General features: G+C 42.4%; 2 protein-coding genes across 2 annotated transcripts; one reads left to right on the top strand and one right to left on the bottom strand.

The window, feature by feature from the left end:
• The first annotated feature begins 1,878 nt into the window (after positions 1 to 1,878).
• MAL (mal, T cell differentiation protein) lies at positions 1,879 to 6,218 on the top strand. The gene is made up of 4 exons (XM_009811053.1): positions 1,879 to 1,965; positions 5,417 to 5,584; positions 5,763 to 5,900; positions 6,144 to 6,218. Exons 1-4 carry the CDS (start codon positions 1,879 to 1,881, stop codon positions 6,216 to 6,218), a joined length of 468 nt encoding a protein of 155 aa, XP_009809355.1.
• Positions 6,219 to 13,317: 7,099 nt separating this feature from the next.
• MRPS5 (mitochondrial ribosomal protein S5) lies at positions 13,318 to 71,104 on the bottom strand. Its single transcript, XM_059828573.1, has 11 exons — positions 71,038 to 71,104; positions 63,905 to 64,042; positions 49,387 to 49,512; positions 48,849 to 49,082; positions 43,598 to 43,632; positions 27,513 to 27,603; positions 23,809 to 23,855; positions 22,619 to 22,676; positions 20,694 to 20,756; positions 15,350 to 15,486; positions 13,318 to 13,910 (listed from the first exon to the last, which is right to left on the bottom strand). Exons 1-11 carry the CDS (start codon positions 71,102 to 71,104, stop codon positions 13,686 to 13,688), a joined length of 1,221 nt encoding a protein of 406 aa, XP_059684556.1. The 3' UTR covers positions 13,318 to 13,685.
• Positions 71,105 to 72,089: the final 985 nt, after the last annotated feature.

Below are 72,089 nucleotides of genomic sequence, written 5' to 3'. Positions count from 1 at the left end.
TCTGTGAGACGTTTCTCCATGGAAGCGGTTCGCCCTGCGCTTTGACTGCCCTTGTCTTGGGATGTGTCTCTCTCCGTCTGTGAGACGTATCTCCATGGAAGTGGTTCGCCCTGCACTTTGACTGCCCTTTTCTTGGGATGCGTCTCCGTCTGTGAGACGTTTCTCCATGGAAGCGGTTCGCCCTGCGCTTTGACTGCCCTTGTCTTGGGATGCGTCTCCGTCTGTGAGACGTTTCTCCATGGAAGCGGTTCGCCCTGCGCTTTGACTGCCCTTGTCTTGGGACGCGTCTCCGTCTGTGAGACGTTTCTCCATGGAAGCGGTTCGCCCTGCGCTTTGACTGCCCTTGTCTTGGGATGCGTCTCCGTCTGTGAGACGTTTCTCCATGGAAGCGGTTCGCCCTGCGCTTTGACTGCCCTTGTCTTGGGATGCGTCTCCGTCTGTGAGACGTTTCTCCATGGAAGCGGTTCGCCCTGCGCTTTGACTGCCCTTGTCTTGGGATGCGTCTCCGTCTGTGAGACGTTTCTCCATGGAAGCGGTTCGCCCTGCGCTTTGACTGCCCTTGTCTTGGGATGCGTCTCCGTCTGTGAGACGTTTCTCCATGGAAGCGGTTCGCCCTGCGCTTTGACTGCCCTTGTCTTGGGATGCGTCTCCATCTGTGAGACGTTTCTCCATGGAAGCGGTTCGCCCTGCGCTTTGACTGCCCTTGTCTTGGGATGCGTCTCCGTCTGTGAGACGTCTCTCCATGGAAGCGGTTCACCCTGCGCTTTGACTGCCCTTGTCTTGGGATGCGTCTCCGTCTGTGAGACGTTTCTCCATGGAAGCGGTTCGCCCTGCGCTTTGACTGCCCTTGTCTTGGGATGCGTCTCCGTCTGTGAGACGTTTCTCCATGGAAGCGGTTCGCCCTGCGCTTTGACTGCCCTTGTCTTGGGATGCGTCTCCGTCTGTGAGACGTTTCTCCATGGAAGCGGTTCGCCTCGCACTTTGACTGCCCTTGTCTTGGGATGCGTCTCCGTCTGTGAGACGTTTCTCCATGGAAGCGGTTCGCCCTGCGCTTTGACTGCCCTTGTCTTGGGATGCGTCTCTCTCCGTCTGTGAGACGTTTCTCCATGGAAGCGGTTCGCCCTGCACTTTGACTGCCCTTGTCTTGGGATGCGTCTCCGTCTGTGAGACGTTTCTCCATGGAAGCGGTTCGCCCTGCGCTTTGACTGCCCTTGTCTTGGGATGCGTCTCTCTCCGTCTGTGAGACGTTTCTCCATGGAAGCGGTTCGCCCTGCACTTTGACTGCCCTTGTCTTGGGATGCGTCTCCGTCTGTGAGACGTTTCTCCATGGAAGCGGTTCGCCCTGCACTTTGACTGCCCTTGTCTTGGGATGCGTCTCCGTTTGTGAGACGTTTCCCAGCCCCGCTGTTTGCCAGCAGCTGGCATGTCCTGGATCGCCCCGGCCGCCAGCTGCCCCTGTGCCCGCTGCGGTGGCCAGCTCGCACGGGTGAGGGACAAGCGGACTTACTGTGCAAATAAAGGGGATGAGAGGCTGCCTAGTAGGATGGGCACAGGTCTTCCCTCTTGCCCTCAGATGTAAACCAGTGCCTCTCACCACCGCCCAGGGACTTGCCCTGCATGCTCAACTCGTGTAGAGACAGCTCTGCTCAAAATGCCTCAGGGCTGCCCGCATCTCCCGAAAACCTCCGGTGTCAGCCAGCCAGTAACCCCTGGTCACTGGGTTTGGCCACACCTGTGCCACTCACAGCTGTCTTCGCCTGCCAGGAGGAAGGAGGGAGGGAAGGAGGAAGAGCAGGAAGAAGGGGAGGGAAGGAGCCTGCATTTGGCAGCTACCTCCAGCAGCTAGAGCCAGAGTGGCCGACGTCGGAGAGGCTCGCAATGTCCTCGGCAACTTCCACCGCCTCTTTGCCCAGCGGCCTGGATGTCCTGACGACTTTCCCAGATGTGCTTTTCATTCCTGAAATCGTGAGTGCTGACTTGTCCCTGGGGGAGGGCAGGTGCTGCTCTTGGGGCATCCGGCACGCTTCACGCTGCCGGTGTCTGGGGGACGAGAGGTGAGACAAAGCGTGTGGTCCAGGAGCCGCAAGGGTCTGGGTGCAGCCCCTGATGCCTTAACTCACCCTCAAGGAAAACCACCAGCCCTGAGCTGGGGCTCTGAAGCTCTCCTTCAGTCTGCAGGGGATGTTTGTGGTGCCCCTGAAAACCTTTCGTAATTCCCTGCCTAACAAAGTTGAAGGGGTTGCTGGTGGCTTTAAACTAGGTTGCCAAATTGAGATGATGAATTAATTGGAAGATGCTTTTAGCAACTGATACAGGCAGAGGATAAACTGCTCGCTTAAAGCAGGGGGTAAAGGCTGGCTGAGGTTAATTGCAGCGAAGAGCCCAAGCTGTACGGCTCAGCTGCGACCTTCCCGAGCTGGAGGTGCGGAGTGCCGGACCTGGGTGTGCGGGCAACAGTGGGTGAGCAAACACCTTGTCACTTCTTCCCCTAGTGTGATTTCATTGAGCAGGAGACGATCACAAACTTAATGGATTTGGCACAGGTGATTAAAAGCAGCCGCTGCGAGCACTGACTGAAAGATGGAAAATTTCAACTAGAACCTTTTTCCCGTGTCCTCTGCCCCCACCCATGAAACCTGCCCTTCTCACAACAGTTTGAGAGGCTTTTTCCAAAGCCTGAGCACTTTCATCCAGCATTGAGGGCTTTGGCTGCGTGCCGTAGGATGGCATTCAGATTATTTCATGCTAAGAACTTCAACTTTGCCATCTGGGACCAAATCCTTTCCCGTCACCCAACTCAGTCTGCAGTCCTGGGATTTACAGCATTTACTTCATTCTCCTGGCGACAGCAGTCAAGCAAAGAGGATCTGGGTTAAAGCAGGCATTACCGATATAGAGAAAAACTTTGCTTCAGCTCCTCCAAATACGCTCTGGGGACTTGGTCCCTGTGCCCAAGCCCTGAGAGCAAGGTCCAGGTTTCCTGCAGCTGCACCAAGGAGGGTGGAAAGTCCTTCTGGAAGGTTCTGGTTGGGCATTTACCAGCCACCCCTGCCACTGGGTTGTGTTAGTCCTGGTGCCGAGCGTCCTGTTGGCCTCCGTGTGCTTACGGTACCCGCTGTGCCTTGAACTCTTTGTAATTCCTGTCTCCGGGGGATTTGGCAAAGCCGCTTGCTTAATGAGAGAAAAATAAGCGCCCTATCCTTTGGTTTGGGTAAGACCTGGAAATGTGCATCCTAAAGGCTCAGGCACCACCTGGGAAAGAGGAATGCTGCATAACCGGATTTCTCCATCTCTGGAGCTGTATGACTTTAGGTTGTACTGCTGTATTATCTCTGCTGTGTACAAAGGAGGCGGCTGCCTTGAATCGCAGCATTCAGAAGGATAAAGAGTTTCTCTGTCCTTAGCGGAGTCTGAGGTTGCCTGCAGTGGGTTAATATGGTAACTGCAAAAAAGAATTGGGCATTTCAAATGCTAAGATGGTTGTGAAAACACCAGAGGGTCCTGCCTGCAGCTCAGATGATTGCCACATCTGGATGTGCTGATTAAGAACTACCTTTTTTATTCTGTGAGGCTGGGTTTAATTCTTGTAATCTATTTTATTTGAAGTGCTTTTTGCATATACGGATAGCCAGGCCTTTGTGGAAAAGCTGAAACAAGCTGAAAACAGCTACGTCTGCTTTGTAAAAGGCTATTTAAAAGATAAGTTTTTCTCGGACTGCTGTCCCCAACCTGCTGTGGGTTTTTATTGAAAGCCTCTTGACCCTTTCCTCATTTTTATGAGTGTGCTGAACAGCAGCACCATAAAACCGAAGTCAGTAATCAAACCATGTCAAACATACTTCCCTGAGTGAGAAATCACATCCTGCAGAAAGGAGAGATGGGGAGTGGTAAGAAATGAGAAGCGATACTTCTTCCCCCAACCTCATATCTCACCCCAATTGTGTTGGATTTTAATGGAGCAATTCCATTAAGGTTTTCCTGGAGTTTTTCTCCAGGATCTTTAGCTGCAATGCGTGCATGGTGTCACCACATGAGTTATTACAGGGACTGGATTAGTGTTCAAGCGTCGGTCTTTGGTTGTTACAAGAGGCACCAAAACAGCAGCACTTTGGATGACCTATTTTCACTCAGATATTTGCAAGGTCTCAACCACATCATTGATTTAACCTATCGATTTGCATAATTTAATCAATGAACTTTCCTACAAATGTGGGGTGACGCAAATGATGTGACATTTTCTGAGCATCATAAATCAGAAACTTTTTTTCCACTTGCAAAATGCCTCCAAGGAAATGGAAATGCCATGATTTGTACGAGTTGGCACTTGGATGCTGGGAAAGGCTGGCCTGGGATACACCGGTGATCAGAGTGAGTCAGTGAGGCTCTCTTACCTCTGGGGATTTGCAGGCAAATCCAAGACCAGCCGGTGATGAGGGATAGGTCCCCACAGCAGCACCGGTCTCCACACAGTGTGGGTTCAGCTGAGGAGCTCCGCATCATAAGATGCTGCGTAGACTAAGCCTGGCACAGGTTCAAGGAACAACAGAGCTGATTTGTAGCAGAGAAAAGCTGCTGAGTGCATTTTAGCGTAAAGACACCACTTGCAGCTTGGACGCTCCGCAGCATTGGACATCGTGGTCCCATCCTCTTGTGTAGGAACCTGCTGGTGGAGAAAGGATGGAGCCTGGATATAGCTGTCCTTGTGTTCCCCACCCCATCCGAAAACCCATAGCAAACTCCCAAGGCTGGCCGAGAAGAATGGGGTCCCGCCTGGTGCCGGAGCAGCAGCCGGTACCTTGCGCAGCTCCGGTGTGGCCAACGAAGGATGACCCAAATCGCTGGAGCAGCACTACAAACCCCTTTTCCCAGGAGGAGCTGGGAGCCTCAGCCTTATTCCCCCTACCTCAGCGAGCAAAGCTGGCCGTGTTACCTCTCTTCAACCTGTTCTCTCTCCTTTCAGGGTGACATTTGCATGTGGCCTTCATTAAGGCCATGTCTGTGGCCTTCACGGGGCCACATGTCTATGCTGTTTGTGCAGGTGAGCCAGGTTTGACACCACTCCTTTCAGGGATCTGCCACGCTGGGTGTGATGCAAACATGCCCTTCTGAAATAAGCTTTCCTGTTCATCGAAACCGGCCTTCAAAAATACCTGAACCAGCCTCCTGATGTGGGGAGGGCGAGAATGGCAGTGACGCCGGGAGGTTTGCCTACAGCGAGGGTTTTTTTGGGTCACGATCAGAGGCAGATACTCCCAGCTAAACACCCAGTTTCAAGTGGAGGCTGGGAAGAACTCAAAGGCAGCCCTGGGCTATTGTCATGTGCAGTGCTAGTGCCAGAGGCGTGCCCGGCTTTTGGCTCCGCTCTGGATAAGCCAATTTATCCCACGCTCGCCTTCTCTCCCACTTTCACTTGCAGACCTTTGGGGGCCTTGTCTGGATCCTGGTGGCATCCTCGAAGGTCCCGTCACCCATCCTGCAAGGCTGGGTGATGTTCGTCTCTGTGTTCTGCTTCGTCATGTCCACCACCCTCCTGTGCCTCTACGTCTGCGGAGCGCATGGAGGCAGCAGCTCCTGGGTCACCTTGGTAAGTGGATGTGACAAACCTCAGGGCTTCTCCCCTCCCTGGTGTCACTGGTTGGCAATTGTCTCCTTTGCTGCTACTGCACTCCAAATCGTAGGCTGGGGCTTGCTTGTGTGGGTTCCTTTTTCCCCCCCTTTGCAGTGTGCTCCCTCCTTGGAAATGACTATGTGATCCTTCTTAGGATGTCATCTGCCAGGAGACAGCGGCTCTGTTCTACCTCAGTGCTGCTGTGTTGGAAGCCTACTTCACCTACAGCATCAGCTTGTTGTCTAAAGACCCTCTGATAATGACCGTCTACCAGGAGAACATTGCTGCTGTGGTGAGTGCCTGGCAAGAGGGGAAGGAAGGCGAGGAGGTGACTGGAGTGGCCTCAGGGGCAAATCTTTACTTGCACCGACCATTCAGGGAGGGGGGAGAAACTAGTCCCAGTCCTACTACGCATGAATGTCTCCAAACACGCGAGAGTCAATAGAAATATAAGGCATCACGAGGTGTTTGCTCAGTGCAGGAACTCATACCATATAATAAAAAGTTAACTGGCTGATGGGTTTTTCCATCGTAGGTATTTGCATTCTTAGCTACCCTGATGTACGTGATCCATAAGATCTACTCGCTCCTGCGATGGAAATCATCCTAAGAGCCTCCCCTCGGAAGTGTGTCTTGTCGTCACCCCACGAATACGGAACTTGTTCAACGACTGCAGTTTCCAGGCTGGGTTTGGGTTTTGTTTTTTAATATATATACTATAACCAAGCAGCTTTTTATGTGGGACCATGGCAATGAAGACAAAGAGCCTGCCGGAGAAAGCTATATCCTGGCACAATCTGTTTCCCTTCAGTCTCTTCTGGGTTGGGTACAGTTTGATGCTGGTACTTGGGGCCCAAAGAGAAAAACATCCAGCTTTAAAAAGAATAATATAGTTGCATTCAAAGTGCTAAAATCTCCCTGAACCACACCTTTATGCCTCCAGGGTTGTTATTGCTATCAGGGGAAGCCTGAACAACCAGCACTAAGGAGCGTGAGTATGAAACCGGGTCATTTTAATTGCCGCCCGTCCACGTAAGCCTCTTTCCCTCCCTAAACCTGCTGTGCCAAAAGAACATTTTCATGCAGTTTCTGCAAGTGCCATCTCTGACTTGTGATGAGAAATGGGGACAATATTTATCTTGCCTCAGGGGCAATACGAGTTATTGCAACCTCTGAAGGGTGTTGCTGAATGATGAGGCACAACCATAATGCCAGGAATCACCGCTGCCTTTAATCCCCCTCCAAAACACAATTTAGAAGGTGTGCGGTAGGCTGTAGGAGAATTGGACGGATGATTAGAATAACATCTTGAATAAGCAGAGGCAATAAACTCTTGTCTTTGGTGCACGGCTGCTCTCACATACACCAGCAATATGGGTTTGCTGTGATTTTGCCAATAGACAAGAGTAATTTCTGCTATTTTCCCTTCGCCGCGCACAGGTACACGGCCCTGTAGAGCCTCGGGAGCACTGCGCTGTAACAGGGCAGTGCCTACGGAGGAGGCACAGCCTTGGGCATGAATAAAAGGGCTTTTCTGGCCGGGGGGAGCCTGTGGGGCTCTGTAGCCAGGGCCAGGGTCTAAACCAACTCAGGTTAATCTCAATGATGATGCTCATCTGAATGCTTAAATTACTCCCGAGTTAACGTGAGTGAGTGTGCTGGTTTTGGCTGGGGTAGAGTCAACTTTCTTCATCGTAGCTAGCGTGGGGATGAGTTTTGGATTTGTGCTGAAAACAGTGTTGATAATACAGGGATTTTGTCACTGCTGAGCAGCACTTACACAGCCCCAAGGGCTCTTCTGCTCCTCACCCCACCCCACCAGCGAGCAGGCTGGGGGTGCACACGGAGTTGGGAGGGGACACAGCCGGGACAGCTGATCCCAACTGACCAAGGGGATATCCCATACCATATGATGTCATGCTCAGCATATGAAGCTGGGGGAAGAAGGAGGAAGGGGGGGGACGTTCAGAGATGTGGCATTTGTCTTCCCAAGTACCCGTTACGTGTGATGGAGCCCTGCATTCCTGGAGATGGCTGAACACCTGCCTGCCCATGGGGAGTAGTGAATGAATTCCTGATGTTGCTTTGCTTGAGCGCACGGCTTTTGCTTTACCTATTAAATGTCTTTGTCTCAACCCACGCGTTTTCTCACATTTACTCTTCCGACTCGCTCCGCCATCCTGCTGTGGGGGGAGTGAGCGAGTGGCTGTACGATGTTTAGTTGCCAGCTGGGGTTAAACCGTGACAATGAGTTAATTTAAATGGGGTTTAGACCCAAGAAGGGTTTTTTTCACGTGTTGGAGGTGCCTAATAAACAGTGGTACCAAATTAGCCCTTCCAGCTTGTGGAGCAAAAAATGCTTTTGAGTCCGGAGTTCCTGGATGGTAACAAGGACTGGAGAACAGATGGGAAATGAAAGTTGACTTGGAGGCACCTCTGTTGCTTCAGATCCAGGAGGGGACTTTCGAGCTGTGACCATGGGTTTGGGTTGAAGCTTTTTAATTGCTATGTGAGGAAAACATTTGAGTTCTTCTTTTTCTTATTTTTTTTCTTTGCTGGTAAACCAGCCTGACCTGTTTGCTTGTGTTAGTGTGACAAAAGCCGACTGATTGCAACAGAGGTGGAACAAGAAACCCCTTTTCAGAGCAGGGAGGGAACTGACAGCCACTTTGGACAATGGCACTTGGTTCTCAAGGTTTAACATGCGCTTGTTGAAACTGGTTTCAACATCACGTCATCATGGGGTGTGTGTGTGTGGGGGTTGGTGCCCAGATTTGCCCTGCTTCTATTAACGCCCCTGAATTTAGCGTTAAAACACAAAGACGCCTTTCTGTTTGGGTGCATTTACAAGGCAGACATTCGCGGTCATACCCTGGGGTGCGATACCTCTGTCCACCTTTTGCACCCAGATGTGGCCAGCACCTCTGCACCCAGCAGTACTGTCCGTCCCCTCGCCTCCATGTCCCTATGCCTTGTGGCCACCGCGTTCGCAGCCTGTGTCTTGGCAGGGCTCCCAAATCTCCTCCCCAATTCTTCCTGCATTGCTTTGCCCTTTGCTTCTCCCTTCCCTGCCACGCACCAGTTTCCCCCAGTCTGCACTAGTTCATCTGCTGGTCCATTTCCTTCTGGCCCCACCTGGTTTGCTGAGATACCTCTCCCCCAGCGTTAGCGTAACCTTGCTGTAAACCAGTCCTGGAAAAAAACAGCCGGGTGCTGCTGGCATGGGAGTGCTGTCAGCCCCAGCGCAGCTGGGGAGCGGGCTGAGACAAGGCTGTGGATGTGGCATGGGGAGGGAAGCCCTGCGGCCCCAGTCTAACCTGGACCAAGTCTTTGCCTGGGGGCAGAGAGAAGGACCACCACAGGGCCAAGAGCATCCAAATGAACTGATACAAAGCAGTGCTGCAACTCTGAAACCCTCCCAGTGTGGCCCCAACTTCAATCCCATGTGGCTGATCAGCTTGCAGGAGAACGAGGGTCCCTGTTTGGCACAGGGCTGCTGCGCCCCAGCGCAGGACAGTGACACGGTGAGGTGCGGCTTTGTGGCACCAAGGCTGCTGCATTGCACCCGTCGGGTGCCGGGTGAGTCGCAGCACTATGCATGTTCCCTGCCCGGTGGAAAGAAGAGAAAAAGAAAATGACAAAAGCACCCTGAGGTCTCTGTTGCCCATCATGCCCAGCCCTCCGATCGTCTCAATAGAGCCATGAAGACCCACATGCCCTGGAAGGGGCAGCCCGAGGGAGCTGCCTGGAAAATGGCACACCTCAATGCTTCTGAAGGGAAAGATGCTGCCCAGAGCTTAGAGACCCTCCCAGGACCTACAAACCATCTACCATATGTGCACCAGGTCTCGTCCTCACACAGAGCCCTGAGGATAGGATTGGCACAAGAATTTGCTGTCACCCCACTGGGAACATCGGCCACGATGAACACTGCGGGCTTGATGTTTCTCCCATGGAGACACTTGTCTGGCGTATTAGCATGGCTCCCCAGAACGGGAGACGCTGGCTCTGCCGAGTGCTGCTCGCACATGGTTGGTCCTTGCAGTTTGTTGACCACGAGGCACCTGCGGTCCTCACCTTCAGAGCTGCTCCAGCCTGGCCCGATGCATGGGGCTGCTCCATCCCAGGCTCTGCATTTGCTCAGACATTTCCAGGTCCCCCCCAAACTGGTACCTCATCTCCAACAGCATCCTCCTCACGCCATTTCATTCATCCTCCCCATCCCTGGGATTCCCTTCCAGATGATGCAGCCCGTTTAAAAAGCCAGAGCACTTACAAGTCCCACCACACTCTTAAAACCAGTGAGCCTATTGCAGCCCCGCAGCCACCCCCAGATTGCAACTGGTAGCGTAACTGGAGTTTCCATCTCTGCTCTTCTCCTCCCGCTTCCTCAGCAAAACAAGGTCTGCAGGCAGCGACTCTAGAGAGCAGGCAATCAGACTTCACTTAAAACAAACTCTCCACCTGAAGGTAAGCAAAACCTCGGCTCCTGTGATAAAGACAAGATTACAGATATATCATTCATTAACTATGCCCAGATTGTAACCTTGGTTGTTCTTGCTTAATTAAATAATAGCTTCTTAACCATCATGTTAGCTGTTCCCCAAATATTTGTATATTGGATACCTTGCCTCCAGCGATGCAATGAGTTAGAAGCACTTCCATCTTCTGAATTGCAGGAGAAAAATTTGCTTTCTCTGAAAGCAAAGAAACTTAATAGAAAATTATGACCAGCTCTGTGGAAAACGCAGGAGTTTCTGATGTTTCTCATTTTACAGTCAGCTTTATCGGTGAGTGATGAGCAAACTGTACGCTGGGTAAAACATCTATACAAGCATCTAGATTAGTATGAACAAACTCATGAAAATGAGAAACCCGCAAAAGATGACTTCAGCAGAGAGCTTAAAGCTCCATGTGGGTCTGGGGGCAGAGTCTGGTTCATGGCTGGCTCGGTCTGCCCACCCCTCTCCTGACCCAGCTACGGTCCATTCCCCACCTCTGATCTTCGCACCGTGACCACAGCCCCCTCCTGCTCCTTGGTCTCCCTTACGCTAACAGATCCAAGCACTGAAACCACAATTGCTTTGAGGACAGGGATGGAAATGCCTTATTCCTGATTCATGGAAGTGCTCAAACATGAGTTATTGTCTTGTGGGTCTGAGACGAGCCCTAAACCTCCTCCAGAGCTGGTGAGACATTGGAAGAGGCTGCCCAGGGAGGTGGTGGAGTCACCATCCCTGGAGATGTTCAAGGAACGTGTGGACGTGGCACTGCGGGACGTGGTTTAGTGGGCATGGTGGGGTTGGGTTGATGGTTGGACTTGATGATCTTACAGGTCTTTTCCAACCATAGTTTCTGTGATTCTGAGAGCAGAGGCAAGGCAGAGGAGTCCTGCAGACCCTCATGGGAGTGGATGCAAGTGTAGCTAGCGTGCAGACCTTGGGGAAAGAGGGAGATTGGTGGTTACTACATTATTTTCTTTAAGTTCTGAAAAGGCAAATAATATTTACCCTACCACTTCTTTACCTTGAAGCTCTTCATTTCTACTAGCACCCAAGGTGGACCTGCAAGGCTCATGTGGATTCTCTTGGAGGCACCAGCTACAAATCTGTCAGACACTTCCCAGCGCTTTGGCTGATGGGGGAAAGATCCCCTGAGAACCATGTGGTGTTTTACGCTGCACTAGCAGTGAGAACAGAAATTACTGAGTGACCAAGAAGGGTTCGAGGGAGGTGTCTGTTTGCAGACCTCTGCTCGCAGAAGACAGGCTGGGACCCTCGTGCCGAGCGATGGCCTATGCGCCTCATGAGCTGCGAAAACGTGGTGCGAGATCTGTTTTGGTTGCACAAGGATGAGTGTTCAGGTCCCGGTTATCCGGGGAGAGCTGGGCTTTACAACTTGCTCTGCACTGGGGGCTGCTAGCTAAGGACCTGGCCCTACAGCTTGTCTTTCTTCAGCCCCTCCCAAGACCACACAAGGGCCTGCCCAATTCTGCCATCTCACTCCACTGTGCAGACGGGGCATTGCTGGAGACCTTGACATCACCCACATCCCCAATTTTTGTGCAGCAGTATGATCCCCTGCGGCTCCATCACCGTTCTTAGGCCAGAACATGGGGGGCTTGTCCATCCGTTTGGGTGAGGAAATGCAAGAACAGAGTGCAAGGAAGCAGCAGGACATCTCCAAGGGTGGGTGCAATCACCTGCTACTGACACGCACCTTATTCCCGATTCTGAGAAGAGAGAAAATGCTGGCATGATCCATCTGCTTGCTGCAACCCAGGGAAGCAAATGACAAACAGCTGATCCAGGGAGTCACTTGAGGCTCTCTCTACTACCCAAGCTGAGGCTGTTTTGGGTCAGCAGCAGAGCCAACTCACTCCAGCTCACTGTTTCTGCAAGGACAGAGGCAAACTGAAGGTCATCTAAATGTAGCAAGATTTGATTCCTTTAGCCCAGGTTTATTCATTCTTGATTTTGCTCAACAGTAAGATGCAAGTGAAATGTGAGCAGACGTTCTCAAACAGCAGTTTGATACGCTGCTTACAAGGAAGTTTGCAAACTGAACACTTTGCATCCTATGGAAGGTGGGTTTAGATTGAGCTGGCAAAGAGGAATAAAGCCTTCAGGCAGCTGCTCAGCAGGCACGGCCTTTGAATTAGAATTTTCATTACTGGAGTGAGATAAAACTCAGTTAAATTCACCATGCCTGTCTGTATATACACGATTGCTGTCTTTAGAAACCTGCACTGAAATCAATGCAAAATATTGCTCCTAAATGTCTTTAACATCAGAACTTCAAATGTAAATTCCCAAGCTGGTCTTGAAGTAAAACAGGTGGTACACGCATCTTTTGGCATAAAGAAATGCCGTGACAAACACTCACAGACTGGGAGGCATGGAATTTAACTTCTGAATTGTTTTACAGCCTGGACTGCTCTAACACTTTCTGATAAAACATTGTTTGGGTTCGATTCCACTGTCTCTTTTGCCATGCCCAAGACACAAACATGGGGTTGCCAGGTAGAGCACTGTGCCCTGGCATACGGATGCAGAGGCTGTTTATCTTCTGGTGGGACTTGGGCGATGGATCCTCCAACCAGTGAGCTAATCTAGCATCTGGCACGTACCTCTACGTGCTCCGGTTGGAGATCTGCTACACAAAGGAGCTTACTCCATCTCCGGTCAGAGGCTGGTGTGTATCATGGACTTTCTCTTTTTCCTTTAATCCTCTGACAGCTGTAGCACTTTCTGAATTCTGGGTAGGGTCCAAGACTCTACTGTGCTCAGTACCAAATTGGCAGAAAGTGAAGTTAGGTCTTATCCCAGCACACGTGCAGAGGAAAGTACCGTAAGAAAGGCTGGGCTGCAGGTTTTGGACTGGACTTCCAATGCCAGCCAAAACACAGCAATATCCCACAGGAGACTGTGGGGTGGCCGTCCTCAGATATTTGGGGTCTGCTTCATTTGGAGAACTCCCCCACTTGCATGAATAGTGTTTGTACAACTCCAGCTGCCACCCACCATCACCTTTCCCCCCCCAAGAGAAGACACAGAACTTCTACTTTCTGATTTCACAGTTCCCCCACCATAACGAGTGAGCCTAGGGAGGGAGATGGAGAGTGCACACATTAACTCCCACTACTGCTGCTTGCTTCCAGACCTCCCAGGCATTAGCATTTTGCAAAAAAGACCCCAACAAATCCACAATGAACTCATTCTGAGGATTCTTTATTGCTTTCACAATCTTATCTTTTCAGTAGTTTCCCAAGAGCTTGTGAAAGAAACATGGGATCTGTTGATTAAACACCATCTTCAGGAATCGAGTAGATGCATGCTTGAAGTCAAAGTTATGTTCACTGGCTGTTTCCGTCTGAACGTCCCTAGTCGAACAGTGGTCAGAAGAATTGTGGGAAAGCAAACGGTGTTATGAACGGTAGCAATGGGAGCAGCAACATGAATGGCATGAGAGAGCTACTGGTGCCCTCCGCAGAAACGTAAGCCTAGACAACCCGTGCGTCTGGGCTGGGCTTTCCCAGTTGCATCTCTGAGCAGAAGAGACAGAGGGACTGAAGCTTTTACCATACTGTCCGTCTGACGTTCGCCCAGGGAGATTTCTTCATTCCCTGAGCTTCTTTCACCTCGCTCCACTCCAGCTTTGTGTCTGGAACCTCATCTTCAGGCTCGGGATCCTCACGGACAGTCCCCTCAGGCAGTGCCACGACGATGGGCAGAGGGCCCTGCTCCTCCCGGAACTCCACTACACAGAGACTCTTCTGGTTTGCTAACTGTTGGTGAGTCTCCTAGGAGTAGGAAAGAGAAAAGGCAATCAAAGCAATGATGCGCACTGTTGGTTTACGTCAGGTCAAACTCTGCATGGTATATGGGGTAGGGAAAAAAAAGTAATTTACTAATAAACTGTTTAAACACTGCGTAAATTAAACGACTCATCAGGCTCATCCTCATGGGTTTCAAATGAGGTAATTGCAGAAGCAGCAGGAATTCAGGTAACTAGACTGCAAATATACTAGGGTTACAATGTCATCCTATAGGAACTTGCTTCTGGAAAGGATCTGGCCAGAAAAGGTGCATCCTGCTAATAAGGATGCATGTTGGCATGTTAGTAACGTGCAGTAACATTTTTATGTCTTTATATGGATATAAATTTTGCTTTGACAACAGTAAAGTGCTTATTACTGCCCTGACAGGTAATAATAGCTAATATAATCATATGAATTAAACACTATTTTCAGCTATACCTCTTCCTTGCATACAAGTTGCTTTGTTAACACTCAGAATTTACAGAATAAATGTTTACTGGGAAGTTTTCCCCATTCAGGGCAGTCAAGAAAATATACCAAATGCACATCTCTCAAAGCAATAATCTATACAGCTGGCCCTTCTTATATTCATTCTGTGAAAGACTTCTCAGAGACAATGCATGGAAAATATATGACAGACTTCCTCAAGTCTGATTAACTTCAGATACTGATAAGCATCTGTAACTATCTCATTAGGCAAAGAGGATCGTAACCGCCTCCCCTCCTGAGGCTAAACTGAAAAGGTGGGCTAGGACGGCGTGACAGATTTGACAACTGTAGGTTTGCAGAGCTATATGGGGAATGTCAGCAGCTAAATCCTGGCAGCTATCAAATGAGATAACCGGGAATTTCCAAAGGACGGATGCATCCTAAGGTTGGTGTTCAAAGGAAGTCAGATGAAATGCTGCATGTTGGATCTTTCCATCAACTACAGACAGCTGGCTCAGAGAGAGATGTCTCCGTTGTGAGCGCTCTGAGTTAGAGGAAATGACACCACCTCCCTGACTTATTTCAGAGATCTTAATTATACTAGCGATAGAAGCAGCTGTGATATTCAGCCTTTAGGCAACGAAAACTTAGAATGCAGACAAAGAAGCAGCAGCAACCAAAGCTGGGCCACAACTTCCTCTGCCTGTGATTTTTCAAATGTCACCAAAAATACTACAAATGAAAGCCCAGAAATTCAGCTGTCCCCTGGAGGCACTTGGCTGTGGAACAGGCAGAGGTACATACAGCTGCTTCTGACTGGACAACTTCATACAGCTGTTGAGGTATTATTCACATGCTCATTTTGTTTGCTTTTTGGAAAATGAGTCCATTTTAAGCCTAGAATATAAACTGTTTGACCACAAACTACTACAATATCAATCCCATTCTGTCCCTTGACCTGATGTATAGAACCACAGAAGAGTGCAATCTACCTGTTGTGTCAAGCCTTTAAAGAGAGCTCTGGTAATGTTAATCAAGTTTTTGGATCCAGAAACCTTGGCGTACATATCTTTAATGCCAATTAGTTTGCAGATGGTGATGATAGCTCGGTGGCAACGAAGACCATATCCTGGGGAGAAAAAAATATAAATTAGCATTACGTGATTATTTGTAAGCTAAGGAAGAAGAGAGAACTAAGACCTCTTCTTAGTTATTTTTGTTACCTAGCATGTTAGAACACATTATATCTTAAAAAACGCAAAACCATTCTGGGAAGACCATTCTTCCCAGTCTTTGCAGCCATACTAACATAAAGATCACAGGTTTTTTTATACTAAATATACCTTACTTAACATATTGCAAACCCAAATGAAAATGTCACCACCTATAAACTCAAAACATAAAGCCATAAAAACACAACCTGAAGAATTGTTTAATACCACAGGTTTGGGTAGTATTCTTTAGAAGTCCCATTGGCAGCTTGAGAAGAATCTTCCACAAACATACTCCACCACCCCTGGGAACATTCACCAAATGAAAAGCAATTGCTTTCTCCCACTCAGCAGAAAAATAAAACTCTAGTACTTCCCAAAACGAATAACAGCAACAACAATAATAATACAAATTAGCAGAGAAGCAAGGCAACAAGCTTGCTTAAGAGAGTATTAAAAAGAAGCCATTAAAAGGGGAGAGGATATAAATGTAACTGGATCCTGACCAAGACCATCTCCTCTAAAAAGCAATGCCTACATAGCTTCAAAACCGCTTCCTTTGCAATTCCAGGTGACAAACTGGTGAATGACAGCTTCAGTAACTCCTAATGATGGTAAATCTGACTTTAAAGTCCTGGTTCACACACATGATGGAGAGATTTAAACTGGTTTCCTGTGGTGAAGTTACTGCTCAAAACAACTGGTGTGCTCAAGCACTGCTGTCCTTTGGGCTTCCTTCCAGAAGGACCTCGCAGCAGAAGCAATGTCAGCGTCTCTCATTCCCAGGGAGATTGCTGCTGGATCAGAGACCTACTGTATACAGAAGGGTTAAAAGATGGAATTTTGGTCCGTGGATGGACACTGGGTGAGAACTAGATAGCTGAGAAAACCGCAGTCAGCACAAGAAAACAGATGGTTTATTGTCTCGTGTTTGAAATGCTGACCATAGAGATAAGGAGGCTGAGCGATACAGGGGGAAGACAGGGAGGACGTGCAGTGGTGGAGGAATACAAAGCACAGTTCATAATTTTGCTTGCCTTACAACATCCTGTTATCGGCTTGAGCATAGTTGATACGTGACTGCTGGATTATGGTAATATGCCGCGTGTACAAAGCCTACGAACCAACAGACAGGATGGCTATGGCGCGTGCAGCGTGCCTGACCAGCGGGCACATGTGCCTTAGGCTCCCTGTGTTGAGAGCTGGCAACTGAGGCGTGTTTCGGCACCCGCTGGTCATGTGTGTCGAAATCCGTTCCTCTGCAAACGTATAAATACCGGGATTTCCCGAAGAGCAGTGGGCCAGTGTATGGCAAGGTCACCGATGCCTCCGTGGGGACGCCCACGTAAAGTTGGCACCTACCGACTGCTCGGTGGAGCGCGCGGCGCAAGACGACACGAGAATGTACGAACGGTCCATCTCCCTCATGGTCCTCGGGTCGGTAAGACAACTGCTTTGCAAGATACCCTTAGCATGTCTGTAGTTAATAAAACACTTTTTTTTTTTTTAAATTTTTTCCTTGTAGTCTGTGTATATGTGTTTACCTTTCTTGGGAATCCTTGAAACCACTCTAAAACACCTACGGTGCCTTCCTAAAGCCTGAGATTGTGCTCAAGACCTCTACCAGACACAGAGCAGGCAGAGAAATTGGGGAGGCAAGAAAAAGGGAAGTCCAAATAAGTCTGTGGGCAGTAACGCTCCAAAAGAAGAGTCTGGTCTAAACACAGAGCTGCTGGGTAACAGGGTGAGTGCCCACTGGCACTGGTGTCTCTTGCCGCTCACAGGCGTTTGGGTAGCCAAATAAAACCTACCACGTTTTTATTTTATTCAGCTCTTGGTAAGCAAAGCTTTGAGCAGCAAAAGTGGGACTGAAGCTGCCTGCAAACTGAGGAAGGCATCACTGCACCCACTTAACACCAAATTCACACGTTGCAGTTGACCTCCAAAACGTGAACCTGTTACTTGCCTCCTGCCTCAGCAACAGCAATTCACCAGCTTCACAGTCTGTGCAAAATTCAACAGCCACTAGCCAACAGCCACGAGAAGGTTGTGCTTGTCCTCTTCAGGTGACAAAAGCTGGCAGAATGCTATGCACCATCAAGGGAGTCAGTCAGCACGGATTATCAAGGTACTGTGCAGAGACATCACTTACTTCCTCCTGGCCCAGCAACTGGCACGAATTGCACTTAGTTATTACATTGGTGGCACAATGTGAAGGACAGAGAATGGAAATAAAGCAGGTAACAGACTCATTGGAGCTAACACTACATTGGAAAGACGGCAAAATACTCTCTATATTTCTAAAAATACCAATTATTTCAATCAAGCTTAAAGAACAAACGTGTTGCCACACTCATTTGCTTTCAACTTACTGTTCAAAACGGTAAGATCATCGAAAAAAGTTTGCGTGCGTCTGTGGAAATCACAGGCCGACTTACAAAAGCTCGAAACTGCAGCAACTTGAAATTTGTAGGTGAGTGGGGAGGAGAGACAAACGTATTTCCACATCCAGAAACACAGCAGAGGTTTGCATGTCAACTGCATCCATCTCCATCACCGTGTTACATTAGCTCCAATGCAGAATTATAGTACATTAGCATTAATTGCAAATGGTTTCTCAGACTTGCCAGATTTTAATGAAGGAGTTATTTTTTGAGGAGTCTAATTTTGCTCTCTCGTTCCCCAGAGAGATTTGTTTCATGTGGCCTAGCCCTATTAATCTTTAAAAGTTGGTTTGTGATAGTTTTAATGTATCTCACTTAAAAGCTGAAAAGTCAGGTTATTGGTTAGTCCACTCTGCGGGACAGTCTTGCTGCTGATTAAATGAGGAAAAAAAAAATCTATTCCAGTGCTGCACGTTTTATTGTGCCAATATGTCCCTTCTTCTTTTAAACTATAATTGGAAAAGAAACTATAACCATCCAAAGCCATTTGTTCTGCCATTTGAGAAAATACTGTTTTCTATGCTACAAGACAAAGTCAAGTTTCAGACACAATTACATGTGAATGACCTCTGGAAGGCTGTTTGTCCAATTTTCTTTTTCAGTGACTTAAAGCATTTCATTTCTGGCGTTTTTATTGTCACTCGTCTCCCATCTCATCTCAACCAGGTTTCTGCAGATTGTCAATACATGAAACTCAGAAGCCAGCAAACTAGTCCATCAGAGACTGAACAAAATTTATTCCAAACACAAAAGGAAAGGATTCCAACAGCAAACCCCAGCTGTGGAGGCGAAGTTGTGCGTTCCTACTACAACATTAGGCTTTTTTGCGATCATTTGTTTAGATAGCTGCCTGGGCGCGATGTACAGGAACTGGAAATAATCTGCCAGCTGTAATTATGCAAAATGAGAGGCTTCAGCATACATAGCTATACTGCCAGCAGCAAACAGAAGGAGTCTTTTATACTTTAAGTGAAGACAGTCTGCATATGCCATGGTCTAACGTGAAAACTAAGAATAACTGTAATTTCTTATACCTATTAATTATAGCTACGGTGCTGGGCTTCACAGCCACGTAAGTGTATTTGACAAACTGTTCTGCATTTCACCTTATTAATTCACATTAGGAACTAATTTACACTACTTTGAGATGTATCAATGTGCCTAGCAGAGTAGCCTCATGACCCCTATAATTGTAAAATCAAGTCAGAGACGAAGATTAAGAGCTGTCCAAATTCCAAAAGGTAGCATATTCTGCAGCACAGACAAGCGATACCCCCGTAGTTTCCATCTAGACGGCACACGCTAGAAACAGAGCGATCTGGAATGGTGGCAGACACGAAGTCCAGAGCTTGCACCAAGTTAAATCTTGTTCTGTAGTATGTCCACAAATCATTTAATTGTTCTAAAATTACAGCCAGCTCCTGCTGCTGCTATGAATCCTTCCCTTAGAGTATAACACAAAAGGTAAAATCAGCAAGAGCTTCATCTATACCATCCCCAAACCCTCAATTTTGCATAGACGTATAATGTTACAGCTTATTTTCAGGTCATGGGCACGTAATGAAGTCTATCTCTCACACACACAATTCACCTACAAAATTTTACACACTGATCTATCATTACACTTCTTAATAAGGCCAACGAAGCCTGCTGTCCAGAGCACATTGGACATTAAGCACAATCTCTGCGCTGGGCTCCAGTGGTTGGGCAGGGGGGTCCTGGGCTGAAGCGGCCGGAGGAGGCGGCTGTACATCCAACATCACTTAACAGTAGCTGAGAGTTACCAGGCATGGACTCACTACTGCTCACATCTAACCTACAGGAGTCTAAAGAAGCATTTGCCTGTACTACAACTGCGAGCAAAGTGAAGAACAGCTTGTAAAGATGGAGAAATAAAAACACTGCTACTGTGCAACAATCAGATGGTCTTTGTGCTGATATGGTGCAGGACAACAAGCCAGGGTAGACAATCCCTCTAGTCTCCTCACTGGGAGCTCTTGATTTTAGGGAAAATAAAGCAGTAATGGTCTCGAGGACGTAGCAGGCTGGATGCTGTCCTGGCTCCAGCTCATGACCACAGGTAGTCCGAGGCAGTTGAGGGAGGACATCTGCCCATGCTATCCCAGTGTGGGCTTAGGAGGCACCAAGATGTGGCTTGCACTCTGATTCCCATTTGAAGCACTCCTACTACTGCGTACTGAACCACCTCTGAATCTTGTCTTGAAAACAGCGATTAAAAAAAAAAAAATCACTGAAAAATAATGGAACGAGCCTATCGGTTCTTCAAAGCATGCGTGGGACATATGGTGGGAAGAAAAACCTGCAGGGTTCTTCTAAAGGCCTTTGTCCCCAACACCTATGCTATTAGATTAGATTTTTCCACATGTAGGTAATTTAGAGCAGAAGGAACTACACTTAGGAAGCATGAAAGAAAACCAGCAATAGAGCTCCCACCAGTGTAAGAGGGACAAACCCCAATTTACAATAACAAAGCCCTGTCATCAACAGTAGGTATTTCTAATGAAAAATAATTTATCATCTTCAACACTTAAAACATGGCACAGACTAGCACCAAATGATCCGTCTCTAAAGTAAACAGACATTGCAAAAATTTAACTTCATCAAATAAATACCAGTCAGTAATTAATAAAACTTCAAAATTTCCAGGCAGCTGTAATTACCTTTGTTTTGCTTCTTCATGCGGATGGTTGTGCTTTTAAATTTCACTGAAATGTCATGGTAAACTGGAGGGGGAAAAAAAAAAGGCATTACAGCTAAATTCTTACTTCTAGAAAAGCTTTAGCTCAGCACATTTAAGGACTAGCTTTTTCAGAACTGTGAATGGGAAGTTGGTTTTACTCTGAGTTCTTTAAAGAGAAGGGTTAGTCCAGGTAAATTTCTGGAATAGATTAGGAATGTTTACACATCTGTGAATACTATGTTACTACTGTATACAAAACCAGTTGAAAAAAAAGTGTCTGTATGCCTGCAATGATCCTCATTTAGCTTTGAAGTGAGCTCACATGATACAATTTAACCGTCTTCCTCATGCTCATGTTTTTCTAATAATTCAGCTTTTAACCTAAGATTTCCCCAAAGACCTCAGCATTCTTGGATTTTCCATATAGAATATTTACCATTCCAGTCTTCCTGCTTCTCTCTGCTTCAAAAGGAACCCCAAACTCATATCAATATGATGTATCGTATTATATGGGTGGCTGTTATATACATCTGGTTCAGTGGCTCAGTCTCTGCACAGTGGATTCTACCACTGCAGTCAAGGTGGCTCAGAGAGGACCTCTATGTTAAGTAGAATGGAAAGCACGGTGGAAACACCACCAGTTTTTAATCAAATCCCCAATCTGTTAGTATAAAATAATAATGCTCAAGGCATAGACTCACAAAGATAACTGCAGTTTTGTATTTGTAAGCTGAAGTTTTATTATACTGAATATTTATCTACACAATGACTTGGTTAAATAGTCATACACTCTCTAAGGTACTATCTGTCAAAATTTTTCTGAAAGATAACTGAATATTTGGTATACTGGTACCATGTCTGACATCAGAGAGGATTTGAATGGTATTAAATTCAACTAACAAAAAGCTGCCATGAAACATCAGACTGACTTCTCCAGCCCACGTTCTCCCCGGCTGCTGGGCTTTGTCAGCATACACGGATTGAGTCAGGAGGGAATCGTCTCTGACATACAACGGGGAAAAGCACAGAGGAGTTCACGGTAGAGAAGAGATGCCCAGCCAATATTTGAATTCATTACATCAAATTGTGCTAGCAGAGATCTAATCTTGCTACTACTCCCTTCCCCTGCCTCCATTTTTAAGAGCCTGAAATACTATGCATTAAGTATCCAAGTTTTAAACGTAGAATGATAGAACGGTTTGGGTTGGAAGGGACCTTTAAAGGTCATGTAGTCCAACCCCCCTGCAGTGAGCAGGGACATCTTCAAGTAGACCAGGTTGCTCAGAGCCCCGTCCAACCTGACCTTGAATGTTTCCAGGGATGGGGCATCTACCACCTCTCTGGGCAACCTGTGCCAGGGTTTCACCACCTGCATCGTAAAAAACTTCTTCCTTACATCTAGTCTAAATCTACCTTCTTTTAGTTTAAAACCATTACCTCTTGTCCTATTGCAACAGGCCTTACTAAAAAGTCTGTCCCCATCTTTCGTGACAAGGGCAGGAAACTAGAAGCGAGATAACTCAGTATTTTAAACAGCAACATCTCATATTATGTAATCTTAACTTTTCTTCATGGACCTTTCTACAACTGTTGATACAAACCTGAGAGAAAGTGAAGAGTAAATCACATATTCTTTCCAGGTAACGGTGATGTATTTTACACAGGGATTGACAGAGCATGTACTTTGACATTACCACTGTCTAGGTAAAACAGTCTGGGGCTAAGATTTCATACAGCATGCTAAAAAAGCAAAAATAATGCACAAATAATAATAATACAATGCATCAGATCAGAAAGGTTTTAGTTAACATCTTTTTATGCTTTGTAACCAGTTGCAACCAGTTCTTGTTGGTATATTCAGTACTTATTGAAACGTAAAGAGTCTAAGAAAGTCATAATACTTACTTGTGTGGTTCTGATACAGCTCTATAAAATGTAAGTAGCGTATTGCTTTATTCTTTGCCTAGGGAATAAAAGCAGAAAACATTTTTCCTTGAATTTTTCTGCAAAGTAGTTGAAATTTACCATTGTTCAGTTAACTAGGCGGAAAAAACCCAAGAAATAAAACTTAGGAAAACAGGTTTGCCACATCTAAACCATTTATTTTATGGAAATGAAAATGTTCTCTTTAAAGAACTACTTTCTCCTAACAGGTTTAATATTTAAAAAGATTTCTCAATATAGTAACAACTTTATCAAACTTTGTGTATTGTAGCATTGCTGCTTTGATAGCTTAGTTGAGCATTACAACACAAACTAGACTAATGTAGATGGACAGTAACATTTTGAAGTGTAAAGGAGCCTTAATAAGGTCATTATGCATGTGTAAGAGAAAAATTCCTACGCACTAACTGTATAAGCAGATTGTATGCTATATAGATATTGCAAAAAAGTGAGCAAGGGGGTGACAGGTATATGCCATGGAAAAGGGAGTAGAAAGAAAATAAAGAGCGCATTAACAGAATCTCATTGCAGGGCAACCTCATTACGCCTGTCCAAAGAAGAACAACGAAGCTGATGAGGGGTCTGGAGCACAAGACTTATGAGGAGCGGCTGAGGGAGCTGGGGGTGTTCAGTCTGGAGAAGAGGAGGCTGAGGGGAGACCTCATCGCTCTCTACAACTGCCTGAAAGGGGGTTGTGGTGAGGTGGGTGTTGGTCTCTTCTCCCAAGTGACAAGTGATGGGACAAGAGGGAATGGCCTCAAATTGCACCACGGGAGGTTCAGGCTGGATATTTGGAAAAATTTCTTCACTGAATGAGTGGGTTATCAAGCACTGGAACAGGCTGCCCAGGGAAGTGGTGGAGTCACCATCCCTGGACGTATTTAAAAGACATGTAGACGTGGCACTTAGGGACATAGTTTGGTTATGGACTCGGCAGTGTTATGTTTACGGTTGGACTTGATGATCTTAAAGGTCTTTTCCAACCTAAATGACTCTATGATTCTATAATTATTTGTATCAAGATGGATAAATCATGTACATGGACTTACTTCTTTGCATAGACTACAAAAGATACTGATTATTAAAAAGAAAAGTGTAGGTACGATTTATTTGTGCTTGTCATCAAGCAATAAATGCTTTAATTAACATACTTTCCGTAAAGCATTCATCCTGTCACCTGCTTTCCCCATTGCAAAACCTGCAAGACAGAAAAGAGTCATTTATTATTAAGAAATAGATGAGGCAGGACCTTCAGAAAGCCAAGGAGAAAAACCAGAGAACTTCACAACCCCGTTTAGTATCTGTTATTTCTACTCCATTGCACAGATCATACTCAGAAAATGGTCCAGAGAAAACCACAGAAACCATAGAAAGCAACAGCTTAGGAGTTATGAATACCTAACGATTGGATGCCAGTTGCTTGTTGTCAAATGAAAACAAATAAGGCTTAGCTTATTTCTTTTGTGTATTTGTCCAAGCTTGTTCCAAACAACTGAATAGCAGTGACCGCTTCAGCCAAAAAAAGGTCCAGTCTTCTGCTTAAAAAGAAAGAAGGGAAGGAAGAAAAAAAAAGGAAGCTGATGCAGATGTATCAGCAATGTCTATACAAAGAGTAGCTCCAAGACCGCAGAAGCAAAGGAGGAGACTGGGTTTCTACTAGTGAAATAGAGAATATGAAAACCAGGTTTAACAGAATAGTGCGTTTGCAAAAAATGCCTACCTGTAGAACAGAAAAAACAGACTGCCAGTTTACAAACTGCTACCTAATTCTCTCTGAACTCTCTGACCTACTCCTATTCACCAGGTCAACTGTGGTAGCGATGAAGAGATTTCAGAGCAGTCTCAAAGTATTTGCAGTCAGCTCAGAGCAGGGCATCAACTGACGGTATGGAATGAATACAAGGATGTGACAACTGTTTTTACAAACTCTGTAGTCCAACAACATCAAGGTAGATTGAATTAAAATCACTTAACTTCAAATCAATAGATCTAGCTTTTTTGGTCCTTTGATGTTTCTGTTGCGTCAGCTGAGGCTGCGGGTTACCTGTATTCAAAAGCCTAATCCAAAAATCAATGGGATTGGACCCATTGGCCAACACAGACTCACTAATTTCATGCAGACATCACAGGAGAAATGGTCTGGAAGAGATCTAGGAAAGAAATACCATCCTGACTCCTGTGGTGCTACAAGCAAAGAGGATATGACCGCAAGCCTGGAGGCTGCTGTGGAAGAAGCAGACGGTCAAGGGTAGCGCCTGCTATCAGCTACCTCCTGACAGCTTTCCCTGTGCACGCATCATGCACCCAGAGGTCTCTGGCACTTTCTAACTCCTGCTGCACAAGAGCAGTGTATTAATGCTGTGAAGTCACACAACAGATTAGAAAATGCCAAAAATAAGGTCACCTGGGCAACCTCAACTCAATCACTCAGCACATATGGACTAAAGTGATAACATGTTTCATGATAAAGCTTTTTGAAGAAGAGGTAGAAGAATTTTTTCAGAGTAACATAGCTTTCTGCTGGGGAACCACACCTTCCTCTGCATATACATTTTCCTCCCCTCCAAACTGCAGTTAAAATTCGGCTTGAGGAACACATCTGGACTTGAATCTTTCACATAAATGAAGTTCTGCAAAACTGTAGTTGTTTGGAAATAGAGTTGTCTTATTAAAGCTCCCACATAGATCCCATCATCAGCGATATCTATTTGGCTCATAACAAAAGGAGATTATTTACACCCAAAAGGTGGATGCCTCTGCATATATAGTCAAAGCAGGATTTTCTTTACTAGAGTCATATAGCAATACAGTTGCAATTTCCTGTACTCTGTCACCAATACAATACATGCCATATTCCTGCCTCCTGAGAGAGGTAAGAATTCTCTATTATTTGGATTATTTCCTTCACAGCTATTCATTTTCTATTTTTTTAGTTGATTCTTCTTTTAATTCTGCACAGCTGTCTTATCTCCAAGACCATTTGAGGTCTAACGGGAATTTTAATGTACATCGGTTTGTATCCACAAGAGAATGCATGAAAACTATCTCCTTATGGAGAAAAACTTAGCACATTCAAGGGTGCTTCTTAAATAAAACATATCCTGCAACAACAACAAAAAAAGCCTTTAACTCCTGGTATTTGAAAACTGAGCGAAAGAGAAATACTGTTTCCTCAATAACAGACCTGGAAACATGCAAGCAACTCATTGCCGTACAGGGTGGCTGCATAGTTCCTTTCTGCTGGAATCCAGGGCTAGTTAATCCAAGTTAGATGCTGCACTGAGATGGTTTGATTGCTTCTAGAGATAGCTTGGTCATCACTACCCTGCAAATGTAATTGTGCTTAAGAGTTCTGTTACAAGGTAATCACAACTAAACTGGATGCCTCTGACCAGTATTCTTTCTCCAGTCTTTGCTGAGAAAGAAAAGGAAAAAGGTCTCTTTTCACATCTCGTATTAGAAGATCCTTCATAATCTTATGTTTCTTTTGATTTGTCCTATTTACTTTATGCCGTAGACAGCATTTCTATGGTTAGACTTCAAATTGCTTGCTGAAGAGACCGTTATAAAGAGTCATCGTGGAGAAAGCCTACACATGGGTCAAGCCACAGATCACTGAAGTTACTACGAGACCGGACTCAAAGGGCCCCAAGTATTCTGTTTTTCCCTAAAAGTGTAAATACAGTATTTGTAGGAAGCCCATAAAGTGGATTTTTTATTATTATGAACTATTATTAACTAAAATAAGAAAGCTTCGTAAAGAGGCTGAATCAGAAGGAAATGTAGGGTCTTCTGATTTGACAGATTCATTAAGAATTTCTGAATCAAGAAGCTAGCTAAGACTACCAGTAAACGAGCCCTTTTTAACTAAAAGCAGTAATACTTCCAAGGGACTATCCTGACACCTAGGGGAGAAGAAGAAAAAAAAACCAAATCAGCCAGATTTATAGTAATTCTACCTAGAAATACTAACACTAGCTAGAACGCAGAAAAACACACAACCAGTCATGCTGCCCTTCGCTGCAAAGTGGTCGCTGCTGTTAGAGCAAACAAAAAAAGAAACCCCCAAGACCCCCAACAACATGAAAGTGATTTTCAAAACCAGAAAGACAAATCCACATCCACCGACTCCTACTTTTGTCTGACTCTATCTGCTCTACCAACAACGGAGGCCCAGATTCATTTTAGTCGAGCAGAGGCACCTCTATGAAGAGCACAGGCAGCTGAGTTTTCTTCCGCCGCCAGCGCCAAGGAATGAATAGTTCCCGGGGCACGTCAGACCACCTGCAATTCCAGGCACCTTTTGCAGGTGCCCGATTCTTTTCTTTGACTTGAGAGTAAACAACTAGACTCTGCAGCTAGGTGCCTAAGGCTAGGTGAAACAGAGACAGGGATGCGTGGCTGAATACTTTCAGGTTTTGATTTTTTTTTTTTAAACATAAACAGTATTTACAGTAAAAAGAAACGGTGTGTACAGGAAAGCGTAGATGATCCCTTCCAGCAAGATCTACCAGTGGTTAGTTCTATCACTCTAAATAAAAAAAATGTTTTTACCACTGGATAGTATATGCTCCAAACCTAATCACATATTACTACTTTTCCCAATTTCTTTTTTTTATACAAAACAAAGTGTCCAAATGAATACGTACATAATTTGATTACAAAGCTTACTTTTATAGATGAAACTCAAAATTCTTACAGGTATTTCAATATTGCCCAGTGGAAAAAAGGGTACATTCTCTCTCTTTTTTTTTTTTTAGAGTATAAGAAGTCCCTTTAAATCACCATGCCTCCCGAAGTCCTGTTACAAACAATGATTAATCTGGCATCTTTTACATACAGTAAACACACATACCTGCAGCCCCTTTACCATTTCCAATAGCCACTAAGGCACGTATTGATTTTTTTCTGCCTTCCTTTGCGTTCATACAAAACACATTTTTCACCTGAAGAAAAAAAACCACAAAGCATCTTGTTATTGCACAGTCCAACTGTATTTTATTTTATTTTTTTTTTAAGAAAGTCAGTTTACCAAAAAAGAATTGGAGGTCTGTGATGAAACCTTATAGTATATACTGTCTTTGTCAATGGGTATCATCTGCAGTGGGATGCTGGTTTTAAGGCATTAAATACATAAAGGCTGCTAAAAACTTATACTCAGACACAGAAGAAGTTACCACAGTACGGTTTTATTAAAAGATCCCCTCTGTTGTGTTTAGCTGCACAACAGGTAATGCTCTAACACCGCTAGCTTCATGTGTGATTTCAATCGTGATGAAAAAACATGGAAAAAAGTTGAAAGTGACATTAATATCTCACTGCCCCCCTCACATTGTAACATACTTTAGAGGCGCTCTCAGGAATTGCTGAAGGCATGTTGTTGCTTTACATGGGTTAAAACTTGATTGAGATCTACTTGCAGAATGCAGAAGGCAGAATCATTACTGAGGTGACAGCTGCTAAAAAGATGACTTCATTTAAGGGAGGGGAAGAAGAAAATGGTATTTCATTCCTGGAACCAGAAAGCTTTACAGAAACTGCAAGAAATTCAAGCAGAGATGCAAGAAAGCTATTTAGTTTGGAGTGGGGACACACAAAAGCAATTGGGAAGACAGGTGGCCTTATGGTCAGCATTCTGAAAATCTAAATTTGCTTCTGCTTCTGCTACAAACTCCCCTATGTGACTATATGCAAGTCACTGCCTTATAGTCTCCCACCTTAAATGGTCCAATATAGCATCTGAGTTCCTTTGTTCACCTAGCTCCTGTTCTAGTTTCCTTGGTTTTATTTATATATTAAAATATATGTTTATTTAAATATAGACTTATTTTATACATAGTTTAAATACTGTATATAATATATAAACTATGCATAAGATATAAAATTGCAATATATAGTATATACTAATATATATACACACACATACAAAATAACATACTGGATATTGCTTGACTGTGTTAATATCTGTGTCTCAGAATTACCAGTCAAAAGATAAAAATCACTTCATCGTTTATTTCTCCCCTTCCTCTCAAATGCATCACGGTCTACTTTCCTGAAGACTCAATATGATTTCCATAAATTATAGTAACAGTTAAATTAAATATGCATTGTTAATCCATGAATTAAGCAGTGCTCCCCCCTTTTCCCTATATGTAGCTCTTCAGTAAGCTAGTCTGGTTGTAGAGTTACACAATCTGAAAGTAATAATAATCTGAAAGTAGGTTACTATAAAATACTTGGTCATGGCTTAAACATTCTTACTGAAATTCACAAAAAAAACCCCAAAACCAAACAAAATTCCACTGACATCACTAGGTACAGATTAGGAACAAGTGCTTCTGAAAAATTCCACCTCGCTTTCATTAGAATAAATATGCTGTTAAATTCAAGGTGCACTTATATTCTAGAGAGCACTTCGAAGAAGTATCAGCTTTGCTAATTTCTTATTCCAAGCTATTTTTCTTTCTGCAATCTTATTGCTTACAAGAACAAGCTAAAAAACCAGCCCTCTAAGATGAAAGTGCCTGTGGAAACAGGCTATTTACAGAAAATGCAAAAATAATGATGAAAGAAAGAAAAGAGAGCGAAGTAGAGTGATCTCTCCAGGAGCATCAAAAGCATTCTCTTTTTGCTTTGCGCATACTTTTGTCTTCCATTGCCAATCTGAGTAAGCACTTGTACAAAACAAAAAGTTGGCATGCCTATTGTCAAAAATGAAGGACATCATGTTTGTAGAATCTACTCAAAAATTACTCTTCTCCCTTTCCAGAAGGTGGCAATAAAGACATGCGCAACGGGCTTCTCCAGAAGCCTTCCTAAAACTGCACTTGTCAGCTGTTTCTGAGCAGCTCTGAAGGAAGATGTGTTCAGTCACCCATCACCATCAGTGCTATTTCATCTCTCCTGAACCGCTGTGAAGGCCGTTCAAGCTTGATAATGTGCACAGGCAGCCGCGACTGCTGGAACAACAGTGTCCTTAGATTCTCCCCGCCACAGCCCCGTGCCTCCTTACATCAAAGAAAGCAGTGCTCTTCTGGAGCGCGCTCCGCAATGCTTCCCTTCCGTCTTGGAAATAAAGCGTGCAGCTGAAAGGCTGCCGTTAAACTGCACTGGAATTAATTAATACACAATGAACAACGTGCCACTTTTAAAACAGCATGACCTCTGAGAAGTGACTGAAACTAAGACACAAGTACCCCCATTTAGTAGATTGCCACTCAAGCCAGATTTAAAGCCAATTTTTTAAAATTTGGAAACAGATGCGCGCTCAACCTTAATCGCAGTGTACCTCCCTGTACCCACTATCCAGCGGTGATAACGCAAAGTCAGCTTTCCTTCGAGGGCGGAGGGAAGAACAGCATCTCTCAAATATAAAATGAAACCACCTCAGACATTTACTAAGAGGAGAAACGGCAAGAAACAGTTTCAAAGGTGGTGTTGAAAACGTGGAAATTGGCTACAGTCAGAGACAGGCTGCTAAAGGTTATTGCGATTTCAAGTACCATTACTGTTAGAGAAAGGGAAAAACCCAACACTTCCCTAGAGATTTTGTTCTTGTAGAAGCAGAATGGACAACACGCCAAGCTGATCGCCCTCAGAAAGTCGTCCTTTCTAGAAATCATATTCTAGTCATGATTTTTAGGAATCTCTAGGCCTCACTCCTGACGCTGCTATTCTGCTGCTGCTCTTATGCAGAGGAGAGTGTCTGCACAGGCTGATCCCTCCATGGCGTAAGGTCCTCTGGTCCCAATACTTCTCTAAGGTACAAGGTGAGACAAGATAAAATGAGAGCAGGGTGCAGCGCTGGAAGAAAAGCACTTCCAAGCAAGTGAGCCTAGACAGGCTCAGGGACATAGCTCTTTGCTGATCTAGAGATCACAGAATCACAGAATCACTAAGGTTGGAAAAGACCTGTAAGATCATCAAGTCCAACCACCAACCCAACCCCACCATGCCCACTAAACCATGTCCCACAGTGCCACATCCACACGTTCCTTGAACACCTCCAGTGATGGTGACTCCACCACTTCCCTGGGCAGCCTCTTCCAGTGCTTCACCACTCTCTCAGGAAAGCCATTTTTCCTAATATCCAGCCTGAACCTCCCCTGGTGCAACTGGAGGCCATTTCCTCTCGTTCTATCGCTTGTCACTTGGGAGAAGAGACCAACACCCACCTCTCTACAAAACCCTTTCAGGCAGTTGTAGAGAGCGATGAGGTCTCCCCTCAGCCTCCTCTTCTCCAGACTGAACACCCCCAGCTCCCTCAGCCGCTCCTCAGCAGACTTGTGCTCCAGACCCCTCACCAGCTCCGTCGCCCTTCTCTGGACACGCTCCAGCACCCCAATGTCCTTCTTGGAGTGAGGGGCCCAAAACTGAACACAGGATTCAAGGTGCAGCCTCACCAGCGCCGAGTACAGGGGTGCCTGGTTCTCCTGCCTGCCTCTGTGCTCCTCTGGTCTGTGCAGGTGAGCCACTGATGCGGTTATGGCTCTCCCGCGACGGTCCCAGGAGGAGTGCCGTCAGGGTGTTACTCGTGTTGCTCTACCTGCTCTTGCCTCTGCGCTCCTTTGTGTGCGGGCAGACAGGCCTTTTATCACATACCCTAACAGTCTATACTCTCTCCATCTTGGCCATCAGTAGAACAAATAAAGTACTTCTCTCTTGAAGAATTTGATTCAGTAGCTACAGCCTCCGAGAAGCAGAAAGATTAGAACCAGCCATCCTGTTCACAGTGCATCCATCCCCCAAGGACACAGTAAGTGGGGAAACTGCAATACAGAAAATAATCTGGACTCCTCTACGCCTCACTCAGCAAAACAGATGAAAGTTTTTGACCAGATACTTGAAGTCTTTTTCATATAGGCTGACTCATCACAGCTCTGGGATAAACCCCAAGTGCAGTTCTCATCCAAATTAGTAATGAGCCCCATCTGCAGAGAAACTACTGACTAAACTGTGTTTAGTGCTGATAGTTTTCCCCTGTCACACGTGTGCAACTCTCTCTTTTGTAACTCGCTAGGAAAAATAACGTAGCTCAAATGCCCTACTGACACAGCGTGTGTCTAAATGTACATCTGAGTACAGATCCTTTGGATTAACCCCACAATAATGCATGTTCAAAGCCACGCCACATCTGAAATGGCTTTGTTTCCTTTTCAAAGGATGATCCATAATCATGCTGAATTATAATTCACTTAAAAGCTTCTGAATGTTCCAAATGACAATTATTTCATCCATACAGGCTGACAGGTAAAAGAAATAAAAAGATTTAATTATTTAATCAACAGAACCAGTTGAAGGTAGCATCCCTAAACTCTACTTTAAAGGCAGGCCAAAACTCTTTGGAACTCCAAGATTATCAGAAAGAATGAGAGGTCAGAGCTGGGCACTAGAATTTCTTTCCTGTGACAGGTTGCTTCAGGTGCTATCTTAAAAACTGTCTGAAATTTTCATTGTCAGTCTAAAGACACTGTCAGTATCATCCAGGGAACAGAAAACTTCCCTGTAGTTCTAAAAGCAAAATCTAGAGCTCCAATACCCCAAAAAGTACTTTTGAGCCAACATCTCATTTGAAGTAAATTATTACTCAGAGAGTATCCTGTATACTATCTAATTTTTCAGTCAAGGATGTCAAACAATGTATCTTAGACACTGTAATTTCATGCAGCATTACCTTTTCATAAGCCTTTTTTATTGCACCCTTTGCAAAAACAATAGCTAGAAAATAATTTCCAATGACTTCTAAAAAGAAATGAAGGTTTTAGGCTGCGTATTAAGGAATATTCTTTTTGTCACAAGTAGCAAGTCTACCAAGACTAAGCCTGTGGTCTTAAAGTGTACTCGTGGGTCTTTTGCCACTTCGTGGAAAGTTGAAACTACGGCCTTATATTCTATTAACAACCCTCTGCTGCACCTAGACAATTTATTTTTGTTTAGTGGATGCAGAACAAATGACTATAGTGATACAGTTATAACTCTCTTCTGCGCTCATACTCCCTACAGGTAACTCTCTACAGTTGCATGCACTTTTGTGACAACACATTTAGAAATACTTAAGACAAGGTCCTTCATATCACAGGTGTTCAAAAAACGTGCAGATGTGGCACTGTGGGACATGGTTTGGTGGGCATGGTGGTGTTGGGTTGATGGTTGGACTTGATGATCTTACAGGTCTTTTCCAACCTTAATGATTCTGTGATTCTGTGATCATTTGAGCCAACAGACCTTTGTTTTTATGACTTTACCGCTGCTTTCCACATGTCAACATAAAGCTACTGTTCCTAAGGCAAATCAATTCTCCGTGGCTTGGTAAAGAAAGCCTAATGGTTCCTAGTGTCACTATCCCTGAACAGTTCCAGAACAGAATGAGGCTCGGATACGAACTGCCAATACTATGATACAACTCTGTGAAGCACACCCAATCTCAAGTCAATTCAACTAAGAATAAAGTCTGTAAAGAATACTACTAGAGGTAACATGCAAAAAAAAAGAGATGTCAGTGACAGCCTCGAATGTGGCTTCATTTACTGCACACTATCTTGATTATAAGACAAAAGTATTTCTTCCCAAAGGCTTTCTGTAGGGCTCATCACTAACTTGATTCCTGGGAAAATATCATCCGTCTGCTTTTCAGAATATCCACTCAATTATCCACTCCATGCAATTTACTTTGATTGATTCTATCTAAGGAAGAACCAGTTATTTTTACTATGCAAGTGTTAAAAAAGATCTCTTTGGTCCTCTCTGCTTCCCTCCTTTCCCATGCTCTTAGAAAGTAAAAACAAACAAAAACCACGCAAACACCCAAAAGAAAAAGGTCCACATATGGTTTTACCTACAACTTAAGAAAGAATGAGAGATAACCCTGAACTAAAATAGCAACATAAAATGATTTTCTATTTCAAGGACCAAAAAAGATAATAAAACCCCCCAGTACCCAGCTCATGATGTATGAAGCTCGGTATATAAACCAAAGCACCAGTGTACTTACATCTGCAGAGAGCAGCTTCTGCTTTAAGGATAGTATCAGTGTCTTTATGTTGCTGCCTTCTGCACCATTTCTCTGTACAAACTGTGTGTACTGCCTGACCTGAACTTCTTTAGCAAGTCTATACCCTTCTGTAATTTAACACTCAAACACAAATCAATGGGGATTTTTTGTTTAAAAACAACAATAGCATATCCCAACCATCTGGCTGAAAAAGGGAACTATTCTGACACGGGAAGAGTTGCGCTGACCCAGTTGCAATGGGGGCTGTGCTTGCACAGCATTCTTCAAGTAAAGTTACCTTTATTAGAAACAGGTAATGAAAACAAAAAAGCCTGAACATAATAGTAAGCGATCAAAAGGCAGTTTTCACAACTGGTGGAGGGCAACTTCAGTGTTGGACAAAAACCCCGAGATCTGTCTTCTGCAAAGGGCATTATTTATAACTTTATCTTCTCCTTTAGAAAGCTCCCCTGTGTGAAAGATTCAAAGGGCCACTAACCTCATGTTATGTGCTTTCAAGTCTTACTGATTACTAGGTCTCGCTTTCTAATTTTGATTGCACTACAAGGCAAACACTATCATAACACAGGATATCATGTAGGTTACATTTTTACTATGTTACCATGTTGATTTTGGAGAAAAATAGAAGAAAAATTCATCTGAGGATGGATGATACAGGAAATGAAGCCTTCCAGTTAAAATAAGAATGGCATATGTCAACTACAGCTGTAAATTTTAATTACCACTATTATTACATTATGTTGAACAATAGTAAATAATACTACCAGTTCTATTCACAGAAATTCTTCTTACACGTAACAGAATCACTAAGGTTGGAAAAGACCTGTAAGATCATCAAGTCCAACCACCAACCCAACACCACCATGCCCACTAAACCATGTCCCGCAGTGCCACGTCTACACGTTTTTTTGAACTCTAAAAGAAAGAAAGAAACAGCCCAAGTCATCCACTCTAAGTAACGCAACAGTCTACAGGAAAGCAGAAACGCAACCAATGTGCAGTCCCTGCTGCTGTCCCTTAACACTCACTCAAGCTAGCTTTTTCTCTACGACAACTTTAGCTCTAGTTTACCTGAAAATCTGACCTTGTCTGTACTCTGTTCTACAAGCAGGGAAAAATCAAGTTAGCTTTTCTCTTTCTGTTACATGAAAATATAATAAGCAACTTCTCTCTTTTAGCAAGGGAGCACAGCCTTTTTATAGTAGTATAATCACAACAGAAAGGGGCTTTTGTATCTTTGTTTATAAGACAGTCCTTTAAAAATGGCTTTCAGTTTCTTGCTGTGAAGGATAATTTCCCATTATTTTAATCTCCTGTACTGTTGTGAAGATAAAGATAACAGAAAAGACATACAAAAATGGCATCATGTATGCCATCTATTTGAAATAAGAATGCTAACAAAGATCTGTTTATTTCAAAACTCGTACTTCTTGTCAGAAAATTATAGGACTCACTTATCCTGGGCTCACTGCTGGCTTTGAATATAGAAGTTTTTGCTGCTGTTGCTATTTTTCTGCAGAAACCACTCCTCTTCCTCAATTCACATCTGTGGCAATCTCATATAACAGTAGAGCCCCAGCCTGCTTCTAAAAGCTTTTTTTTTAATTCAGCTATAACAAAGCAGTGAAGCAGATTTCTATAGCACATGGAAGCACTGCATAGCAACTTATTTTGTCGTTTAATCTAATGAATTTGACTGTAAATAATTATGTCAGCACCGACTGGCCAACTTGAGTAAATACCTACTGTAGTATCCAAACCGACAGCCAGTTGTGACATGTCCCAGTAACAACAGCCACTTTTCGGCATGTGCCCTTTCAATTAACTGAAAGCACTGCCAACTGCAGGGCTCATTAAGAAAAATCACTTCTTGTATGAGCGGTGCCCATGCAACTCAGCTATTACAAGTTGCCTTCCAACAGAGACACAGCTAAAGGCATCCAAGTGGTCTTTGCTACATCAGAGTCAAAGCCCACAGTGCCCAGTCCACTCCAAAACCTCATTTACTTAAAGGAGCTTTAACAAATCGTGTCGGTTCTCCAAAACCCACCACAACAATCCACCATGTGCACAGCTACTCCTGATCTAAGAGGAACTAAGAAAAAAATAAGAGGCTTTTCTGGTTCTTCAGCATCTCAGATGAAATTGCACACATGTGTGGTTTTAAATGTGAGAATAATAGACTAATTTTGCATGTTAAAATAAGAATGTGTAAAAAGTGTATGGTGCAGTCCAGGACATCTCATTAATGCTCACGTAAATGTTCCTTTTTCTTGCATTTATCATTCTCAACATAAACCCTAAAATACTATTAAATGGGAATTTGGTATGTAAATGGATCAGATGATCCACTTACGTATGATCAGATGATCACCAGCGTTTTTCCCAATAATACCATCCTTCAAAGGCTGTTTTGGGGAAGTCTAGACATAGGTACACCAGCGTATGCAGTAAGGTAAAGAAGCACGCAACCCATTTATTTTTGCAACAAACCACCTGTGACAGCGCAAGTTTGCTATTCATTTTATTTTCTATCATCTCTAGGCACCAATGACAAATCTGACAAGAATATATTAGACGTACTTGAGAAAACAGAAAAAAATCTTTTGTATAGGTTTATATTCATATCTGTTTAGATATACGCGACATATAGAGCATTAAATATGAAGTGCCAGTGAAGGTCAGATCCTTTGATAAACGTAATCTGAAAACTTAGACTGAACACACTCATTAATGGAAAAGACAGCCCTCATTAAACTAACTTTAATTTCATTTGTTCTTGTGCATACCAGTACCACTTCAAACATTCTGTTGAAGGCTCTGAAAAGTTAAAGTTGATCTTAAACAGCAATTTAGTTTTAAAATAAATAGTGATCATATCAAAAGAATAGAATAGCTTTGTCAAGATAACAGAAGGGACCCTACAAATATTCATCTTACTCTAAGTGCTGAAACACTAAAAGATTAAGAAAAATGGTGAGGACTTAATTCAGGAAAAAAAATGACTCAGCAGCAAGGCAAAGAAAGGTCGATAAAAAACATTGAAAGATGACTGACAAAAAACACCTGAAAAAGAAACTATTTTTCATTTGCAAGGATGTTATCATCACTCTGAGCAGCAGATACTGGCAAATGATTTTGCTCAACATCTTCATCAGCACCATAAAAGAGCCACTACCGAGTAGCGGAGACATCTGAGACAAAGTCTGCATGATGCTGTTTCAGGGCAAACAGAGCATGAGGAAGAAACATGGAGCTCAGTGATGGAGGGATTCATCACATTTATGGGGAGAGGGGACTCTAGAAATGAGGAGAAGGAAGGAAATGCATTTTTAACTCAGGCAGGACATTTGCTAGAGCCCTTTGGAAGTTCCAACAGGACAGCATTGTTCTCAAATGCATCCGATACAGAAAGAGAACAGTGCTGCAGATCATATGTGTGTGTGTGTGTGTATATATATGGACTAGATTACAGACTACTCCCAGCTGCTGCCAGGAGGGAAAGCGCTCCTCTTCTCTCTCATCACATATACTGAGAATAGTGCAGATCCACTTTCACTTCATGGTAGTGTCAGATGAATAGTCCTTGGGAGCTGAGTGCCTATCTTTGAAGGTAAATCTGCCCTAAAATTAATAATTATGCTACTTAAAAAGTAAAATAAAGCGGAATGCACAAAAATGTGTACAGATTAAATGAAATGCACCTGAAAAGTCTTAAAAAAATCATAGGCAAATGGGTTAGAAGGTTACTAATTTTGTCTCCCAACCCCCTCTTGACGGATTTATCTAACTTGTTTTTAAAAACCTCCAGTGACAGACATCCCATATACTCTCAGACTATCCATTCTAGTATTCAACTTCCCTTTTGCAACTCACTCTTTATATCTAAATTTCCCTTGCTCTTTATTTAAATCCATTGCTTCTTATCCCTATCACAGCAGACATGTAAAACAGCATATTCCTTTCGCCTTCGGAGGATTTTTTAAAAATATATAAACCAACCCATGACTTTTAATTACCCAATCTCACATTACAATACAACAGCATTGTTTTCCATGTCTCGAAAGATATTCAAAACCACTGCAACAAGCAAGGATTTTGATACATAGGATTAATCTAGAAATCATTCAAGCTGCTGGATAGATTCCCAACTGATGGTTGTCTCAGCAAGAGGCAGGAAGATAATCATGGACAAAGAAACCCATTTGCTCAGTTATGAGGACAGGAGAGAACACTCAGAGTCTTTTCTGGAGTAGAGCTGTCAGTCAACTCAACTTCTGACTTGCCTGATTATGCTTTTAACTTTCAGACAAGGAGCTGTTGTGCATCAGGCTAGTCTGTTGAAGGAAATGTTTCGCATAATCCCTCTCTCCCAATTAAATAGACTTAAACTAACTCACTTTCCAATAGGTTATGCTTGTACACAGTTTAAAAGAAATGAATGGTGCTCTCAGTTACTCTAACTTTGGTCTTACTCTTGCACCCTGCACCCTGCACACACTATTTATTAGTTCCTCAAGGCCATTTAAAAGCTATCTTACCTACTGTGGCCACATATATTTCAATTAAGACAACGGCTAGTCTCCTATTGTCACATCAAATACAACACTAAAATTCTCAAATGTTAAGTGAAAATAATTTCTGAATAAAACATTTCTTTGTGGAAAGTACCTCACCAAGGAATGGCAAAACAATTTCAAGCAAAAGGCAGTTGACCACCGTTCCAAAGACAGGTGACACAAACAATGACAGGGAGTTGAGCGCTAAAACCGGAAAGACAGAAAACGGTTTCTTGTCTCCACATGAGAGATGGGGTTCACAGCTGACATTCAGTACTTCTGGTTCCACCCCTTATCCTAAGCCTCTAAATAAGGCAACACATAAGAGTATTATTATTAAAGGACATTATTTAATTCCCTAACTTGAAGTATCTGTTTTTTTTTTTTCCCTCAAAAGAGACAGTGACAGAAACTAGATACTGATGTAGCTTTAAGGTCTGTTGCACATCTCGCATCCCACTCCTAAACCTACGCAGCCTTGCGTTGCGATGAACCCTGCAAAACTGGCAGACAAAGGGACTCTCTGCTTCAGACATTTGGTCCAGTTCTGGACTGGGACATGGCCATCTCCTTCCCTCTTTGACTACAATCCCATTTAAAGGGCAACCTTTTTCCTTTCTCTCCAAACCAAGTAAACACTTGATTTCGCAGTTCTTTAGGCAGCAGCTCTGATTTTATTGTCAAGGGACTCGTTCAGGACTGGTTCACTTTTTCGTGTCTCAAAAAGGGAGATGTTTGGCCATGTTCCAAGAAAAATGCAATCAGATATAGGTCCGGCAAGAAAAAATCAACGTTTGGCATTTATAGCTTGCTTAGAGATATGCAGTGCAGAAGAAAGTTGCTCTCTCAAAGGGATTAAAATCTGAATATGAGATTTTACTATGACCACAATGCAAAATCTTGAGACAGAATAACTGTTTTCAAGTGCATCCTACTAATTAAGAACATGTTATTCCTTGCCAGTTTTGTCAGACAAAGGATTTAAAAAGGATTTGCATGAAGGAAAACCAGCTGTTCCAGCAGTCTGTGACAATGCATGGTAGTGGACAGAGAGAGTGTGATCCCTTCCAAAAAGGGGATCACTAGCGAACTTTGGTAGTGGAACACAGGATGATATGCTGCAAGTGAAACTAAGTAGAAACTCAAACACAAATACTTTGGAACAAATACCTTGTCTGGACACAGGTACAACATAATATTGGCTAAAAATATAGGCGATGTTTCACAGACTTGTTTGGTACGCAAAGCTGTAGTAAAGACAAGAGTAAAGCGATGAATAGTCATCGCTACCCATTTAAAATTGCATAACAACTCAATCGACAGTCACTTTATTTTATAGTGATAAAAGGGTGTCAACATTCATATTAAGCAAAGAGACTTGATGTGCATCTTTCACAGAACATGTATTGATTCAGGTTAATACCTCGGCTCTCAGATCATGGTTTAAATGAGAGAAGCCTCTTTTTCAAAGCAGCAGCTAGACTAGTATAGCTTTTCAATAATAAAGTAGTTAAATATTAATTGCAAATGAAGGTTCTGATGACAATCCTGAAAGGAACATGAATTTAATAAGCAATTTCATCTGTAGGTAGCTAAACAACAAGAGTATCTTCTGAAGTGACAAGTTTACACAATTGGTCATAGCCCACATGGGTTCACCAAGGGGAAAGTCCTGTTTAACTAACTTAATTTCCTTTTATGACAATGTTGACCCTCTAGTTGACCAAGGAAATCCAGCAAATGTGGAGTTTTTTTGGATTTCAGCAAAGCTTTTGCTATTGTCTCTCACAGTATCCTTCTGCACAAAATGTCCACCATACAGCTAGACAAGTCCGTAATACGTTGGGTAAACAATCGGCTGACAGGTTGGGCTCAAAGAGTTATAGTAAATGGGGTTATGTCAGGCTGGTGGCCAGTCACTAGTGGGGTTCCACAGCGCTCAATTTCAGGGCCGGCACTCTGTAATGTTTTTATAAATAATCTGGATGCAGGAGTTGAATGTACATTAAGTTTGCTGATGATACTAAATTAGGAGGAACTGTGGACTCCCCCGAGGGTAGAGAGGCCTTACAGCGAGATCTGGATAGATTAGAGAGATGGGCAATCACCAATCACATGAAATTTAAGAACAAGTGACGTATTCTCCACCTGGGATGGGCTAATCCTGGTTATGCATGCAAACCGTGGGAAGAGAAGCTGAAGAGCAGCCCCAGAGAAAGAGATCTGGGGGTTCGGGTTGATGGGAAGCTGAGTAGGAGTCAACGGTGTGCCCTGGCAGCCAAAAGGACCAACCGTGTCCTGGGGTGCATCAAGCACAGCATGGCTAGCTGGTCAAGGGAGGTGATTGTCCCACTCTGCACTGCACTGGTGCGGCCCCACCTCGAGTGCTGTGTGCAGTTTTGGGCGCCTCAATATAAGAAGGACGTCAGACTATTGGGGTGTGTCCAGAGGAGGGCGACCAAGATGGTGAAAGGTCTCGAGGACAAGACTTACGAGGAGCGGCTGAGGTCACTTGGCTTATTCAGCCTGGAGAAGAGAAGGCTGAGGGGTGACCCCCCCGCAGTCTACACCTTCCTCAAGGGGGGCAGCAGATGGGGAGGTGCCGATCTCCTCTCTCTGGTGACCGGCGATAGGACACGAGGAAATGGAATGAAGCTGCATCAGGTAAGGTTCAGATTGGACATTAGGAAACCCTTCTTCACTGACAGGATGGTCGGTCACTGGAACAGGCTCTGCACGGAAGTGGTCATGGTGCCAAGCCTGTCAGAGTTCAAGGAGAATCTGGATGATGCTCTTAGTCATATGGTTTAATTTTAGGTAGTCCTGTGAGGAGCAGGGAGTTGGACTCGATGATCCTTATGGGTCCCTTCCAACTCAAAATATTCTATGATTCTAATTACTTTACACACAAGGCTACTAGGCTGATTTATGTGCCAGAGTATTTGTATAACAAGGTGTAATTTAATTTATCAAAGTACAATCCAGATTTTGACAAAAAGTCCTCAGGAATTCATTTGGTCTGTAAGAGTTCAGTGGCAGTTACTGGATTCAGATTCTTCCACTCTGGGTGCCCAATCATGCAAAGGAAGTCACCTTACAGCAGCTGTTTCCAGAACTGCAGCGCTCTCTCACAACCACCTCTGCAAAATGCTTCCCAAAGATGCCCTCCTCCGCCCTGCAGTCAACCTGAAGAGTCACAGGCACAGTTTTCTGCTTTGTGGGGCTCCACAGACTGGTGAGGTGGGCTTCAGGACACAAGGAGCTGAACATGGCTCTAAGATCTCACCCCAGCAAAACGTGCTGCAAGTGACACTGAATTTCTTCCAGCCCCTTCTCCTTCACCTGTAAGATCAATACTTACAAAGAAGAAAGACATGGCAAAATCTTGTTTTATCTGGAGGCTTTCTGATACCCCCAGCTGGAAGTGGTCAATTTGCCACACCGTAGAGGGTTTTGCTTTCTAATGGATCAATCATTTTAGCAAATATCAAGTCCTTTTAACACATTAGGTATTTAAATAAGTAAGTAAGTTTGAAATTTCAGTTGTCTAAAAACCAAACTTCTGGACATAAGAGTTGGAAATGACTTGGCCACTGCTACCACATGTCTCACTAAAATTATAACGCAAGTAGAATAGAAGAGAACATGCAAGGACAGAGAGCAAATAATTGTTCTCACTTCCAGAGCTACACCCTTTCTTGATGCTGTGCATCATCCGATTCTGGACTGGGAGCAAATCACAAGAAATCAATTTATTCCTGAAGTCATGATTCCCCCAACAACGCTTATACTAGCTCTATGGTTTCCATAGCAACTAACGTATTTGAAATGAAAGCAAAATAAGAAGATAAATGGGAAGCATAAAATATCTTGCGATAGCGTGGGAGTGTGTAGCACTATTTGTTAATGGTCTGCTTTGGAATGAGTCGCAAGTTGCCTTCTTCAGTAATGGCTTTTCCATTGACAAGTAACACGGGTCCCCATACCTGCATTACTAACACCTTACATTTCACCAGTAAAAAATTATTACCAATGGATTACCTTGTTTTCGATGCAAAATCTGCCTTTATCGTATTTGAAATAAATTATCTTCTCTGACCACATTCTGAGTGGTGTTTCTGTTGAAATCATTAAGAATTTGGGTCACTAAAGAATTTTTTTTGGTAGTGTTAAGGTCTTTACCCTTTAGCTTGAAGTTTTCCTGTCAGTCAGCAAGTATTTCGAGTGGCATGGATTTACCTGTCAGCTAATAGCACTCACACCAACCAAGGGATTGCATACAACCAGTTACACATAGGAAAGTTACTGTATGTTTGAAAACGGTGACACCGTCTTGAAATATAAGAGATTAAGTATTTTAAAATCTCTGTAGCTTTTTAATTTACCACAATAAAACTATTCTAAGGTGATTCACAGATTTCATTAAATACCTAGGACATGCAGAATGCATTTCAGCACATATGCTGTTCTTTAAAATATTCCACACTTCCATTAAGAAGCCCTAGTCAGCCAGTCACAGAGTTCAAGAGTGCAGAGAATAATTCTACGGTATCCAACCAGGATTAAGCTCATGAGATAAGCTTGTGGGAGATGACCTTATTACTTGTGAATAAAGATAGCAGGATTTACAGCATATATTAGATCTTACTTACTAAAAACCAGAGACAAGCAAAATACCAGAACACAGATATCTTTTGTCAGTTACTAGTTTTGATGGATAGATATTTTTTAAAGTGAGATGATGCAATATAATCTGTTTACAAATGAGGGTGGAAACAAGACTTGCAGTAGTCCAGTCATAACCACCATCCTTAATCTGTCAATAAGCACAATAACAAAGTAGATATAAAACTATCAATGGGAAATTTTGTCAGAATATTTTTCCCAGAACATACAAATATCATATATTAAGACATCTAGGACAAGTGAGTATTTTATTACTTGACACACAAAATGGGATCTTCATTCACTCACTCTCTGCCCTGTGCTGCCGCTCCCCCCCTTTAATGAGTTATTTATTTTACAAGCAGAGTTATACAACTTCCTATTCATAATTTTGTCTGAGCAATAACCCTAACACTTTACTAGGTTCCCTATTAGGTAGTATGTGAACTATTAAAGCTTTACCTGCAGACGTTTGCCATGTCAGAGTTACTCAAACCCACCTTTGAATAAGACGTTATTTGCTCAACAGAGAAGATAAGGCCCCGATGAAAAGAATGAGAGATTGTGTCATGCAGTTGAAACAGAATACCGGACTAATTCCTAGTGCTATAAGACTGACTTAGCAAAAGCTGGTTAAATAATTGCAAGCTCAATATAAAACAGCGGTAAGTATTTGAAGTCCTTGAAAAGATTTGTAATGCTTACCTCAATGACTCTTGTTTCAAAATTTTCATAAGTTTCTGTTGGGAGAAAAATAGGGTATTACTTTTCCTTATATTACTTTCCCATCAGCACAGCTCCCTGTAGGTTGTATAATATGAAAAGGACACAATTTTTATGTAACTGTAATTTATAAATTAATCTCAGCAGTAAGCAGAAAAAGAGTAATTTGAACAAACATATCTAAAGTGAGCTTTATTAGTTGCTTCCTTTTTAAAAGACCTCAAATGTTTTTTTGCTTGATTCCGTTCATTCAATCTCTTTTATAATAAGGTCAGTGAAAAAAACAGCATATAGCTCTTATTTATAAGGCAGAGGGGTTTTTTATTTCTTCAGTAAAGTCAACTTATGTGAAGAAAACTAGCTTAAAAAAAAAATCCAGTTAAAATGATAACGTCTCAGAAAGTGTAATACTACTCTTGTTTTAATTACAACACAGCTCCTGTTATAATTAAGAGATGATAACTGTTAAATAAATTCATTGTGCTCTATTAGGGACCCCAACCTCCAACCGCAATCAATATCTCATCTTTTTAAGTACCATACATGCAGGGAAGTAAGATGGAAACAGTCTCCAAAGACTGTTCAACCTAAATAAGCAGAGTAGCAGAAAGGAAGAAAAATAATCATTTTTTAAAATGGTAAAGCAAGACATACAAATTTAATTGCTTTGTTTGAACATCACACAGAAAGCAAAGCTGACAGAAGAACTGAGACATCTTTGGCATCTGTTGAATATTTTGATGACAAACTAAGCTATATATCCTCTGCAAAATAAACCTGAAACTTTCTTTTGGAAATCACCACCTACACTGAAGCATTTTTGTTAAATTATATCTGATATTCTTCCTAATTCTTTCCAACTGCAGAAATGCTATGAAAAATAACTATCCACAGCGTGTTATGAAAACAGAACATTTGCATTTTCACTGGCTGGGAGTGTAAACTGCCTTCTTCCCTAAATACTGCTCTAAAACTGTAAATGAAACCCAAATTTCTTATACACTGAGCGAAGGCTGTAAATGGTTAACAAAGGTAAATCACCAAATGGGTCACTTCCATCATGGCTAAACTATTCACCAATATTATTCCGAATATTCTGAAACTTGTATCAGGCAATCACAACAGGGATTCAAAGAAATGGCAAGTATTTTTTGATGCATACTTCTGTGAAATTCCAGAAAGGGGAGGATAAAACAAAACAATACAGAGCCACTTCAAATCATCAAGAATCACAGAGCCAGACTTTTTTTTTTCCCCTCTATCAATTCCAAATTCTGCCTGAAAAAAATGTCTTTGCAATCAAAGACAATTACAGCATCATTTATTTTGTCTAGTAATAGTTACGGTGTTTTGCACTGTAAAATAAAGATTGCTTCTAGGTCACATTTGTGGGCAAGTCTTTCTGTCACAGTGGTAACGAAACACTGACCCCAGAGCTCTGTTCAGGTGATCATCACATATTCAGCTTTAAGTGGTGAACATATTCTTTTCACTGCACAGATAGTAAGTTTCTGCCCTGTCATTAGAAGGGACGTAAAAGGAGCAAGATGTCTTTGAAATGTCTTACAACATTGTGGGGGAGGAAAGAGCAGGAATACCGGCAAGCTCTGGGCAAGACATGGGCATCCACATGTACTGCGTCCAAAGATGGTAAGTCACAGAATCACTACGGTTGGAAAAGACCTGTAAGATCATCAAGTCCAACCATCAACCCAACCCCACCATGGCCCTAAACCATGTCCCACAGTGCCACGTCCACATGTTCCTTGAACACCTCCAGGTATGGTGACTCCACCACTTCCCTGGGCAGTTTATTCCAGTGTCTCACCACTCCCTCAGTAAAGAAATTGTTCCTAATATCGAGCCTAACTCAAAGGAGAGTGCGCAAAACCATGCGAACAGCAGCCCTGACGGGTCTTATCCCCAGGCCTTCGCGCTGACACACGCTGTAGGAAAAGTCGGAAAGCAAATCCCCGAGGCTTGGCTTTCAGCAGTTCCACCAGCATTCCTCAACACCCATTTTATAGAAGCAGGCGAAAATGTGGCAAATCGTGGGTACTGCCAGAAAGATCCCAATTTCTCTGAGTTTCTGTTTCAAAACCTGACGACCACACAAATACCTGAATATAAATTGCAAATATATCTGTTTCCTTTTATGCAATTGAGAGCATACTTATAATTGGTCTATATTTTAATACAGATACATTTTCCACAAGGACTATCCTATTATCATCTCGGTTGCGGAAAAAAACCTACTGACTTTGAAAACAGCGGACAATGGAGTAAAATGCAACGTCTTGGTATAAGAAGCAGAATAGATAAGAGCTCTTTCCAACCTCCTGCTTTTCCAATTTATCTCATAAACAACAGCGTTTCAGCATAACATGGAAGACCAGTGTAAATTAAAGCATTTAATACTTATTTTATTTGGCGTAGTCACAGCGAGATTCTGGAGAAAGGCTTGGGAGCTGAAAACAGTATAATGGTGAAGAACTGGGGACTCGTTCCTTCACCAGACACTGCTCCATCATTTACGCATAACCTCCACAATGATTAGAAACATGATCATCTTGGCACAATCTAGGGATCTGTTAGTCTACAAGAAGTAGACTTCCAGCTCGCAGTAGAGGATGTGAATGCCAACAGGCACTCTGTTCCCTCTCTGAAGCCTCTTCAGTTGCATAGAAGCATCAGAAATTTGGAAGAAAAATAATTTTATTTCCAATTGAAAGATATTGTTCTTTCCCTTAGCTAGCACAGTAAGTAAAGGTGTAGTGGAAGAAGAGCCCCCTGAAAGAATGAAGCATATAAAATCACAGTATGTCCCCAATTTTTATTTTTTTTAAAAAGTTGGTCTACTTCAAACCAATTTGTCAGATGTTGAAGGCTAACAACATCCAGGTTTCTACAAACTTCCTGTACCTGTTTTCATTACAAAATACGAAATCTGTTGAAGGGAAGCTGCAGGATATGCTCAGCCTCCATTTAAAACTAGAGGATCTAATACCAGAATACTAGGAAGGGCCGGACTGCAGAATTTCACTCAGAACTCATCCTTGCTTAGACACCAGGGAAACCAGCCACACCACAGTCTCTGGACAAAAGGATTCACTGGGTTTGGTGGTTTCAGGTCTACTCCTCCTATCACCTTGACAGTGCTTTGCACACAGCCAATGTCCCAGTTCCCCTGCAAAATCATTAATTCTCTAAATAAAAAGATGCTGAAAGAATGATGGGGACCTGAAAATCCCCACAATTTTTAACAGATTAAAAAGAAATTAGTGTATACTAATCAGAAACTGCTTTTTCTCAAGCACATTTATAATACAAGCTGACAGTTTCATTTTCCTATTTTGATTGTAGTACCCTTTCCTCTTTATGGCAGAACTTGACCTGACTACTACAGCCTCCATGCAGCCAACTTTAACGCAAGTAATCAACATAGATAGTATCAGCCCAAAGCAAAGTCAAGGAAAACACTGGAAGGTAAAATTCATACATGCATAAATGTTGTTTGCAACAGCTGCCACTTCTTTTAATGGAATAAACTCCTTGAAAGTATAGTTGAATTTAAAAACAACATAGTCCTGTGTTCAAAGTATGGAACTAGAACCATGAAATTTTCTTTTCTTTCTCTATATTCCACCACTGACATACGGGGAATTTGGAACAATTAATTAATTTCTCAAAACTTCTATTTTTCAGTTGTAAGATTCAGTGACAGGCTGCCAAGTCCATTGTCACGTCACTGCCTTCCATGGAATATGTGCTTTCAAGGAAATAAAATGAAACACAGAGAAGTAAATAGAGGAAATCTTTCATTTGTATACTGCAGTATTATGCTGATATTAAACCAGAATGAATTTCTCTTAAAATTGAAGACAATCAAAAAATACTCTAAGAGACTGGCAGGCAAGCTCTCCTTAAATTCACAAGGTAAAGCTGAGGGAAACAATATATCTCAGACACTACAGCAACAGAAGCCACAAAACCATCTATACAAGCTACAGGAACGGAAAACCTGGGAAGGGAACAGAGAATTAGTAGATAGCAACAACAGCATGAATTTATAAGGCAGAGAGCTACAAAAATGCCAGCGTAACTTCAATCTACACGGACAAAAGCATTAGATCACACTGGAAAGACAATGTTCTCACTACCTTATGGCTTGCTTCAAAGCATGCCTGAATTTTCAATTAACGTCCAATAGAATGTAACCAGAAAATATTCACAGACAGAAAAAAATTAATAAACAAAGCACCAGGCAGACTGGGGAGCAAAGGTGACTGCAAGAAGATCAGACAACAATATAATTGTGATTCCATGCACGTAATTTCCCATTTATGATGACTTGCTGCAACATATGTTCTAAGATCCAAGCTTGCACTGGGAGATCACATTCCTGGACAAAGAGAGCTCCAAAAACATGAACAAGCTTAACTGTTAGAATGACATCAGTCTGCAACAAGCCTGAAACAACAGTCCTAGAAAACATCTTTCTTAGCTCATCTTATTACAAAAACCTACAGAAAGACAACAATAAACATACAAGCATCGTTAAGCACTTCACAAGAAAAACTCAGCTGAATGAGAGTAACAACTCATTTTCATATTTAATTAGTTGAAAAGGATTAGGCTTCTAAATGTTAAACAAAGCTACTAAAGAATTTCTATTGGTCTGAATAACAGCACTGTAAAAAAAGTTAAGGTCACCTCTCCACTCTACATATAGGACCTCTAGTTTCACTATGATATTTAACTAGGCAGCAAATAAATAAATAACTTCTATTAGCTACATTCACCTTTAATCATATTTCATTATATGAACTAGAAAAAAAGGCCTAATTTATCCCACAGGATCCTTTAAGAAACTACAAAAAACCATGGCTATATTTCATATTCAAGACAATTGATGCTGAACACAGAAAAATATTTCCATACTTCACGACTCCTATGACAGTCTACAACATAATACAGTACTCTGTAATACAGTATAACGTCATACAGTCTATAACATAATCTAATACTCTAACAGCTATATTAAACTAAGCAGTGATTTAACTTGTGTTAATGCAACTTGTTCTTTGATTTAGCTACCTTGCTTCATGTATGGGCATATAAGACAGAAGTATAAAATCGATTTTCAATCACAGGAAAAGTCTGGATCTCACTTTCTCCGAGTCCCTTACCAGAAAGGCTAAGTAAGACTAAGAGAGATACTCAGTTTTCTTACCTCCATTAGGACCTGGGTCAGGAGGATCCAGAATGACACCTCCCCAACACTTTCCACTCCATCCTCCCTCTCTCTTAACTTTTATTTTTCTTTTCTTCTCCCACATATCTCTCTGCTGAACAATTTCAGACTGAATTCTCTCTTGTTCTTCTTTTTTTCGTTGAGTAACTGCCTGGACTTTACCACTTTGCATCACAGGAGCATTAAGACCAGGCCAGAGGAAACCAGAACGTCCTTAAAAATAACAGAGAAAAATTATGGTTTATGCCAAATTAGGACTGAAACTCTGCACACTGGAAAAATGCAATAGAACGGAAGGTTCTCACATATTTCAAGGTCGTTTTATGATACAGAATTTATATTTAAATACCAAGAATAACATTAAACAAGCATATCAGGGTTTTTTTTAAAAGACAAAAATATCTCGAGCAGTTCTGACACCACAGAAATTAACAGCAATTTGTCAATTTATTAAATCAAGAAACACTATACACGAAAAGCTCAAGACATGTCTTCAGCCCCTTATGTGTGAATCTACCTTCACCAATCTCCTGGCCTCTATTGAGATTCTTCCTCAGCTTTTTCTTCCTTCTCTTCCCTCTTCCTTTCTTTACTCCCACACCAGTCTCTGCCAAAGCTCCTTTCCATAGCTCATCAGCCGTCACTGAAATAAAAACGCTTTCATAAGTAATGTACAAGTACAGCTTATACTGGAAATTGAAGCTGAACAAAAAAAACCTTGAAATGTTAACCCTTGCTTGATCTTTGCTGGGAGTTAAACCGTAGGATTACAGACTTGCTAAGAGAGTGATTTCCTACTACGCGTGTATGTACCTGGGGCAGATCTGTGCCTCCACTCGTGATGATTGCAATCAGAAGCACACAGCCAGGTGCATGGTTTTTAAAAGGATTTTCAAAATCGATTTAAAGGCAAACATTCCCAACCAGTAACCAGTAAGGTATTAATTCCCAGGTCATTAAAAGAAAAGCATCCATTAGGAACTCAGAGCAGCCATACCTGTAAGCACTTATCCAAGAAAAAATATCAATGACAGTCAACTTGAATCACTCCTAAAAATATCCAAGGGTTAGCCTGCTTTAAAAAGCCACAAAACAAAAGAAGTTAACCAATAACACATCTGCTGCTGTTCTCATGTTCTGACAAAATACAAGGTCTCCCTTATTGCCTGTATAAATGCAAAGGAAGGCAAGGAGGAAGGAATGCAAGACACTTTAAAGAGCCCAGGCTTTGGTCAGCCCTCCTCACTCAGTACCTGGGTGCAGGACATCCACCATCTTAAGATGTTTCACCCAACTTATGAGAAGATGACTTAGGAAGCACCTATTTGGTAGTTAATGTCAAACTGTTTGCCCAACTGATGGAAATATGGGATATCCTCACAACTTAGACAAACTCAAACTACACCGAAATGAAACTGATGATGTGAAGAATACACCACAGACAAAATTTCATCCTGTTAGTCCAGACAAGGCTATCACCACAGAATACACAAGCGTCACCGTTGGTACATTTGCAGATTCATGCTATTATATGTTTCACCCAGCGGCAACGTTACTACAGCAGTTTAAATCTCTTGTCTTCTCTGATTAGAAACTGATTTTGTTTATTTGAAGTAGGCAAAAAAAGTCAGGAAACACTTTTAACAGGGGAATTAAAATAACTATGCTCAAATCACGACAGTTTCCCCACAGCAATTCATCCTTGTTAGATCAATGCATGTGAGAGATCCTCTCCCACAGGCTGGCAAACACATTTGAACGTCTCTGTTGACAACACGGTGAGGGACAGGAGCTACCCAGGAGTTCTAGAGGTACCGCTAAGTGCCCAGGTTTATTTTTGTACTGAATATGTTTGTATATAGTGTCAAGGTGGCTCTTCCAAAGGTATGATGCCCATCTTCTCAGGGACAAATCCTTTTCAAAGTGGGATGCATAACCACGATTCTTTTCTCAGCATCACTGGAGGGGTTCAAAAAACATGTAGACGTGGCACTGCGGGACATGGTTTAGTGGGCATGGTGGTGTTGGGACTACGGTTGGACTTGATGGTCTTACAGGTCTTTTCCAACCTTAGCGATTCTGTGATTCTGTGAAAGCAAGCATGCAAGGAAGGACACGCAACACTACAAGTCCAGGAAGCTACAAAATAGTATTCCCTCAAATGGGCAACAGCAGAATGGCCTAGAAAGTCGCTACATACCCAAATAACATATTGTACGAACAGTACAATAACCCCAAGTATGTAATACAGATTTCGTCTGCATTACAGACAAGCGGAAATTGTGTATTATAGACAAATAGAAATGGCCATGGATTGCACATAGCAGCAACATTTATCACACTTATATGCTGTGAGGCAAGAATTGTATTTGCTCCTGGGTAGGCTTTATTCCCCGTAAAAAAGAAATTTCTATCTGAAGTTACACTCTCTTTTCTAGACATTCAAATGAACCCTAATGTCCAGAGGTTTATGGTTAAAAATATCCCACAAAAAGTAACTGTATCAAATGGCTTGAAACCAGTGTCTGAACCGTCCGCCACTAAAAAAACACTTCCAGCTGATTACAACAAACTGATGCATGTGGCTGTGTGCTAAATGCAACAATAAATAAACAAATAAAAGTCTTTAGCTGCACAGAACTCACCAAACAAAAACTTCATTGCTGACTCAGCATGTTACTTTCAATAACAGCCAAACCGTGATAGGTACTAGACTGTCTACAAGTAGTGAATATTACCCTAAGATGACACTGCATTAAAGTTCAGTATAGAAAAAGACTGGTGGTAAGTAGGTAAGGCATGATGCAGCTTTTCATGCTCCAAAGTGGACTATAGGACTTGTTGCATGTGTTGGAAGGTTGATAATCAATCATGTTAAGCTTCTTAGCTTATTCAGAAAACACTGTGTAACTAGCAATTTCCTTTTTTTTTTAATGATAATCCTGCTAGCCTGGAAACATGGAATTACAATAAAGGTATTTACATTTTTCTCTGCAAGGTTATTTTTAAGCTGGAACAGTTCCCCAACCTACTGCAGTTTGTGTGGCCTCACAAAGGGTTACAACAGCTACAAAGGAGGCTGCAGAGGGGCAGCAACAAGCAGTTGAGAGACAAGAACAGGGAGCTCTCGAGCTGGTAATACACTCAAAAAAACCCCAGCACTTTGAGCTGTATTCTAAATATCAGTATGATAAGATCACTTAATACCAATAGAGGAAAGCAGCAAAAGTCATGGAGCAAGGAGATTGTTTTGTACCAAAGGAGACCAGTCAACGCCAACAGATCCAGCAAGATGAGGTCACGCTGAGACAGGTTTCAGCCTTAAGCACCACAAAAATTCTGAGGAAATTAGAACCAGAGGAAAACGTCACATTTGGTACCAAAGTGCAGTTCACCTAATGAGTCTATAATAATATCATGTGTTTGGAAAGCAGCTGAATTTAATGAAACACGTCAGAAGCCTGCAGGCTACAGAGCTGAGAGTTCTTTCTAAGATGGCTTATATCACACTGATTTTAAGACAAAGTGACAAGGATGGAATATGGAAAGGATAGGCTGCAGTCAAGAAGATCCCAATGGTGGGGACATTGCTTACGACAGACAACACTGCAACGAAGAAAATAAAAATCTGACTATAAGGAAGGTCACTCTGACTTGGCAGCAATGCACCAAGATGATTGGAGAGCATATACGTAAGCAAAAGAAATGTCTTGTAGTGGAGGAAATAATCCCAAACAGAAATGAGGATCGCTGTACTGCTTTTCCCATTTGCAGAAATGCTCTGAAATGAAGAGAGTGCAGTAGGTATGCAGTCTCTTAGTGATTCGTGGCGTTACCTTCATTTTGCCTTTGTAAAATGGGAGGCTGCGTGCATTCCTCCAGAGCTAAAATAGACCCAGTCATAAAAGCCACCACACATTTCTAGTCAGTTACCGAAAAGCACATAGCTACTAACTGAAAAAAATAGAAGAAAATGTTTCATATATAAGATTTTATTTTATGGCCTAGAAAAAGATCCACTACTGAATTTTGCTGAAAGCATGCTTTATGCAAGCCGATCGCTAACAACCACTAAGTTTGTACGACACCACTCCATTTTTCTTAATCTAGATGAAAGTTGTTTGTCGTATTTTGAAAAGGATTTGGGTTTGTGTCTTTTTACACTGTCCCTGAATTTCAGGAATCAGACAGCCCTAGTGCTTACTTCAGAGGAAGACGAATATTAGACCACACCTCAGTAACTCACAAGTATGATCAAAAAGACTTGCTGTAAACCGTATCAGAAAACAGTATCCTAGACCCTGATAAACTGAGGTTAAAAGCAGATTTCTTCGCCTCCGGAAAGATGAGTTCCCAGCTTGCTTAGAATATAAACTACAAGGAAAGACAAATCGCAGTAAGTTGGAAAACCGAAGGGAGTAAAAGGAGAAGAAAGAATCAACTTTGTGAAACAGTTAAGCAGGCTCATGTCTTCCACTTACAAGCAATTTTTCCTCAAGTTTTTTGATGACAAATAGCCTTCTGGCAGCACAGCAGCAGAGATCCAAAGACATTAATATTAATGACATAATAAAAAGACTAATGAACATGTTATAATAAACAAGCTTCTTTCAATGTACTGTTGCCCACTAATGCCATTAAATCTATGCACCCGTATTACCTTGAAGAACTTAGTAAGGTCTTTTCAATCACTGACATAGTCTTCCAATCACTGACATAGTCTTCCAGGTTTCAGCTCGGAATACATCCTTTTATTAGATGAATTCTAGAAAGGTATGATGTTTCAACCTCTTTCCTTCTCCAGACACCAATGGTTTTGCCACCATCTCCAAACAAAAACAGGATTTGGAAAAAATACTTCGCACACATGAAACACCAAAGAGCATCTGCAAAGGGAATGTGCTGCTTGTGTATTCTATTACCAATTGCAAGATAAATTATGCAGTCTAGACTCAGCTGCTTAATGACCACAAGGAGACATTTTTTCTTGGAGGCAGCTCAAAGGCTTAAAAATCAACTTCTCTACAAACCAAGCCTCACAAACCTCGCTATGCTCAAGTGCAGAAGGGCATTTCCTTGACCTTGTCTTCTCTGATGAACACATACTTACCCATCTACAGAAAAGAGAATGCACTCTTGTCAGATCATTTACTGGGTTCAAAAGCAGCCAAACAAATTAATACAAAAAAAAAAAGGCACCGAGAGCTATTAACTTAAAAAAATTCCATGTCACAAATCACTGAAGGCTGAGGATGACAATAGGGAAAACAATGCCATTTATTTGTACAACTTTGTCTCTTAGAGGTTCCAGTTGTAGAACAAGACGTCATTGTATAAGATGTTAAAAACAAACCCATACTCACTCTTCTGTTCTCTGACATGGTTGTACTTTCAAAAGTCTACTGTTATGGCTAACATTTTAAGGATGTGCATCTCTGATAAGAACTACGGAACTGTATATTTGACAAGTGAAAAGTCTGTTCATGTCCCAGACAGCTTATAAACAAATTCTTCATTACTGAGAACTGCATTTCAGTATTTGTTCTGAACAGGCAAAGCCGAGAGAGATAGATCATTCTCTCACCGTTCATGAGCAATTAGTATTAAGTCATCCTTCTAAGGCAGGATGTGCTGAGAGTCCAGAAAGATAATGAAGTTAATCTTTGTAACACTTCGATTATATAGTTAGTATATAATACTGGTATTAAGGTGAACACAGTAATCCACTCACTTTTAAATTACACAAGTTCTCAGTGACAACTCCACTGCCAATAAATTGATATCCCGTCAGATAAGAATGTTTAACACTGCACTAAACTGACACGATGAAACTAAATTATTAAGCAGTCTCATCACTGACGTACAGGCAGAGCTGGATTATTCCAATTAAACTGGGTTTTATGACCTCTCCAAAAAAGACAACTGCAACCCTGTCTCATCAGAACTAACTAAAATAGTCTACGGGAGTTGAAACATTAGAACTTTCCTCTTAAAATGACAGCTTTCTTCAGAAGCCTGGAAAGCCCAATAGCAGTTAATTTTTTTAAAAACCCTGGATAGGTTTTAAAAGGCATTGGCTTTTAACCTATACTTCTGTTATTTTTGATAACAGATCACAACGACATTTTGGCATTCTTTCACCAATTTCAGCAAAACCGATTATCAAGGCTCCGAAGCCAAAGAGAACTATGACCAGATGCTTCCTCCATTTGTAAAACGGAAGACAGCAATGACTGAAATGCTCTTCAGAAATCTTACCAAAACTCTCAAACTTCTGGTAAAGCTACAGATCCAGTAACAGCCACCTCTCAGTAGAACTGATTGATGCGTAAACTTGCTCGTTCTGGTGAAGTACACCATTAAATGAATCCTCAGCCTCGTGCCAGGGTGCTGTATCACAGTAAAATTGAAAGTGCTGTATTTTGTTTAAGCTGCATGTTGCTGATGATCTCAGAAAATTAATCACTCTAACACTGTCCTTGTAAGTTATGTACATTTCCATTACGGGAAATAATTAAAATTTACAATTAAATTTTTTTTAGGAACCAGTGTTTTAATCACATCAATGTACAAAACATCCCAGTAAGATGCCTCGACATATTAAGTTTGGTACTTTGCATTCCATTCAAAATTTCCATGCTACACAAGGGGGGATTTTTATAATTTCAGGGCTACTACACACTCACCAGATGCCCAGAGTCAATTACTGAAGAGCAAGACAAATATGCCAATTCAGGAAAAAAGTTATTTAGAGAAATTAGAGAACACAGACAAACACATTGAGCTTGTTTCCAAGTGGCCATTGGAACTCTTCACCCTAAAAGCAATACTTCTTTTCTTCTGACAGGTTGTGGGCAGCACTTCAACTGTGCATCTCTTGTAAAAATTCTGCAACTGTACCTTCAATATGTAGTTGTTCAAAGTATTTCAACAGTTAAAGTGGCACTGGACATTAAGTCGATTCCGCAAGTGAACTCTTCTAAATATTTAAGGATCACTCACCATACTGTAGATGTACTTAAGAGAGAGCATAGGTCCCAGTGCTGCAGCACCTAAACAAGAACGATGTTCTCTAGCTGTGCACGGTACAGAAGTTCTCCATCTGGACTTCTGAAGTACTTTTTCTCCTGCTAGGCACAGTAACCTTGAGAATAGTAGGTAGCTCTCTTTAATTTCTGAGACTCTGATCTTAAGCTTTAACTAGATACAAAGACAGCCTGAAAAATTCATGATAATTTGCAGTCTTAAGCACATATGTGGTTTACCTTCCATTAGTCTTCCTCTCTCCTTGTACACCTATAGCTTCCTGAAGCTCCAATTTTGACTATACAATTAGCCAAAAAACTCAGACTATTTCTGATTATATATTGTTTTATTAGGAAACAAAGCAGCATATGGACAGCATAAAATGTAAAGGACAAGCTAAGACAAAGGCACTGAAACAATGTTTAAAATTATTCAAAGAATTACCCGAGAACAAAGAAAAAAAAAATTAAAACATGACTGCCAGAAGTCTCAATCCACCCTCCCACTGGATCTAAGTTATTAAGTCACTAAATTTGAAGTTAAGAAAATACATTGCTGCTTCTACTCTAGTGTCACCTCTTACATTTTAGTGAAATTCAATTCCCCATCTTCAATACTGTACAAGGAGTGAAACACACTAGAACCACAGCTTCACAAAAAAATTGACATTACAAAGGACTTCAGGAGGTCCTTGATCTAATCCCACACTCAAAGCAGAGCCAACCTCAAAGCTAAATTCAAGATTATGTGAGGATGGCCAGAGACTTGCTCAGTCATATTTTGAATATCTCTAGTAACAGAAATTCCACACCCTATCTGGACCCCCACCCTGGTCCAGTGTTGGACCACCCTCACAATGAAAACCTTTTTCCTACTGTGTAACCAGAATTTTCCTTGATCTCACTTGTGTTCACTGCCCTTTGCTGTTTGCCTGTACACCTCAGAGAAGTGCGTCTCTGTTTTCTTTAGAAACATAAAATTATTTAGGTTTGAAGAGACTACAGGATTTCACGGACTCCAACCTCTAACTCAAGTATGGCTACCTCCAACTTGCTCAGAAGCACCTCATGATAGAAAAACTAAGGTATCAATTAGCTAAATAAATCTTATTTATGCACCTGAAGAAGCAAATTGATTTACATCTACAATCAGGTTGCCTAGAGACCACTTGCACAAAAAACCTAGCCTAGAATTCCTGTAACAGAACTGGGAAAAGAACAAAATTTTCTGAGCCACCTCAAGTAAGTAGAAAAAATCCCTTCGTTTCCGTATTAGGGAAGCAAAGAATAAAAAACAGTGCCTTCCCTCTCCAAATTTCAGAGCCAAGGTGAGAACAGTAGCCTAAACCTGGGTCTATAATAAAAAAGTCAGTACTTGAGCAACCACTGGTATGACTGCCCCAGCAAGCATATGCTAGAAAAGCATTTCAATCTCAAATTCCAGGTTCCCTATTAAGGCATCTATTCCCTAATAAACTGCATGTACAGGTTGCAGCTTACAGAACAAAACTACAGTACAAAACCCATCTAAGCTGAAAACTGATAGTAACACATGAAAAGGCTATTTTCCATGTAAATTAGGCCGACAAAGGCAAAAATCACAATGAAGTAGAAAGAAAAAAACAAGCACCAGTATAATTTAAAGGGACTTCAGATTTTTAACGAACTCTCATCCAATGAGACTGGAAGAACAAGGGCAACAGAAGTAGCTTTTTTTTTTTTTTACTCCTTTGCAAGCATATTATGAAATAATGTATTTCAAATAAGTGAGCATAAAGGTTTTTTCTCTATCAGTCAAGAACAAACGATCAGGTTGTGACCCAAAGTTAGAAACAGATTAAAAGAAACTTTTGTTTTTGCTACAAACTAACACTTAGAATTCTTAATTCATATTAATGCTAAATCTATGTTGATTTAAAAGAAATTTCCTTGAAGGAGTCAGGGCCATCCGCTAATATGAATATGTCAGCTGTTTTAAAAATACAGACAAAATAATGACTGTAGAATGACTTGTGAATAGTGTTTGTATTTAGCCATCCACAGCCAGCGTGGCCAGATAAATGTGTAATATCTTACACACACTACATGATGAGATCATTTTCACATTTTAAAGTTTGTATAAGAGAAATCTGAACTTCAGGTCAATTATAGCCTACCTCACGTGACTGCTCAAGTATGGCACGGAAAGAAAAAACTGGTAGCAGTGATAGTTGCCAGCGTAATGGGTGCTCGATTCAGCAGCTGCCTGGAGCGAGCCCAGGAAGAGTTTTGCAAGGGGAGCGTGGTAGATGTAGTTGGCTTAGGACAGGTAAGAGAAGGCAAAGGAAGTGATGGTGATCCTTACATCCAAAGGAAAAGATCCTTTAACTTAATTCAGTACTTATGACACTTACCTGGAATCTGGAGACCCAAATGCTACTTGATTTGAAGGACTTCAGTGCAAGGTCCTGCACCTGCGTCAGGGCAACCCCTGGTATCAACACAGGCTGGAGGTGAAGGGATTGAGAGCAGCACTGCGGAGAAGGGCTTGGGGGTACTGGTGGATGAAAAGCTAGACACGAGCCGGCAATGGGCGCTCGCAGCCCAGAAAGCCATCCGTATTATTAGTGGCTGGAGGCATTCTCACAATTACACGAAATACCTAATTCCACAAGAAAAGAAGTGAACCATCCAAAGGAAAGATGGAGTCTGATTTTATATCCCTTTATAATCTTCATTTGAACTCTCATACTGTTCAAAAACTGTGAACTCAGTCCATACCATCAGTCACTGCTGACAAGCTATGTTTCTAATGTAGCATTTTCCAATTAGTTTCAAAAGTGGAATCTTTAATTCTAAGACTTACTCAGCCTGTTTAAAGATACTTATGGAAACTATTTAACTCCTTTAATAGGTTGATTCCTCTCTTCCACAATTCAAAAGGGAATATTGTGCAGATGAGAATACAAATAGATTTATTTATGAGACAAAAATGGAACAATGGCATACTAATATTGGATGGATTACTTATAATACGCAAGATTCTAAAGCAGTTTTGTCAAAATCAGTGTCTTCATCCCAAATGAGAACTGCTCTTGCTACTTCCTTTACCTCCGAACTGCAACTGTCTGCCCTCACGTGACATCATAGTTTCTTGACTCCCTGTGTAATCCCAGTCCAGAAGCAGAAAAGCGTGGCTCCACAAGAAATGAGATATAGTGCTGGATTACTCTCAAGTTTCCTAAGTGACCACGCTCAAAACATTGTTTTCTTCAACTGCAAGAGAGACCCCTTACATTCTAAATGGAAGTGTATGATGCATATATGATACTGAGTTCTGCTGAAAGATAATGAGAAGATCAAAAACTCCCCCCCCCCCCCAAAGTGATGCCTTAAAAAAAGGAGCTGCCTTCGCAAAATACACGTTCTTCTTCGCAACTCTGCCTCAACTGTCTGAAGATGTCATCTTCTGAGGATATTATCTGGTAGCTCTACAGGGCCTTTATTCAAACCTAGGAGGTAGCGAAGAATATAAAGCATTCAGTCTAGACAGCCCACCACTGAGGCACTCAAAATTAATTTGGATAGCAGGTAGTATCTAACTGGGGAACTGCAAGAATCTGGACATTGAAAATGTCTCAGAAAGACACGATCCACTGCAAGACCAGAAAGAAGAACCTGAGGCCAAGTAAGAGATTAGTCCCACGGGACAGATAGAAGATGGTTTTAGATAAACTCTGCAGACTAAAAATTCGAACTGAACGTACATGAAATGTTTCCACTGAAAACTTAAGCTCATTTCTACTTCTCACCGCTAGCTGGATTTCCAAAATAGTGAAACAGGAAAAAACCTCATCTACTAACAAACTCTCCGGCTTTGGTTTGTTTTTGCAAATACAAGGCTGAAGCTCTAGGGGCTACCTGCTTATTCATAGAAGTTGAATAGTATCATAAAAAAATGCAAAAGTTCTCATTATGTGGATTGCAGAAAAGAATTAGTTTACGTGTTTCTGCAAATTTGTGGGCAGCAAAAGATGTCTCTATAATCTAACTATTATTCCCATAGGATAGCATGGGAAAGTTCTGGGCAACTTCCCCAAAACCAGAAACAAATCTATTGCATTACGATAGTGCAAGGAAACCTCCGGAGCTGGAAAACATTATTCTGAAAGATGCATTCGTACTGCTACACAGACACAGTGACAGTAACGCCACTGAACTGCAAACCTTGAGCACGTGTTCACAGTGCACTTGGCATTAGAATTTCAAGTTTTTTAAAACTGGGAATTTAGTACAATTTCAGCAGGAAATTGCAGACATGGGATTTTCAGGTTAATCGCAACCCAAATCCTGAATAAATCCAGCTACAAACGCAGTCATTAACAGACTAAAAACTTGTTAGCTTAAACAAAGAACCAAAACTGCTGTAAATTATCCTGACAAACATCTGACAAATTGTATTTTTTCTTCATAACATCTTATTAAGAACCCAGGAGCTTAACTTAGCTAATAATGCTGTTGTAAATCAGCTACTATCTTTTGAAGGTTGCTTCAATTATTAAAGCTTTCATTTGCAGCTTCTTTTTTTGAAATAATAAGTATCACGAAGCTGACCCCAGTGTCACCAGATGGATACTGAGAACAGATTTCAGTAAGGTTTGCAAACTAAATGTCATTCGCCTGGTTCATTTCCTCAAACCAAAATAAAAACCTGAGGCCAAGTAACAAATTAACAGCAACAAATTAAAACCCAATAAGTACTCCATTAAGTACAATGAACTGTAGGGCGTTTAATATTCACTCCCCTTTTTCTGACTAAAACCAACTAACCAACTATTCTTCAACACACAGGTAAAAGAAAAAAAAAAAAGCAGTTGTATATTTGGAGGTCTTCACATCCTTAGTGCTGAAACAACAAAAACTCTTCACATGTTACTACTGACGATGACAAGTGGTAACTCAGTAATTATTTATCTGGAGAAAAAATTATCATTTTTTCACTCTGATTCTCAAATTAGGAATGGCAGAAAAAAAAGAACAATTTAATCCACAGAAAACTCACATAGGACTACAAAAATTTAATAGCAAATGTAATTAAGGAGGAGGCTTTCGGGAACTGATGTTTCCAATAAAGAACACAAACCCAGAGATTTATACTGAGTATAATTGCTTCCAGTAAGCAAAGCCTCTAGAGACAAAACGTGTTACTCTGAGTATGACCTTATATTGTTGGCCCAAATGATTCTCCCTTGATTGTTATAATCTAGCTCTATAACCTCTGAAAAATCATCATATTCCTTATTCTGTATTCTAACCTAAGAGGAAACATCACCTAGCAACAGAGAAATGAAGTTCTTCTTTTCATTTGTTCCCAAGGGTAGCTAATGGAATTAATACTCTGAGTAGGAAAGCATAATTTTCACATAGTCCCAGTATCAAATAAAAGTTCTTTATTCTCACATACACTCAGATACACAGCGGATGTTGAGAAAATTATGCTTGCTGGTTTGGATGACTGAGGTCAAAGATAACGCCTATGGCTGGGAGACAGCCAAATTGTTTCAGTATTCATGACACGTCTGCGTGCCTCTGCTGCCTTCCGGCACGACAGCCCATATATTTCAACCCAGTTCTGTGGCTAACAAATTTAAACGGTCTGTATCTCACACTCTCCTCATCTACAGGTTGGACAGATACATACTTCTTCCGTTAAACATACAGCACTTCCTATCAACGTTTCTCAACAACTGAAGCTTAAGCATCTGTTCAGAAAGTCTGGATTCATAGGCTTTCCCAGTCCATGTGCCTGCATGTAAAAGCACGTAAATGTACTGAGAGGTAAGGAAAACAGATCTGACCTGCTCAGACAAAAGATGCACTGAAACAGGCAGGAGCAAGACATTATCTGCAAATACCAGGTCTATTAAGACACACTGAAAAAGGAGGTAAGACTTTGCAGAGGAAGTTATTTATTTTTTAAACACGATCTGAAATCCCTCAGGCCCTTCCACATCTCTAAATAAGCATGTGAAATTGTTATGTAAATGGAAACTGAACTGCTTCCCATAGTGGGGAGGGTGGAAAGGGGAAAGGAGGGAGGGACAGAAGCTAAGCCCGGAATAACAAGATCATTTTAAATTACTTCATTACAAACTCACTGAAATACGTCATTGGACAAGAATAAACCCCTGTGTATGTTTCTGTTAGAGTTGCAGGAGACAGCTATCTGGGTAAGGATCACAGACTGCCTAGCATAACTGCAATTCCTTTATTTAAATGAGTTAAAACATTTTTAATAGTTAAGTTGAAGGTACAGATGACCCTACTACCAAGAGCATGTTAATATTTTTAAAAGTATGATGGAAGAGAAGTAAACCCTCACTAATGAGATAGAAAAGTATAGTCACCTTTCTCAGTCACAAAGGACTGTCATTTCGTTGACATTTCACTTGAAAATTGTTTCACGTGAAATGGTCATATCTGCATTTTTAATGTTACCATTTCTGAAGCAACTGCACTGCTAGAGGATATGAGTGATTTATACTGTTAATATCTACTTCATTTGAATTTTGAAGATGTTATTTTTGACTTCTGTAAGAGAAGTCGTTAGTTAGAACAGAAGTTAGAATAACCGTACTTTGAAATATAAAACCTTCAGTCTTCCGAATCTGACGGCTACTGTCTCTGCTGAATACATAAAAGAAGTACACTTAAATTCTTCCAAGTTGTTACATCTTATTTAGTTAAGCCAATAGTTTTAGGTAGTTGCCTAAATACAACTTGTTTAAAATTTTATTAAGTCAAACAATGGGGATGCCATCACAACAACAAGACAGCTGGCAAAATTCCTGGTAAAACAGACCTCATCTAGACTTTGTGAATATGAACGTAAGCATAATTAAGGAAACATCTAACCTACAAATTGTAATCACATTGCAATCACTTGCAGTGCTATATTTTAAATTTAAGTTAAACAAAACAACAACGGTGCTTAGCTTCTTACCTATTCTTACCTTGTGACTGCTTGGGTGCCTAAGAAAAAGTTCTAAGTTAATTTTTCCTGCAGTTGGCATCCTTAGAAAACCTTTACCATGCAGAGCCTTTTGTTCACACTGCAGCCTTTTGCGGTCTTTTGAGATGTCTCTACCCTCAGTTGTTTGAAATCAGTCAATGGTCAAAATTTACTGGATAAGATGAATAGATGGCCAGCATGACTGCTTAAACCCCGTTTCTTTAGCACATGTAAAGAAAACAAATACAGTATTCTGCCACTCCGATGTTGAGAGGAATAGGAAGAGACCACCAGTTCTGAAAGCCTAATTTTGCAGAGCTCTTATCTTCTATGGATTATAAACAGTCAAGGAACTCTGACTCTCAGACTGCTGCAGTTATCTCCTCCAGAGATCACGTTCTTACCATTCCTTCTGTTCCCCTGTGGGACAGGATAAGGAACTGCAAAACAGGCAGAATGGCCTCTCAGCTATCTCAGTTCACAGTCCCAAGCATGAATTTAAACAGCCATCGTTTCTCAATTCTGTTAAGCATGCATGTAATTCTTTTCAGGACTGGAGGAAAATACTGCAGCTGACCAGACAATTAGCAGGACATTATCAACAGTTTCTGTTTAACATTGCATTTTAGTTATTTCATTTTTGAGACAGCACAGCTTGAACAGTATGTCTTGCCTGTGGCTCAAAAATAATTTGGAAAATACACAATTTATATTCTCAATAAAGGACTATGAAACAGAGGGGAAGGTGCTTTCCCCTTCCATCCAATGAGGTATATTAGATGGATTCACCATGACATAAATCAAACCCTTGCTTGCTATTAAAAGATAATAAACTGACCTTGTGCACGCATTCCTGTCAGTAGCTGTAGTTGCAACTATAATCTTAGGGGATATGTAACTACAGTAGATACAAAAATTTACTATACATAGACTTCCATGACTGTATCTCTCCAAAGCAAAATATTCTTTCCTTCTTCTATTTACTACAGATAATAATTTGAATCAAACTCAAGACTTACACGTATTGAAGAAACTGCTTTGTCTGCATTGCTGGACTGTCACATTCCAGGGGGCAGAGATGGAACACTGTTTCTGGAAAGCCCATGCCAGGCTAGAATACGAAGAGCAACTCCCTTTCACTGGCACAGAAGCAAACCCTGAGAATAAAGACAGAAAGGTGTTTATACACAGCACATTTTCTTCTTTAAAACAGCATTTCCTCCAAATATACACACCACAAGAAACAACAGTAATATCTACTCATATAGTGTAGCTTCCAAAGGGAATCAGACTTGAACCTTCTGTCTTGAAGTGTAAAGCAAGTTGCAGAAGGGGGGGGGAGAAATCACAGAATCACTAAGGTTGGAAAAGACGTGTAAGACCATCAAGTCCAACCATCAACCCAACACCACCATGCCCACTAAACCATGCCCCGTAATGCCCCATCTATTTTTCTATTGCAATAGAAAAAGTCACAAAGAGAAGGCGGCTAGAAGGCTTCTAACATACTGCTGATAGAGTGAGAATGCACCTTCAAAAGTAGAAATATTCTAGCAGCAAAACATGCAATGATGTTCCTGGACACAATCAAAAGTCATAAATAAACACATCATTAAATACTACGTGCTATGAAAACCAAATCTGAAATCAGCCCCATAAGCCACTGTTCAACATCTTCATTAATGATCTGGATGGTGGGGCAGAGTATACCCTCAGCAAGTTTGCTGATGATACAAAACTGGGAGGAGTGGCTGATAACACCAGCGGGTCATGCTGCCATCCAGAAGGACCTTGACAGGCTGGAGAAAGGGGCTGACAGGAACCTCATGAAGTTCAACAAGGGCAAGTGCAAAGTCCTGCACCCGGGGAGGAACCGCATGCACCTATACATCCTGGGGGCTGAACGGCTGGAAAACAGTTTGGCAGAAAAGGGCCTGGGGGATTCCGGTGGCCACCAAGCTGACCATGAGCCAGCAGTGTGCACTTGCAGTAAAATAGGCCAACAGCGTCCTGGGCTGCTTTAGAAGGACTGTTGCCAGTGGGTGATCCTTCCCCTCTATACTCAGCACTGGTGAGGCACGCCTGGAGCGCTGTGTCCAGTTCCACGGATGTACTGGAGAACTGGACATTAGGAAAAGTTTCTTCACTGAGGGAGTGTTCCATCACTTGAACAGGCTCCCCACAGAAGTCAGTCATGGCACCAAGCCTGTCAGAGTTCAAGGCATGCATAATCTTTTTATCGACATTTATTCTGCAAGCTTTTTTTAAAAGATTGGTGCCACATTTACCACCTTCCACTCTTCAGGTACTAAAGCAATTTCAAAGGAGAGGTTACACACTCTTACTAGTAATTCATCTTTTTCATCCTGGAGTTCTCTTAGAATTCTTTTGTGAATAGTTTCTGATTTTGCTAATGACCATCCTGTAGATTTGTCCCATAACCTCTTTCACAGTTATTTTAATTTCAGAAATATCCACTAACTCTCACCACCATCACCACCAAGGGGTACCACGTAGAAATCTGTTTCTTTTCCCAGTGAATAACGATGCAAAGAATTAATTTAGCTTCCCTGCCTTGCCATCTCTGAGTGCTCCTCTTACATCCTGTTTGTTAACCTGGCTCTACAGACATTCACTTTGAGTTATCTATCGGAGCAACAGTTTATTAGCCAAACCGAGATAAATAACTCGTCAACATTCAGAACATCAGGAACAACACTAATTGTCTGGGCCAGGCTCAAACGTACATTAAAACATTACAGTGAGAAAGTCATTGCTTTGTTTGAATTGGTCATCTGCACTTCTAGCAGAGGAGGTGTTGGTTTCTTTCACAGCCCTGTAATACAAAAGCATGTTCTAAATTCTCTAAGAAACAATACATTCATTTGGAAAACCACACATAAGAGTATTAGACAGTTTATAGACATTGTCAAAAATATTTGCAATGCAATTTGCTTTTGGTTGCTTGTTTTACTCTCATTAGCAAAAATGTTCCACATTCTAAATACCGTCTCCTTCTGAAATGATGATGGAAATCTGAAAAAAGTCTATAAAGAGGCAATAAAGACAGGACAAAGTGACCTGAGTAAGAAGATTCAAGAGACAGTGGAATCGGAGGAGTAACTGCTGCAGAAACAAAATTCTGGCAGAATGGCTGGGACACAGCAGAGGAGAAAAAGTCAAATGTCAGAAAAAGAAGCAGCCAAACAAACACTGGTGTGATAGAAAAAGGTGAGAAGACCTTCAACTGATCTCAAGAAGTCTGGTGATTCAAAGTTATTTTTAAAAATAAGTACTACAACATCCAACTATTACAACTCATAATAGAAGTTGTTAAAGCCTAGGGTGAGATCCTGGCTTCACTGAAAGCAGTGACAAATCTCCTATTTTCTTTATGGATTCAATCTTTGTTAAAGTGAGAGCTATTTATACTTTTAAGACTAGCAGCGAGAGAATACCAGTTCTGAGCTGGCAATCAAAATTATATGTCTAGGAAAGCCCAGGGGGCTGTGTTGACCATATTCTGGACACTGAGAGATGAGACTGTTCTGGTCTCTAAATTGCAGCAGGACAAAAGAGGGAGGAGGAAGACATGGCAAAAAAAATCCCAAACCCACATGATTCCCAAAGTCTGAAACAGTGAGTGCTGGTATTTAATGCAGTATACCCGCATACTTCTGCACACATACTGCTACCAAGGGAAGAGACACTTTGAAAGGAGAACAAAGAATAAAAATATATATGGAATGTAAACAGTTTGAAATGTCACATCTCAATAAAACAGCATTTTGACATGTAAGTATGTACAGTTAATGCACCATATCCTCCATTCGCTACAGATCCTCCAAACACCTGTGATGGGATTTTTATTTAAAATCTAAAATGTCTCTTACAATAAGCTATTCAAAACTGAATCATTTGTAAAAGCAAGACAGGTCACGAATGCTGGACTGATGTCTTGCCACCAACAAAAGACACGTTAACAAAGCAGGGAAAAAAAATAAAAAATCCATGCTTACTACATTTAAGTCCTGCTCTACACAAACATAAAATTAACTCCTCAGTGATACTTACTTCCCTGCTATAAACATTACAATTAAAACCCTGCACTGACTTTTAAGTGTTGTCCTTTGCTGGCTAAATACAAAATTTTATACAAGTATAAATATACATATATTCAGCACTAAAAATTCACTTAACAAAACCACTGTAGAACCACTTCATTCTTCTCACAAGATGCAACAGAAGAATGAATCTCAGGATAAGTGGAAAAGTAAACCTCATGGGTTAACAGTCTTATTTCTGCAAACTTTAAATCCCCAGTTTTCTTTCGAACACTCACCCTAGTTCCTATACAAGTCTACTACTTTACTGTACCCATTTCATTCTAACTTTCCTAACCTTTATTTCAGTTACACGCTGGTTTAACATGCCACCTTTAAGAGGTTTATGCACAGGGTGCAGCATCTGTCACCACACACAATGCCTAAAATTGCCATGCATTGCCATTTGCTGGCTACACCACCTAACATTCTGAAAGACAGCAAGCACGCTGAACATCCACATATTTACTTCACTACTGAACGCAGTGTTCAGCAAGCCCGAGCGCGAATTCTATTTTTTTTAAACAACTGGCAACAATTTAATAATCCCCTCTACTCCTGTAATTATTTTCCACAGGAATTAAATACTGAAAACTGTTCTTGCTCAGTTCCATATCGGAGAGAAAGAACCACTGCACGAAGTTGGTTTCAGCAGTGAGAACTGCATTGTGAAAAAACCGTAAAAAAGAGCCATCAAGATGCTTATTGTGTGGTTACAATTAGAACTTTGGAAAAATTGCCCGAGTATAGTTCCAGACATACACATGGGAGGCTCTAGGCTGAAATAATCACAACATTCTCAACAGGTTTATGTACAAGAAAACAGAGATGTTCTGATTAAATTCCAAATTACAGTTCTGAAGATACCAAGCACTATTAACTTAGCCTCTAATGGGCAATGAAGTGGGGTTTTTTTGCCTGGTTTTTCTGCTTAACATTTTGCTTGCTGCTTTTTATGCAAATGAAACTGTTATGCACAGAAATAACGCACGCATACAAACTATCACAACAGGGAAGACGCTTCAAGAATCGTTACTATTTTTTTCGTATCATCTCGTAAGTGCTCAAGAAAGGCCCATGTAGTAATGAAAACTTTGCACGGATACAAACTGCTTTTTAAAAAAACCCTCCAGCTACCTTGGAAAAATTTGGATGTGAAGATTTCTCAAGCTGAAAACCACACATTTAAAACGACAGCACATGGGAACAGTCACTATCTACCTGGGGTAAGCATAGAACATGAAGGTAATCAAAGGTCACACCTGAAAAGACACAGATTATTTTAATAAACTATTTAAGAGCAGTTGCAGCCTTTTACTCTTCCTGGTCTACTTGCAAGAAATATATTGTTTGGGTTTTTTTTAGGATCTACTCTGTGACTAGACAGTGAAAATGGTTTTTTCCACCAAGGAAACACCGCTGGTCTGCTTTCAAACCTCCCTGAATGCTAAGGCTTTAATTGCACTTTGCCTACAGGATGGGCATCACTTTGTTACAGATTGCCCTGAGGAAAAAAAGAGACCAGAAAATCATTAACTGCTTAGATTTATTTTTTTTAGGAGTGGAGGCAAGGAAGTTTTTAGAGGACTGTAGAAGCTAAAAAAAGCTAAAGAACTTTATTTTGCCTTTGGTGGTGAGCGAGAGAGAAGGGACACCCTCTCCTGAAAGCAAAACACATGCCCAGCTTCCAGGTGTTCTAAAACCAAGCTTGAATATACTTGTACCAATGTAATCTGGCCTTTCTTCCCACCTCAGTTGCCAGCTTTCCCTGGAGAACACACAGGCATTGATGTAGTTCATCACAGCTTTTGCCTAGAACTGAAGTGCATACAAGCCACCTAGGCTGTATAAAGGATTCTGAGACAGGTTCACCAAGATTTATTAGCATGGTGCATAGCTGCTGGCATACAATGACTTTAACGATAAGAAGTCACTTTGGAGGAAAAGTGAAAACAAAAGGAGACAGAAAGACATAATGTGTGTCCCAAGGCAGTCTCCAGTGCTGCAGATGATTTCCTCCCTAAGAATTTCCCACAGTACGTATATACTTTTCATCAGGACCCTTTTAGACACCCCACTGGATACACTCAGGCTGGCTGGCTGTTAAGCACTACGAAGGCGTGGCATGGCATCCCCTGATGAATCCAAAACCTACAACCCAGAGGAAAGCAAAGGGAAGAAGAGACGTTTTTCCTGCTCCTGCCAGTTGCTACCCAGGAGAACGCACCAAAGACTAATGGGATTCACAGCTGCAAGGCCATAAGGACAACGGCATGAGAACCAGGGGAAAATACTCCCCCAGAGGCTCCGCAACAGTGCCAGGGCAGCTTGGGTGGAAGGGGACAGAGCTGCTGAAAGGCAGGCAGCGAAGCTGCAAAAGGGGGGCACTCAGCAATACAAAAGGCTAAGGTACCCCGGCACTGCAATAACTACACCTACACTGCCTTAAGTTTCTCTCAAAACCTCAGTAGTATTCACTGCTTTAAAACACTGTATAATGAAGAGACCTTAATTTTCTCTTATGAGAAGGATGCAGGTCAAAAAAACCGAATCTGTATCAAAATTAACTATATATTCAGAAAATGCCACCCAGCAGAAGTTTTCAGTTCTACAGTATTATTTCACATATATCAAAAGACAATTTTCCCAGTTTTCTAACCACAGTTTTTGGAAGACAGATCCAAAGTCAACTCTGATCCTTAGTGGAAAAAATATACATGCTCTCCCTTCCTCCTAAGTATCCTTTAACCTCTACTGGGAAAAATAATACATTTGAGTCTTGAAAAGTGACTGCAGAGGATTAAAATCCAGAAAGAAATGGCTACTGAAGAATCAGAGAAGTCTAGAAAGCAAAATTACATTCCTATCAATTAAAAACGTCCAGGAAGACATAAGAGGAGAAAGGTGGAAAGAATGGGAAGAAAATAATATTTGAACTAAAGAACAAACCACCTCACTCCATTGTCTTAAGACATATATTACTGCCCAAGTTACTCTGATGGGATAATAGATGACTGATACAGCTTTCCAAAGGCACAGCTGGCCTGCCCCAAACCCTGGAACCAAGAGAGACATCTGCATGCCTCAATCCCATTTATGATTTGAAGTACATGTTTACTGCATGTGAAGAAAGAAGTATGGAAACTGCTAAGTAGTGACAACAGCAACCTTGTCCACTGACAACAATGCAAGTGTAAAACTAGTTATTTCATAAGGTGTTTATCACACTTCCTATCCTGGAGAAGAAAAACACATGCAAGAGCAACTAGGTTCACACGACCTAGCAAAATACAGGCTTTAAAAAAATAATATTTGTTTAGAAAGTCCCATTAGCATTGTTTATATATATATAAAATATATATGTATATAAAAAAAGAGGATTCGTATCTAGTTCTTGTAGGAGCCAGAGAGATTGAACAGACAAGGGAACGTGCGCGACTGCGGTGTGTTCTGCTCCGTGCGCATACCGAGCGGCTCCTGCTCCTCTCGGTGTTGGCATCGAGTTAATCACCAGCCATTTAATAATGTGCCGCGTTATTAAGTCTCACAGATGGAGCCGAGGCCAACAAACAGCAAAGCACTTTTTTCCACACTGGAATTAATACATCGGATGTACAATCAGTGCGAGGGCTTATAAAATACAAACGTACGTATGCACAGACACCCGCAGGTGACAGCGAGCGGCCGCCCCGAAGCCCAGGCACACCCTGGGGCCCGTTCCCCCCGCAGCCCGGCCGGTGCACGCCCGGGGCAGGCCGGCAGCAGGGGAACAGGCCGCTCTTACCGCCGGGAGCTCTTACCAGGTCATGCCCCAGATCTATGGGCACGCTGCAGGGGCGCAGCGCACCCCCACTCCGCGCTTATAGACGTGTATGTATAAACGTGTATGTATATACGTGCACCCGCTCAGACTGCGAGGCACGGCCCGGGGCCCTGCCTCCCGCGGCGACTGCCCGACCCGGCCCCTTGCCACGGGAGAAGGGCCCGCGAGCGGTTCCCGCCTCCCCTCCCCGAGGAGGCGCCCCCGGTACCACGCCCTCCCTCATCACCTCGCCACGGCACTCGGAAGGCACCGGAGGCGCACGCCCGGCCAACCGCCACCACCACCGCCGCCATACTGGCCCCTTCCCCCGCTCAGGGCCACGGCGCTTAGCTGCCCCGCTCACTGCCTGATGAGAGAGCGAAGGCAACGAGAGCCCGGCTCAGGAGAAAACTAGGGCGGAGCGGCGAAAACCAACGGCTGGCACTTGGCTGAAGACTGACTGAAACGCTCCCAGCGCCCCGGCCCCTTTCAACGAGCGGGTGCAGGGTGAACGGTCCAACAGGCAAGCGCCGGGCAGCCCCAGAGCGGAGGCCCGCGCAGGACCCCAACGGTCGCCGAGGCGCTGCCCGGCGTTGGGGCGGGGCCAGGCGGCGGCGGCGGCCCTCGCTGTCCGGCCCGGCCCGGGCCAGGCCCTGGGCGTACGGCAGTCGGAATAAAGAGCCGTCCGCGGGTACATCTGCGTTTCCTGCCCTCGCAACCGGCGGGGCCGGCAGCTGTGGACGCAGTTGGGGGCTCACGGCTGCGGGGCTGCGCTGGGCTCAGCCCCAAACCCAAGCTGGCGTGAGGGCCAGGGCGGCAGCTGTGCCCGGGGCCCGCACGGCGTTCCTGGAGCTGTGGTCTCCTTCCCGGTGGCTCCATTCCCCTTTCGCGCACCTGAGGTGCAGTGGGCTGTGCCGCGCTCCTCGTGGGTGGGGGCTCGGTTGGATGAGGGGTCTGCTGGAGTGTGTCCAGAGAAGGGCGACGGAGCTGGTGAGGGGTCTGGAGCACAAGTCTGCTGAGGAGCGGCTGAGGGAGCTGGGGGTGTTCAGTCTGGAGAAGAGGAGGCTGAGGGGAGACCTCATCGCTCTCTACAACTACCTGAAAGGGGGTTGTGGTGAGGTGGGTGTTGGCCTCTTCTCCCAAGTGACAAGTGACAGGACAAGAGGAAACAGCTGCAAGTTGCGCCAGGGGAGGTTCAGGCTGGATATTAGGAAAAATGTCTTTCCTGAGAGAGTGGTGAAGCACTGGAAGAGGCTGCCCAGGGAGGTGGTGGAGTCACCATCACTGGAGGTGTTCAAG

Source organism: Gavia stellata, chromosome 23 (assembly GCF_030936135.1).
Source record: "Gavia stellata isolate bGavSte3 chromosome 23, bGavSte3.hap2, whole genome shotgun sequence".
In the NCBI taxonomy this organism is placed as follows: domain Eukaryota; kingdom Metazoa; phylum Chordata; class Aves; order Gaviiformes; family Gaviidae; genus Gavia; species Gavia stellata.
Note: the sequence above shows the minus strand (reverse complement) of the source record. Positions and strands in the feature narration are given on the sequence as shown.

Coding starts and splice junctions, on each gene's coding strand:
- MRPS5 (XM_059828573.1), bottom strand. CDS start 71,104: ATGGCGGCGGTGGTGGTGGCGGTTGGCCGGGCGTGCGCCTCCGGTGCC. Junction 49,513..63,904: donor AAGCAGTTTCTTCAATACGT/GTAAGTCTTGAG, acceptor TTTTTATTTCAG/TGACGGCTGATGAGCTATGG. Junction 20,757..22,618: donor GCTGTATCAGAACCACACAA/GTAAGTATTATG, acceptor TTCCCCCTCCAG/TTTACCATGACATTTCAGTG.
- MAL (XM_009811053.1), top strand. CDS start 1,879: ATGTCCTCGGCAACTTCCACCGCCTCTTTGCCCAGCGGCCTGGATGTC. Junction 1,966..5,416: donor TGCTTTTCATTCCTGAAATC/GTGAGTGCTGAC, acceptor TTTCACTTGCAG/ACCTTTGGGGGCCTTGTCTG. Junction 5,585..5,762: donor GCAGCTCCTGGGTCACCTTG/GTAAGTGGATGT, acceptor GATCCTTCTTAG/GATGTCATCTGCCAGGAGAC.